A 60,948-nucleotide genomic window follows, 5' to 3' on the forward strand; every position below is an offset into this window, starting at 1 on the left:
TTGAGCTGGGAGATGGCTAGCATTTCCAAGAGTTTGCCCAGGAAAGGAATGATGGAGATTGGGAGATAGTTAGCTGGGCAAGACGGGTCGGCAGATGGTTTCTTAAGGAGAGGGTGCCCTAGGGAATGCTTCAGGGTTGAAGGGAAGACTCCAGTGGCAAAGGAGTGGTTGCAGAATTCAGTCAGGGAGTCAATATGGTCCTTGATGGTTTTTGAGAAACAGGGATGACCCTGTTTTGATTATCCTTTCATAGATCGGACTTGTCTAGAAACCTTGTCTGGGGAGAACAGGGGAAAGGCAGAGAAGGAAGGGGGAGAGGTGGCTGAAGAAGGGCAAGAGGAAGAGCAGGGAGTAGAGGGAGAAAGGGGAGAGGAGGAGAGAGGGGACAGGATGTCCTGAGTTTTCGTGATGAAATGAGAAGCCAGTGCTGTTCAGAGGGTCTGGGAATGGACAGGAGAGGTAGAGACTGGGGCAGGATTGGCCAGTTCCTTGTAGATTTTGAAGAGTTCAGTCGAGTTGTTAGATGCCGCAGAGAGGCGGGCTTGGATGTGAGCTCTCTTCTTGGTGCAGACAGAGATTTGGTATTGCCTTTAGAGCAGGCGGCAGGCCAGTTTGTCAGAGGATGTACATGAAGCATGCCATTTCCTGTCAGCCACCCTGCACTTGCGTTTAAGGGTGACAACGTCTGAGTCGTACCAGGAGTTGCACTTGGCTTTGGCTTCAGCCAGATCCTCATGACAGGGGCAAGAACATCGAGAGTATCAGATATAGCACAGTGGAGCATGGAAAGGGCTATGTCAGGGTGTGTGTCAGCCAAAGGTGGACTGGGTGTGAGAAAGTGGCGGCGAAGGCCTCAACTGACACGTGCTTCATGGGTCCGATGACCGAGAAGGTGGGTGGCAGTGATGGAGTTGGCTTGGCCTAAGGGGTAGAGTAGGTGAGCTGGGAGGAAAGGAGAAAGTGATCACACCAGGAGAGAGGTGTGGTGAGAGGGATAGAAAGGGGAAGGTCTGAGGAGATCAGAACATCCAGAGGGTGCCCTGCAGATTGAGTCGGGTTAGAGGGGAGAATAGAGAGGGAGAGAGAGTCGCAAAGGTCGCAAAAGAGTCCAAAGGAAGGATTGGAAGCATCCAGGTGGATGTTGAAGTCTTCAAGAAGGAGGAGTTGAGTGGTTGAGACTAGGAGGGAAGAGGAGAGGTCCACCCACTCAGAGAGGAAGGAGGAGATCTGACCAGGTGGCCGGTAGATGGTAGCCACAGAAAGGGAATGGCTAGGAGAGAGAGAGAGAGAGAGAGAGAGAGAGAGCCTGCAGACGAGGCAATCGAAAGAGGAGTAGCCCTGCCTAGGAATGACAGAGGCATGAATCCCCTCTGGAAGATCAGGGCTACACCTCCTCTGGAAAGGTTGGACCTGGGAGCGGAGAGGATCTTGTAGCCATCAGGGAGGAGAGTATCAAAGCTTGTGACAGAGCTGGCCGTGAACCGTGTCTCGGTGAAACCGAGGACATCGAGGTCAAGTTCCTCCAGAAGGTGGCAGATGTCGGAGGAGTGTTTGACAGCTCAGCAAGAGTTAAGAGTGGAAATATGGAGAAGGTTGCCATCCTTGAAAGACTTCCCGGGGAGGGGGACAGATAAGAGGTACGCCCTGCAGAGGTGTAGAAGAAGCCTGAGGGGGGGGGGCAGAAAGGGAAGGAGCAGAGGTAAGGTAGCCAAGGAGGAGGCAGCAGGGGGAGGCAAAGAAGCCATGGAGGGGGAGAGGGGGCAGCAGGAGAAGAAAGGAAATTGATGAGGCGCGGGAAGCGTCTATCAAAGAGGAGAAGGTTGGCTTGAGGGCCTGGGACCAAGATGGTACCATTCACATAAACATTAATGATGACCTTAGAGGAGTGGAGACTGAATGCTACAAGACCTAGTAGGACCATAAATGTATTTTACTGTTTTGCCTTTAGTTTCCCTTGTTTTCCTCTCATTTAGCCTTGTAGTGATTTGAAACACTATTCAGTTGTATAAGCACCTAACCAATGCTTAATTATATAAAATAAAAAAATAAACTTGCTCTGCAGGAGCATTTGTTCACTTGCTGACCCAAAACAGTAGTCACCATTGTCTTGAATTGACTCGAATTTCGAATCCGACCCTTGCGAGCCAACGCAACTGCATTACTCAAACACCGCCTTTGAACCGCACCAAGCACCTGCTTCAAAACCGACTTGACACCAGCTCGCAGTTTGAACCACGCTGCACGTGAACCTGGTTCGACCGGCATGTACAGCACCTTGAAGCTGGGTTCAACACTGTTGAACTGCTTTAAAGTGGAATTAGATACTTTTAAGTGACCATGTCCTCCTGGTCCACATTTTGGGGCCTAGAGGCTGATTAAGTCCTTTTTGCAACTTTTTCCATAAACACACATCATTTTGAACAACATTTTTTAATTTCTTGCCTGTTTTCCTCCCTGAAAAACTATCCAGAGTCCTTATACATTTTTCGTTCTGCATCTTCGGCCACCTCTTGCGCGGGTGGGTTTTTGAAAGTGCTTTTAATAGTTGTATGATTGATATGTTTAATTAAAATAAATATTTTTATAGAACCTTGGTTGGACATTCCTTTATTTTGGAATTGTTGAGGTATTGTTGTTTGGGTTGGTACTGTTTCACATTCACACCCCTTCTGGGAGTATAACCTTCCCTGTGCCCAACTTATAACAAAAGGAAAAGGAGGCATATGTCTTGGCTGGGCCTGTTTTACCTTTATGATTGTGATCACTGTTGAGTTGCAAACATGTGGATCTTGTTGTGTGTTTCCCCGCGACCTTGCGGGTGACTGTGAGCCCCACACCTGTCACAGACTGCACACAGACATGTCCTTCTAGTGCGGGCTCCACTGTCACTCTGCGCGGCTGGGAACACCCCCTTTATTTGTACTGCACGCGGCGGAGTGCAACATCACTCCACCGCGTGCATGCAGCCCTTAAAGGGGCAGCATCACTCTCCTCCTTTTTCATAACAACAGAACACATGAACAAAGGATGATTATCTACCACACATATAACTTCACTGCAAACATAACCTCAGAGACCCCTTTAATAACAACCACCCTGGTTCCCCGGATGTTCTTGACCCAAAATTACAGTCACTAATTAAACAACATAGTCGGTGAGACAGGCAGGTTTCCCTCGCCCAGTCCTCTTGGGGTACCTCCTGCCAGCCGCCCAGATCGGAGTCCCTTCACCCACCAACTCACGGGCCTAAGATCCAGGCGAGCTCACGGAACCACCGTCCTCGTCCGGTACCTCCAACATTTCTCCACTGGGTGCAGGTTCAGTCCTTGATTCGCCTAGCCGCTTGAAGAAGCTGGCATTTCGGGTCAAGGACACAGTTCTGTCAGACGCGGTCACCATTGACCCCTTCACCGCCACCACATCGAGGGGCTCTGGCTCGTAGGTCAGGGACAGCTTTCCTTGAGGGTGCCAGTTTGTAACTAGCACCTCATCCCTGGCAGCCAGCCTCTGAAGTCTCAATCCTCTTCTGAGATTCTCCTGCTCCGTCCTCTCTCTTCGCTCCCGCTCGACTTGATCATTGTCAATCACAGCGGGCTCCCGCTCCCCTTACTCTGGCAGCAGATCTTTTGGACACCTCTGAAACATGGCTTCTGCTGGGACAACCCCCATAGAGGTGTGCGGGGTGGTCCTGTACCCACGGAGGAACTTATACAGGGCCCTCTGTAGGCATTGGCCCTGCCCATGGGCAATGCGGAATACCTTGTTTAAAGTTTGCGTCATCCTTTCTGCCTCACCATTCGCCCTTGGCCACAATGGAGTCACTTTGCGGTGGTGCACGCCATACTCCTCCATCAATCCAGCAAAGCTTTCACCCTGAAAGGGTGGGCCGTTGTCAGAGCACAGCACCCTGGGCAGTCCATGAGTAGCAAAAATGTTTTCAATCACCACCACCACCTTGTCGAATGCCACCGACTCAATGAATTCCACCTCTGGGTAGTGGGACAACTTGTCCACCACCATCAGGAAATGCGTGCCTCTTGAAGTGGAGACAAAGTCTGCATAGACCACCTCCCACGGCTTCGTTCCTCGCAGCATGGTCTCGATCTCAGGCTCTTTTAGCACCGGTGACGCAGCCTGGAACCAGACACATGATGCCACAAACTCCACTCTCCGCTCGAGGTCCGGGAACCAGACTTTCTGGCACAGACGTGCTTTGGTCTTGGCCGCACCTTGATGTCCCTGATGGGCCAGCTTAATCATCTGTTGCGTTCTACTCTGCGGGATCACGATACAGCCTCCCCTCAACAGTAGGCCAGTCTCTGAAAAAGTCAACTCACCACGTACCCTCCACAGTTGTTCCAGGGCCGACTTGGCCTCCTGCATTCTCACCGCCAGAGAGTCTATCACCATCTTCCATGAGTCCTGCTGGATGGCCACTTTGAGGATCAGGATACCCTCATCTACCGCCGACGCCTGTTCCAGTTCCTTCACAGGTACGGAATTGGGCGTGGCTGGCTCCACCACCAGCCAGACGTGCTCATCAGCTTCATCAGCACACCTGGACTGTGCCCCGCCAGTGTCCTCCCGGGGGGGGTCTGGAGAGATAGTCTGCGGTATTGTTGCTGCCTGGCCTGTAGACAAGTGACACCCCGTATTCCAACAGAGCCAGCAACCAGCGTTCAATCCTTGCCGGTGGTTTGGAGGACGAACCCGCCAATATAGGCAACAGTGGTTTGTGATCTGTTACCACTGTCACAGGCCTTCCCAGCACATTTAGGCCCTCATTAGGACCCAGGCGTTAAGGGGTTTACGGCGCCGTAAACGGCGCCGACCCTTAACGCCTGATTCCAAGGTCCCTTTGCGGGATGGTGATTTTAACGCCTGCTTTTTGCAGGCGTTAAATCCCATGCCGCAAAAGGACCTTGATGCTAATTACAGCACCGTAATTTACAGTGCCGTAATTAGCGCCTTTCCCCATTTCCATTATGCCCTATGGGGCAAAAATGGGAATGGGGAATTACCGCCCCACTAACCTTGGAATGGGGCGGTAATTCCGCCATCCACCATGGTGGAATCCTGACCTTAGCGGCATGGACCATGGTGCTATTAGCACCATGGTCCTCCGCCAAGGTCGTAATGAGGGCCATAGTCTGAAGTGGCGGCAGCCCCACAACACAGCCAGTGCCTCCTGCTCAATTTGGGAGTAGCACTGCTCCGTCTCCGACAGCGTCTTACCAGCGTTTGCGACGGGCAGGCCTCCTGATTTGCATCTACTTGGGTCAGCACTGCTCCAAGACCAAGCGGGCTGGCGTCCACCACTATCTCCGACTGGAGGGAAGGATCGATAAAGGCCATAATGTCCTGGGCCGTGAGAGCTCCCTTGATGTCATCAAACGCCGCCTGTTCAAGCAGTCCCCACTACCAGGTCACATCTTTCTTGGTGAGGGCCCGCAGAGGCTCAGATCGAGAGGCCAGGTTCTTAATGAAGCTGCCATAATACGTGACCATCCCCAGGAAACTCCTAACCTCTGAGACATTCTAAGGGGGGGCAGGCCTCGATGATATCTTTCACTTTGCCCAGGTCTGGCGACACACCTCCCTCTCTGAAGACAAAACCAAAGAATTCAATGGTGGTCTTCAGGGACTCACACTTGTCGCAGTGTAGTGTAAAACCCAGTGACTGGAGGCGCTAAAATGTCTTTGCCAATTTGTATGTTTGAGGGCAATGGGCTGAACAGAGTCATCAATATGCAACTTCACCGGCTCACCAGTCATGATCCCCTCAAATAGAGCTGCATACTTTTCTAACTGTACCTGGATGTCTTCCACATAGACTGAATAGGCGAAGCTCACAATACCCAATGCCTCTGCCGCTGCACAGCTCAGCAAGGTGTTGCTGCTGACCGGCATGATGTAGAACCGGGCTCTTATCGCTGACCCACCATGTTTCACCTCTGCGACAAATACCCTGTCCAGCGGAATTGGCTCTGGCCCCAAAAGGTAAATATGCACGCCTTTGGTGTTGTTAGGCTGGGCGGACATACCATGGCGTCGTAGTGTTCTCGGGCCATGACATTCACTGATGCACCAGTGTCCACCAGGACAGGAACAGATGACTCATTTACTTGCACCTGACACCTGGGTTGTCGCCTTGTTTTTACTCTCAGGACGCCCACACTGGAGACAAAGAAAACATTCTCTTCTTGTTCTTCCTCTTCGTCATCCAGAGCTGAATTTTCCTCGGCTTGATTGTTCTGGGCGACATTCGATGGGCGTTGCTGACTGAAGAAACCCGCCCTCACTGGACCTCTTGGGACCACCACTGGAAGTGGGGCCCTACACATCCTGGCGTAATGGTCTGCACCACCACACCTGCCGCCGGACTTTCCCACAGCTGGGCACTCCGCAGGGTGAGGCGGGTCACACCCACCCACACTTCGGGCATGAGTTTACTGGGGCCGACCCTCTCTCACGTGGACCGCTCACCGGGCGTCTGGCCCCTTTGCCACGGCCTACCGCACAGATGTCCTCCGTTTTACCGGGGCATACCCCTGCCTCCATGCGGGATGCACGTAGTTCAGATACCTCTTGGCATCTCCCCAGCTCCCAGATGCGAGGAAGGGTGATGCCCGGTTCCCTTAGGACTTGCCTGCGCAGTTTTACAGATGCACACCCCTGGATCAGTTGGTTCCTAATCATTGTCTGTGGATTGTCCCACGCACAGGGCACGGCCAACCTGCGCAGCCTCCCAAAAAAAGTTTCAAGCGTTTCATCGTCCTTCTGGTGAGATGCGCCCATGATGGACCTCTCATAGTCCGCATCTGCCAGAGGAAGGAAGTAGTCATGGAGGGCCTCCTTCGCATCAGCATAGGAGTTGTCACGAGGTTGAAGAGACAGAAACACCTCATGCACCGCCAGCCCAGTGCAGTACAACAGAGTAGCCAGTTTACTGTCATCATTTGTCTCCATCGTGGCCCTGAAGTACATTTCAAGTCTGTCCATCCACATCTTCACATGGCGGTAAACGGCAATGCTGCGGTCGCAGCCGTTTTTTGTTCTTTTTCTTTTTTGGCACTACAAAATGAGCCAGGCCTCATCAAGGGGACGTGGCCTAAGTGCAGGGGTCCTTCTGGCCCGTTAGGCCACGCTCCCCCGAGGAGCCCCGGCTCAATGGGCCACTGGCACCCCTGCCAGGCATCCTTTTCTAGTGATCAAAACCCTCTCCCCATAGGGGATGGAGTGTTGATCTCTGCATTTATTTTCTATAGGCTTGCCTGCCAGTGGACAGGGCCTCGCCTATTCAGCCTTAATGGTGGCGCTGCCCCTTGCCAGCTGGGGAGGGGCAGCGTCACCATTAAGGCTGAAAGGGTGAGGCCGTCTGGAAGATGAGGCCTTTTTCCTGAAGACTGAAACTCCCACAAGTTTCAGTCTTCAAGAAAACGGCCTCAGCTTCCAGCGGCCTCACGTTTTCTCCATAATGGTGGCGCCGGCCCACGGGTATCTCCTGCTTAAAGGGATGCTTCGCAGGTGCGGCGCCACCATTATGGCTGAAAGGCATTTTTTTCTGGAGCCTGAAGCTTTTGCACACGAGCGAGAGCTTCAGGCTTCAGAAAAAAATCATTTTCGTGTGGTGGCCGGGGTTGGCAGGGGAGATTAGTGGACCCCTCCTCAAAACGAAATTTTGGAGCCTGCCGGGGTTGAGCCCCAGCAGGCCCCGGCCCACTTAAAGTCCTGGTCGGTGGTAACAGGCAATGTTGCCGTGGTGGACGTTTTTTTTTCTTTCTTTTTTAAAGTTTTTGGGCCTCATTACGAATCAGGCGTTAAGGGGTTAACGGCGCCGTAAACGGCGCCGACCCTTAACACCTGATTCCGAGGTCCCTTTGCGCCATGGTGAGTTTAACGCCTGCTTTTTGCAGGCATTAAAATCCATGGCTCTAAGGGACCATGGTGCTAATTACGCCACCGTAATTTACAGTAGTGTAATTAGCGCCTTCCCCACTCCCATAATGCCCTATGGGGCAAAAATGGGAATGGGGAAGGGTAAAATGGGAAATGGGGATTTACCGCCCCACTCACCTTGGAATGGGGCGGTAAATCCGCCATCCACCATGGTGTAAACATAGTTTACACCATGGTGGTAAGGGTACGACCCAGGCGGTAACTTACCGCCTGGGTCGTAATGAGGCCCTTTGTCTGATCGGATGGCCACTACCAACCCTGCCCCCTCTAGACCACGCCCCCTCTTCCCCAACCCCCAACCCCCCGCCCAACCCCTCCCCCACCCGGCACTTGTGGGATCCCCCACCACATTTTTTCCATTTTCACCACTGTTCCTAACCTAAGTCTAATGAGTGTTCTGTTCTCTCCATTCGCAAAAAAAAAAGCAAGGACTTTAAAGATCTGTTTGATGCATCAGCTTTGGCTTGACTTGCTGACATCTATATACCTCAGGACTGATATCAGTGCTCACGTGCGCTAACTTCTCCCTCATTCTAGCCAGAATCCGGGTACAATCATCCCTGTCAAGAAAACTAAGGTACCTTCCAAGACCCCATATGTCTCTGGGGGCGGGAAAGCACAACATTGACAAAACATGATATTGGAGTAACCCGTTAACAGAAAGGTAACGTGTATGACATATACACAAATTTTAGTTTACAATAATTCATAAAAATTAGACACATATCGTAGAATATTTTCCGCATGTGCTTTTTGACGGAATTCGGTGTGTTTTATTAACAGCACTCACGCTGTCACTTTTTTGATTTATAATTAATCATTTCTAGGATTCGTGGGTGAGCCGTCCCCGAATAAAAGATCTCCTTCCTAACACCATGCAAAAGACCTAAGTGGCTAAATTAACGCAAACGTGACGACGCCGCATAGCGCTGATCACGGCACTCCGGCCTCAGCTGGGTCGAGTGGGCGGACCTGCGGCTCTGCCCTTAGATCCGCCAATGGATGGCGCGGGGGTGGGGCCCAGAGCAATTACGCCAGTGGATTTAGCTGTCGCGTCTAATGCGGAAAGTCTTTTTCCGAGCTGCGGCAGCACTGGTGCATCATCGTTTACTGCCGAGGATTCGATAGACCCGGAGCTGCATCCTCGCTGCCATGGCAGACCAGGCAATCTCCTTCGCCAAGGACTTTATGGCCGGCGGCGTCGCCGCTGCCATATCCAAGACGGCAGTAGCCCCCATCGAGAGGGTGAAGCTGCTGCTGCAGGTAATTACGCCGGGATGGGAAGGACACATTGGTTGGGGCCCGCCGTGGGATCTTCCTTCGGCTCGTTTCGTTTCTTGGCATCTCTGCACCATCCACCTGCAATAACTGCTCGCCTATTTTAAGTGCACATTATAATCATTTGGAGTTGCGCCCCCTCTTCTCCCCCCCGCCCCCCGAAAAACCCTAAACTGTTGGCTGGGCCAGTCCGTTATTCTTGGGGGAGGGCAGGTGCGGGGGGAGGTAGGAAAGGTAGTTCCCTCGGTTCTCATCGCGCGGTGTCCTTGATGCCGGTTCCAGCAGGATGCCGCAGTGCAGACACGGGCAAGGGCCTCTGTCGCCACCTGCCCGTGTATGCCTTGCGCGGGTGTGCAGCTAGGTAACACGAAGCAGGCTCGCCTCTGTTCCTTGAGCGGTAGTTTCTCGGATATACATGCTCAATGTGTGACGCACTTATCATTTAACACAAGTGCATCCTTCCTTGGTCTGTGTATCCCCCCTCTGAAGCTGAGCCCTGAAATGCTTTGTTTCTAATCCCATGTAGGTCAACGGAAGGTTTAAAACGCCCCTTCCGTGGTGCTGGCAAGCGTTTTTTTTTTTTTTTTCACCTTCAGGACTGCGTGGACGGATCGGCATTCGTACAAGCCTAATGGTTTTGGCCGTCTCGTGCATTCTGATTTGTATCGGTAAAAGGGAAGGACGGCATTGGCAACCATGCACATCCCGCGCAGGTTGCTTTTTGCACTTTTTTTACAGAGCTCGTAATGCTAGGCTGTAAAATGTCTGCTTGCGCTGAATGCCCCCCTCCACATCCCCCCTGACGTGTCGTTGGAATGTGTCGGTGACCCAGCAAAAGTCATGCTGTCCTCTTCTGATTATTTTGGCAGGTTTTCTTTTAACCCTTTCTGGTTGCCAGGAGATGTAGCTTTTCAAACCACGTGTTTATTTTTGTAGTCCCGAGGTTTTTACTCTTCCTATCTCTGAGCGTCTGAACTATAGCTGATTTCCAACAAAACAGGATCTCCTTTGCAAAACGTTTGGCACCGACCCGCTGGACTCCCAACCCCCCACCCCAGTTTTCAAACTCCTGTGCAACACTATCAATTAGTGCATCGGTCTTTGCCTCTCTGTACTGCATGTTCTACACAAGCAAATTAAACCAACATTGGCGATGTCAGTAGTTTTGGCCTTGTATTGCATTTTATTTTTTAAAGGGGGGGGCTGCAAAGGTGGAGGGGTCACACAAGGGGGAGGAAGTAGGAAGTTATAATAAATGGACCATGGAGAGAGAGATTCAATGTATGAAGTAAAATATTCTGTTCCTGGGGATATATACATTTTTTTAAATATACTTATAATGGAAACACAGAGGGAACAAGGTATAGTATACAAAAAGCATGGACATCTGTTATCAACGTAAAAAAATTAGCCTAATTTATCATAAGCTAGACAAATGGTGTAAGTGCCTTTGAACAAGTGAATGGAGGATGTAACGGGGGCAACGCGCTGGTCTAGGAAGCAAGACCACGCAGAGCAACAGAGGTTCGACTCCCGAATATGCACTCTCGGGTACGGCATTGGGTGCATTATAAAGAAAAAGTAAAAAAGTATTCTGATTGGTACTTCTGCTCAGTTTGGAGGGGGAGGTAATGAAAGTGCCTTGTTGAAAGAATGATTGGGTTCAAGTAGCAGAAGACGATGGTTATGTAATTTTCCAAACCTGGGACCACATCATCCCACAGAGAATGAGTGTTTCGAATTCCCAATACCTTTCTGAAGCCCACTTATCCCTAATTCGATCTACATTTATAATTTTAATATAACTTGGCTTTTATAAGTGCTAACTTCATACCAGAACAGTCTTAAAGCATCATTGTTATTAACATTGTTAAGGATTCCAATCGGGCGTCGCACACTGGACCCGGACACTTGGTCTTAGCCTAGGATGTTGTGCTAAATGGGAATGCTTTTTCTTTAATTTTAACTAATTCAAATGAGCCGGTACCCGACCTGTCTCACACCCCCTTTTTACAAATACCCCGGGTCACAATGGACCACGAACCAGGCCGGTTGGTGAAAATGCAATATTTTTAGAATTCACAAAAATCACACTTTAATATTGGGCAGCAATCCCCAATGGGGTGATAATTGCAGTAAAAACTACTGAACTACACTTGGTTAACCTTCTATAATATATCCAAAGCAAAATTGAATAGGATCACTTTTTAAATTGGGATAGATGGCACCCAAGTTAAGGTTTCCCCACTGCAATGTTCTCTCAACCCACAAATAATCAAACTTGGATGGAAGGATGGAGCAGGTAATCGGGGATAAGAGGTAGCAAACAGAATCAAAATCTGACCTTCCCATACAAAATAAGGGGCAATTTTAAACCCTTTGCAAAGGCCTAAAATGACACCCTGGTTTTGACAAATGTGTTTAAATAAGGATATCCATGTTTTATCACAGTATTGGGGATGTTATATCACTATCAACCATAAGGTAAAGTCTCACAACAGCAAACAGAATGAAATTGAAAACCCAGTGCAGCCAAAGTCTTCTAGTGTGCAGTTTTTTAAATGCCTGCCAAAACCATTTATTCAAAAAATGGGTGAAAACACTGAATCAGAATTCGGTTTTTGGGCAGGGTGATGGGATGCACTGCACAGGGACAATGCAGAAGTGAAAGGAGGGCTATAGCTGGTGAATTGAGGGCGTAGAATGAGGTTTGTTTTTAGGAAAATGGAGCCGTTAAGAGAATCGGTTTTAAAATTGAAAGGCAAATTTTGCTCTAACTACATAGATTATATTAAAGCCGCGGTACATTCAAAGATTGATTTGCGACGTCAATCTTTTTCCCACCGTGTTCAGATCTATGTGGGAATTATTTGGAATAAAGTGTTACTAAGGATTTACATTGAGGTGAAGGAAAGAATTGCAGTAACACTAGACAACAGGAACATGGTGCACAGAGAATTGGAACAGTCCAAGTTATCAGGGTATGGATAGGCACAAAGGCAAGTCAAGATTGGGTAAACTACGGGTTATGGGATGGGGGGGATACTCAGTTCGCTCAGAAATTTGGAATTGGAAACGGTCTACCTGCTTCTGGGCTCGGATCACCAGGTAGTGGCGGACTCTCGTAGAACGGCTGGGCCTGTCTGGTCACTGGATAATCTGGACCGCTGGATAGCAGGGTTAAAGCAGGCATGCAGTTAGTGGGCAAAAAGCCAGGCTGGTCTCCGGATGCTTCCCAAAAGAATACTACAACTTTTCCCTTTGGTTATTGGGGATTTTCAGTAGGATTTCAGAATTGAGGCCTTGCTGGGGTGGTCAGCAATGCTTTGGCTTTTGCAGTGGGATATGGAATCTGGCAAGATGAATGTAGATCGGGAGCACAGGAAATTCAGAAGAGTTCTGTCAGCCACCCTTTTTATAAAGCATTGTGACATCCTAGAATTATACAGTATGGCAGGCTTGGGTAAGCACTCCTTTAAACTGGATGGTCAGGGGTGATAGTTACCACCTTCCCCTCAGCTGGTTGGGTTTCAATGGCATAATTGTCCAGAACTTACCACAGCTACTTTAGCTAAAAAACAGTTTTGCCATAAATGACAGATTTGTACAGTTGGGGCCTTTTTAACCAATTACATAAACGGGTTACATATTTTATGCATAACATGTCAGTCCAACTCTCCAGTTTGTGAGACATTGTTTTGCCCTTTTTAGTGACATATTCGGCCTAAAATTTTAACTTTATACGTGTCTGGATTATCATTAGGCATATCAGTATTGATTCACATTGGCATCAGGTACACTTTCAGTGGAATACCCAATTCTCTACCATTTCTGTTCCCAAGGTGGCAGTGAAGGCTACAACTTCTTAAATTAAAACTGAACTTTTACATTCCTGCAAATGTCTGTTGGAAAAAATAACCGCCTTCAAAGTATCTTTATAAAATAGTCTTTTGAAACAAATGGTCATCCTTTGTGTGCCCCCTTTCCATCCTGCACAAATATGTGCTTGGCAAGATGGTGCAGGGATCTTTTTTAGTTGAAAAACGCAGTTTTGCCATGAGGCAGTGGTGCTCACAGGAGCCAGCGCAGCCATTTTGCTACTTCTGCTGAAGTGCAGCTTAGTTAGGAAGGAAGTACAGCTGAGTAGGTAAATGTATCCCACAACATATTGGGATAAAGATTGATGGAGCAAATTTAATTCTAAACACAATTAATAAAGGTACTTCTACAAAAACTGTCTGCATATTTGTCACCAATGTTTTTGAAAACGCTATTCTCCATTCACCTTAATTTATTATCCAAAGTACATTCAGAAGTGTGTCCCTTAAGGCATAAGGCTGAGGTTCTAATAGAGATTTTAGTAGCTTTACCATGAAACATTATCACTGAGGTTAGACCGTGATTTTTCCAATCTTAACCAAAGGCAGTGGGGGAAGGTCATGATAATCACCTGAAAGATGACATATTTAAGTATGAATGCATGATAGCACTTTTTGCATTAATATTGGAGGTATTTGTATCATGCACCGTCTCCACTGCTGTGGTTCTTGGGCGCTCTAGCAGATCTGAAAAGCAGGGTGTCAAGGATGAGGTATGGGGGTAGTGGGAATAGGATGACCTGTTGGCCGCATCAGTTCGGTTTGCACCGTTCGCTGAGCTTAAGTGCTGTTTCGATCAGTGACATAATTGCCATGTGCTGTTGTGGCAGGTTATGTGTTGGCTTGTTGTTGTACTGTGACAAGGTGCGTGTGGATTTCTGTGCAGAGTTGTTTGTGAGTTTCTGTATGTTAGTATGCAGAAAGTTGACATTTTAAGGTACTGTTGTAATGGTTTACAAGTACTTGTCGAATTCTTACCAGTTTGTCTCTGCTTTTCTGAGCCCAACCTCTATGGTTATCCTGTTTGGTGCTCTACTTTGACTGCCCAGTTGGCAGGCATGCTGCATAGTTGGGGCTATTTTGTGTTGTCCCAGTGGCTTATGTATCTAGCTCATTTCCGCTAGTCCCCCTGCAACAGGTGTAGTTTTGTTTGTGGTCCCCACCTATCCAAGTACACTTTAGGATTGGTGGCGTGTGGGCCTGGGTGGGCGGTGCGCACCCAGCGCTGATTTTATAATTGAGGGGCTTGGGGATTATGGTTTCCTACATGGGAATTCATGGTTTAGTTGTGGTCCTTTCTTCCTAGTTGATTCCTCATTAATCGGGTGCCATGCTGTAGTTTTCTGAACTCTAAATGACCCCTTGTGTTGCGTAAGGGAATTTCTCACCACCATCTGCTTATAACTTTTGACTCCAACGGTTTTGGCTTAAATTTTGCAGATTAAATTGTACTTGCAGGCCGTCACCTCGCCACTACTTTGGCTTAGTCCCCTTAATTTTCCCATAGACCAAAAAAGGCCAATTTTTGACTGCACAACTAAAACCACTGGATGGAATTGTACCAGGTACAAAATCACTTGTCATGAAGCGTTGACTCTAGTTTTTGGGGAGGGGGGTCCTGGGGTTATTGCATCCAGTACCTTTGTCAAATATTTGACAGAAAAGAGGGTGCCCCTTCTCCCAAAAGTGGACCTTTCCCATGGTGCTTTGTGGCAGAGGGGTGTTTCAGAAATGGAAGAAGCTGACTTTTGAAAAATGGTTTATTTTTTGTATTTTTTTTTTTTACTAAGTGAATATCTCAGTTATAACTGCAGAAATTCTGAAAATGACATTTGGAGGTGAAAACAAAGAACCAGGTTAGAGGTGTGGGGGACATGTGAAACTGGGAGTTGGAAGGGGGGGGCTAGGGACCAAGTTTAGGACACAAAACTTTGTATTTGCGGTTACTCTGTAGAATAACCACGGTTACAGAAGAAAATGTGATTGGGATAGATACGATGGGAAACTTTAAGATTATGGGCGTGGGGACAACCTGGCATGATAAAAGGGGTGACTGGGAGGGCAGGGATCTTCCCCCCCCCCCCCCCCACCACCATCTTTCCTGCTAACTGCAGTCATCCGATGAATACAGGTAACCGTGGCTTTGTATTATAGTGCTATTATAGCCGTAATTATTTAAAAACAAAAGGAATAACTAAATCTTTTAGTGGCCATGGCCAGTGGCATGGAAAAACTGAGTACTATAACTCTTGAAAGTAAGACTGAACTTAAGGTACCCCAACAAAACCCCTAAAAGTCATGCCGGGCTTTTCTTAAGAGCACACATATATTGGAGGGATTCACAATAACCTACACAATGACATTATGGGGGATAGAGCATTATGGCTGATATCAATAGGGATGCAGAGAGTCAAGCTGGTCACGGCTTCCCAAATGTGCATAATTTCAGTTTTTTTTTTGCAATATATTCTGGGTACCTTAAACTCTTACCCGAGAAGTCTTAAATGTTGTGTTCTCCTACACAACACAAATTTGCTCAGAAGATTCAGACTTGAATGTAAGGTGCTCTCGAGATATGGCGGGTAGGCTTGTGGCCAGATGATATTCTAAGGCTTCCATTAATGAGGCCTACAATGGAGTATGTAATTTGGAACGTTATCTCCTTGCTGGAATATCGTCTTGTAAGAATGAAAATAAGGATGTGAAGGAGAATCCTTGTAGATTTATCACCACTTTTAACGACAAAGCCAATGGATTAAGACGCCTTCTTGATAAACATTGGCGTCTGTTATCAGTATTCCAAGCATCTGACTTTTAGAACATTTCTTAAGTCTCTTTACGTCTGCTACAGGGTGGCTCAGAAAAACAGAAGGGCTTTGTCAAACGTTTAAAATGTAAAGCTTGCTTGTAGCCTAGAACATGGAAGAGGGTTAACATGAATACCGATACATTTGCCATATATATATACTGCACTGTACCTTTATAAATGGTACATTGGCAGCATGATGCATGAAGCAAAGATTTGTCCTTCAACACATTGGTTATCAAGAATAAGGATTTTGAAGACCCTATGGCAAGCATTTTGATCAAGTGCATGATGGAGACCTGTCCTTTCTCGTATTATCCTCTATTTTATGGAGTCTGAGACAGCTGGTCAGCTGGAGTCGAGATATACTGTGGAATATGACAGTCCCCTAGCTCCTTTATACAGGAACAACTGCGTACATTAGTGGGAGAATGAGCCGTTATGACTAATGTAGAGAATTCCTCTTCCTGTTAGCTGCTCCCGAATCTCTGTATCTGTGTTTTCCTTTGTTAATGGTATTGCTGTATACTTTTAGGGTCTTTCTCGTTTGTGAATATCCTAAATTTACTTGTCACTTAAACTCATTGGTGGGTTGTGATCTTAGTAGAGATTTTAATTCATATACCTGGTCATTGAGCAGTTGTGTGGTCCCTAATCACTTATTCAATTTGATTTTGGCTATTTGTGCTTATTTACAATGTATCCCCTTAATAAATATATATATATATTAGATATGCTTTAAAGACTGGTTGTTGTCTAGAAGCATTGGTACTTTTAAGATTTTTGTAGCATTGATGCTGTGGTGTTTGTCTTTAGGCTATATTGGCACTTTAGGACCCCTGCCTCGATATTTTGCTGTTAGTCATGATTCTAGACTTTGCATAGTGCTGTGACATTGGATGCTAGCACTGTAATGAGCGCTGCATCTTTGCACATTTCCTGTAGTTCTGTGCTATTATATGCATTTGCACTTTAGGAGACAATTTTGAATGTTCTGCTTGATTTCAGGCCTGTATTTGCACTTTATGAACTTTAGTTCTTATAGGTATGCGCTGCTTGTTACGATCTTGCACTTTGCACTGGTATCTGCACTGGTATCTTATTTAGATCACTGTTAGCATGCATATGTTGCAGTGCTGTGCATTTGCACTTGAATGTGTTTTTGCGCATCTTCTGGTGAGTGCAATTTTTTTAATCATTTTGAACTGAACTGCATTTGCACCTGGGAGCATCCATCTTGGATGGCATTTAGCAGAGGTTGGGAGTAGTCTTCTGAAATGTGACGCTCTGTGCATTCTAAATGTAACCTGCTAGCAGCATAGCTCTCTGGAAATGTGTATTGAAATGTTAATGGCTTTACATTTCAGGCTGGTCCGTTGACATTTGCTGCAATTAATCCACATTTATGCCGGACGACAATCTGGTACCTAGGCGTAGGTTACTTTTGAGAGATGCATTATGGAAGAGATGCAACTGATTCGGGAAAGCGTTAAGAGAATGAGACCTAATCTAACGGAGAATAGCGTTGAGTTAATCATCAAGCCCGCCGATAAGTTGAAGGCATAGTTATTCGGGACCAATATCCGAAAACAGTAATGGATTTGCTCAATACATATACTAGCAACCTCTACATTTGGGCCTTGGAGGATGCATTTCTGAGAAGAAATGGGCGTTCCTTAACTAACCAGAAGGGAGTTTATCTTAGGATGCCAATACACCCCCTAGACTACCAATTGTATTCCTCCTATCAGCAATATTGTGGTTCAGTTCCTGAAACCTGTATGTGTATTTATACGGGACAGTATGGCAGCTAATGTATTCTTTGCAGGGGGAAGCCTTCAATTGCAGCAAAGATTCTGGTGACGATATTCATGAAGGCACTCTATATACCAACATTCAGTAGCATACAATTGAATGTGCCATAGAGGATTTGATAATCAAGAATCTCCAGCAAAGGGTCCCAATAGAATTCCTCTGGGAGTTGATGACCATTGCATTTAACCAGCATTATTTCAAATTCAACAAGATGTTTTACCAACAGCCATGGGCTCTGCCTTTGCGATGAGCCTAGCTATTAACTGCGAATTAAAATTCGCAATTTAAACATACGGAAACGGCGCAGGTGTATAGATGTGGTTAGTCTGGAAACGCTAACTTCCTTCCATGGATTTATGGAAGGAGCAGCAACATACAATTCACTTTAACGTAGAGTATAAGAAATCCACTTTCTGGATCTGATCAGACCTGAATCGGGAATTCTGTGCTGCATATTTTCAAGAAAGATCGAAATACATTATTGCATTCCGCGAGTTACCACTCTTTATCGCTTAAACAAAACCTCCCATATAGCCAATATCTCGGAATACGATGGAATTGCACGGCAGTCGCGTTTGATGAACTCACTGGGGAAGTTGTTCTCCATTTGAGAGCAAGAGGTTACCTAGGAAACAAACTGGTAATCCTCCCCCCCCCCTTGGATACACTACTTCACCCAAGCAGCGAAAATGACGAATGAATCACCTGAATACTTTGGTGAACAGTATAATTAAGAAATTCCTGCCTTTGGTAAGCCTTGCTCTACCTCAGTTACGATGTATGGCTCGTAAGAGATCCAAGAACCCAGGGGAATACTTTGTACATCCCCAATTGAACAAAACATACCAAATGGAAATCTGAGGTCTGTGCAAGGGCATCACCCCCATGGTACCTGCCCAGTATGCAGATTTAACAAAATATGGTGAACATGGGAGTTGAGGCTACTGAATTGCAAGGCACTCAATGCAATTTATTACATTGAATGTCCCTGTGGAAAAAGGATACATCGGCCAAACTAAAAGGCCTGTCCACCACAGGATTGTGGAACAAGGTCGAATGCGTTGCAGAAAACGGTATGTACCCATGGTGGCACATACTATTTCAACACTCATCAGACTATGTGCTCTGGTGGGTTCTGGATACAGCAGGAACAGCTATCAGTAGGCTAAATCATAAGGAGCGATGGTGGATCCATAAACTAGTCCTATAGGGTGGTATCAATGATATGTGGATTTTTGAATAAGCTCACAGACCTGATAAGATATTATGAGCAGTAGGTGTCTACGGTCCAGGGTGAGTTAGTCCAGGACCTGAACCACTATGGAACATCGTGTCGCCACCCAGTAGGCCTTAGTTAAGGGGGTTACCGGTCCATCTAACCTTGTAATTGCCTTCAGTCACATCAGGCTGCAGAAGGTGAGCTATATAGCTCTGGCCACAAATTGGAGCAACATGTGAAACGCCGTACTTGGTATTAAGGACCTGGTGATTAAATATGCATTATCCTGGTGCACCTGGGCATGTGCAAAAATGGAGGATTAAATGCGCCACGGTGTTTGAATGCTGGTGAGTGGTCTAGTTGCTACAGTCTAATGCAGTAGTTGACGGAAAACTACAGTAGCTTCAGATGTGCATAAAACACTGCGAAGACCCGCCCGCAAAGATTTTTTGCTTCAGGGAAATACGAGCACAATGTTAAACCATGCTGTGTTGAGTTCGGCATTGGCTGGTTGAGTAAGAGCTTTTTGATCCTGCAGGGTGGTTGTACCTCATAGCATGGTATTTGTAGCTCTCTGTGAATATAGCAATTGTGTTCATTACATTGGAACTTGTGTTCCAGTTTCAGCCCTCAGCAAAATTGTGCCTCGAGCTCAGAGTGCCCAATATACCTATCCATGATTCACATCTCAAGATCGAAATGGTGAGTATAACTTGTTCACAGGATTGGGCACAAGCCTAGATGACTACGACTTGATTCACTGATATTGGGATTTTTATGATGGTTCTCCCTAGGGCAAGTGTTTCCCATGCACAATGTCGTGGATGCACTTGGTGATCTTCCTGGAGAGATATATTAATATGCCTGCACTGATCTCTGCATTCATAATTTACCGTGAGCCACTGGGGCACATGTGCAAATGCACAACGTGACTAATGGTGACTAGACTTTATTTTTATTTTTTTGTGGACATTTTGGTGCTGTGGTGGTTGTCCGAGATCAGGAAGGTGCCTAGCTGGGGCATGACTCAAGCCTGAGTGAAGGCCATACACGTGTGCACAGGAGTCCCTTTTTGAGGGAGGACCTGGCTTTGTAGCAGGTCAGTTATGTGTGGGACTGACCATGTTTTAGAACACTAGCAAAGTATGTTGATTGAGAATTTTTGAGCCTTGGAGATAATTGGGGTGGGGGGGGACTCCGTTAGATTACAGGGTGTAAGCTGTGCCCTGTCCAGAAGAAGCCAGTTATGAATAAGAACCCACTGGTATGCACCCCACCTTGCTGGTTTACCTTTTACCACCGGTATAAGGGCTACAAAATAATAGCCTATTTGTAATTCACAGCTGTGGTTATAGAAAAAGTGAAAATGAACATCTATTTTTAGTCACATTGTGGATGAGAAATCACTGGCCAGGGCAAAATGGGCATCCGGACTCCCATCCATGCAGTAACCAGGACCAACCATGCTTGGATTCAGGGCCGGCCCCCTCAGGCCATGTTGCTTAATAAATGAGCAGAAGTTACAAGGCCACTTAAAGCAACATGGCCAGAAAGGGCTTCCTCAGTTTGAAGCTAAGTGGGGTCTGTCCTGGTTACTGCACGAATGGGAGACGGTCCCCAGTCCTGGGTGCCATGTGATATAAATCTCAACCCATCTGCATTATTTTTGAAAACTGTCCTAATGTCAGTACTAACTGCCATGAAGCACACTTGAATTCTGACTAAGGAGCTGCGAATACATGGAGAATTGCAAATCCAGCTTGCACGTGCGAGGCAAACTAGAATGACCTTCATATATGGTTTAAAGTTCTTCTCTACGTTCCTGTTCCCAGTGCTTGGAGACATTTGTTTGCCTAGTATTTGGCAACCAGGTTTTTACTTGGGTTCTGTTCCCGCTGCAGATACCTATCCACAAGCACTTATTTCTTATTGGGCTTTTGCCCTGGGTGGTGGGGGTACGCATCACTGCATTGGGTCTCCACTAATGCAAATGAGTTTCACAAGTAGTATGAACCACTAAAATGCCAAAATGCCAGAATCACGAAACGTAAGGGGGGTCTAAATATGTGCAGATAGCTAGTGATCTTATTGGTGCCATCAGATAAAAAATCATTGTTATATAATCTGTCATCACCGACGTCATTGTGTTCCTAGTCCACCAAAACTATGCACCCCTATTGCACAGCATGTGACATCACAAATTAAATCCTGCATGACTGACATTACTAATTATAATTGCATCAAATGAGTTTTGTTGGTATCTTGATTATGACGTGGTACATTACTGATACTGAAGTGTGCACCACATGTAATCAACTTATTTGAATTTCATGTATTGGTAAACAATTTAATTGCAGGGACAGTACTGGTTTCTGGTCATAGTATTTGGTCATAGTATTTCAAACCTAATTTAAGTATATGTAGTACAAAAAATAAGACTAGGTGGCAGAAACATGTTTAATAGTAAATTAAAATAGTGAATGTTTACGTTTTTACAATTCTTCAAAATTCATGGGCGACACGAGGGGTTGGCTGGGGACCAAGGTCACGGCTCAAATGTTTTGCATAACTGGGGATATCTGGCGGGATAATTGCAGGAATGAAAGTGCATTGTAAGAAAGGATTGGTGGGGCGTGAGCATTGCATGAGGGGAGCACTTGGTGAGTACCTGGGAGGGCAGGAAATTGGATTTTGCAAGCTTTTGACAGTTAACCACTGGTGGTCGCTACGGATAACCATGGCTATCTGTGGCACATTATCAAACGAAAATAAACTATTTTACAGCTACAATGAGGTTGGTGGTAATGGATGTGGCTGAAGTACTTTAAGGAACCAAATGGTGCAAAATGGATGCTACGGCTGAAAGCCATGGCTAGTGGAACCGAAAGAAAGCTATTGGGATAACATGTAGATCCTGGCCGAAGGCTGGGGCCAATGGTCATGGCTAGTGAGTGGGAAATATGGGTAGTGTTTTAATATACAGTGGGCATGGCCAAAGGTCCTGGCTCGTGGTCCCAAGAGACATGTATATTGGTCCAAAAGAAATATATTGGGGCAACAGGTGCAGTGGTTACAGCCAAAGGTCATGGCTAACTGCCCATTAAAAGGTGGTAGAACAAAGCCCTTGAAATTCACTGCAGGGACGTTAAAATGAACAGAACCTCTGAGCAGACCATTCAGGCCGAGCCACCTTAAATGTGTGCCCCCTTTTGCACAGCATATGACCACAATGGTGACCTCAGATTACACCACTGATAGCATCAGACATAACCTTGTATGAGTTGGCTAATAAGTTTTGAAATTATACTTTCAGGGTACATTCTCTGCTGTAATAGTACATTTATATTCAGTTGTCAATGTAGTGTACAGTCTACAGTTGGACCTACAAAACTGATTATACTAAACATGTGCAATTACATAGGGTAAGGTACCCTTTTTGGTATGATTTGAAGGGTATGGGTGGAGCACCTGTAGCCAGATTGAACTTCGAGAGACTCGTAGATGGGTCTGATGCACATTTGGAATACTGAGACATTTCACCCTTCATCTAATTTAGTGAAAACATGTGATGTCATATGTGCTATCCTATGCATTACTTTGCAGATGAGCCATTTTGAGGCTCTCCATGATTAGTCAATTTATAGTGCTATCCACTATCGGCAGCAAGGAGTTACGCTCTAATGCCCTCTATGGTTCAACCCAGGTCCTCTCCCTTTTTGATGTGGTCTCTTCGTGAGAGTTAGAGTAGTCTGGCCGTTCCGTTCTCATACTTTGCAGTTTCTTCAGCAGATCTGGCATTCCAAGGTGTAGGCTGTGGTGGCTATTGAGCTATCTGGACACGATGAGGGAGATGACCAGTGTTTTGTGCATAAAGGAGAGGAATGGTAGAATCTTTGTGCAGGTGGAAGAAGAATTTCTTGATTGAATTTACTGGTTCTCGTGTAAGCTCATTGCCCATTAGGATTCCAAGGTTTTTGACTATTTTGGATGGCATGGGCACTGTTCCTTCTGTGGCCAATGGGATGTATTGGCTGCTTCCCTAATTATCTTGCCCGGTTTGACTTGTATCCCACAACTTTACGAATGGATGAACAGTCTTACTAGCATTGCGATCTCTAGATTGTGTAGGTTTGGGTGTCGTCTGGCTAGTTGTAGCAGGTGAGGCCATGCTTTTTGCTGAGGTGAGGTTGATTAGTGGAGTGCAGTAGATGTTGAATGGGGATCCTTGTGGTGCTCAACAGTTGTCCCATGTCAGATCTGAATGGTTAGCTATACTGTTTGTTTCTGATTTTAATCCAGAGCAGCCATTTCTTTGTGTATCGATGAGGATGCTGTGGCTGTGTCGAATGCTGTGGAGAACTGGTATCAGTGCAGAGTTTGTTGGCATCTGCGTTTGTCTTTAGTCTCAGTTGGAGAGTGCTGTCTCTGTCCCTCTCATGGATCTGAAGCCGACTTGTGGTGGTCCAATAGTTAGTGTTTTTCTACATGTCCCTGTGTTTGTTCTAGGGGTAGGTCTCTTGGAGAGCTAGGGAATGTCTGATGGCAGTCTGTAGTAGAGGTCTTCCACCTCACCTGTACTGTCTTTGAGCTGGTGTATGCAGATTTGAAAGCCCACAGTCCTCTCCATGTTGAGAGCGATTGTGGTATTCCAATGGCATGCCCTGTGTAAGGATGAAGCCCTGTGTAAGGATGAAGTTGTCTGGTGTGCAGGGGTCATTGGGAGCCTGCTTTGTTTCACCAGCTTGATTAATCTCTCCTCATATTTGGGTGAAGCTTTGTAGCATGTTTGTTTCCTGGTTAGGTGGGACATGGTGCATGGTCTGCTATTGGTCTGTTTTGGATGATCCGAAATGTTATTTTTAGTGCTCTGCAAGTTGTCTCGTAGTGTTTGTAGTGGCTTTCTCGTCTCATTTACGACGTTGAATAGTGGTTTCTGGATGTTTGACTTTTTGTGTTTCCGCTTTTCTTTTTTTTTCTTTTGGGGTTTGCGAATTTCCTGTATGCTTTGATCTTGATTGCCTGTTTGCAGTATTTCCTGTTATTGTTTTGTATTGAGGTGGGTGTAAACCATCTTAACACTAGTTTTGTGATGGGATGAACGGTTTTTCCAGGCAGAGGCTGTCTAGTGTGATGGTTATGCATTTCTGGATTAGGTCTGCTTCGTCTGTTCTGTCCAGGTTTGTGGTGGATGGTTTCTAGGATTCCAGATCTTTACTACTTCTGATGGTATTCAAGTTCCTACCAGATTGCAGGAGCTTTTGGGGCTGTTTGGGAGCTTTAGCTGGTAATTGGATTGTGTTGGTGGCGCAGTTGAGCTCGCGTTAAAAGAACCTGCCAATTGCATAGTGTCCTGCTTTGTCACTCTTTTAATCTTTTGCAATAGTTTCATTGTCTTGAGCTGCTTGATTATTGATGGTCCCTGCGGATAATCGGGTGATGGTTTGATGGCCAGGTTTGTGATTGCTTCTTTGTCTACAAGATATCTACAAAGGTTGCGTTGTAGGTCGGTCGTCTGTATGAATGTAAGGTTCGTTTTTGATTTTGCAGTCAGGTGAAGGAGGTTTCTAATGTTCAGCAGGTCTGTTATTTTCATTTTCAGGTCTTTGTAGGCAATTGCAAGTCTTCCTTTTTGGCTTACTTGTGTGCATTTTAAATTGTTGTGTAGTGTGACTGTTAGTAGTCATCTAACTGGGTTTCTGTGACGCAGCTGTCTATTCCACCATTGTCTCTAGCATGTTTGCAGGTTGAATTATTGATTAGATTGCAGTTTTTTTTGTTTGGTGTGTTTTATGGTGGTCTTGTTTGCAGGTTTCACTGTTGGTCTCAGGATGTGAGGTGTGTTCAGTAGGGTCTGTATCATTGAATAGATTTCCTATTGGGTCGTGACTACGTTTGGTTCCTCTTCTGTATCTCGTTGCAGTCATTTTTGGTGATATAAGCGTTGTTTATCCTTTTTGTTCCTTGGATCTGTACCTGTGCAATCCTGGTATATTGCTGGATTGCCTAGCATGGTTGGTGGTTGTGAATTGCAGGTTGTTTTTGGTGGCCTGTTGAAGAGAGATGGGGAGTTTTGCCCACCTCCTATAAGATGCATGACACGGAAGGAGGCCAGGTGATGGAGAATGCACATACTATTTCGGAACCGCTCCATCGAGGTAACCACTCAGCTAGGCCTGCAGACCATGTGCAGTATACATTTAGAGTGGACGAGGAGCCCCAGGCTGCAACTAAGACGCCTCAATTGACTGTCGATCAGAGCGCTGAAAAGCCATATTGCTGGCATTGATGGACACCACGCCTTAGCAGATTTGGACATGAAGCACAAATTCCATCTGGACACGCATGAAAACAAGCATACAGTTCTATAGCGGAGGACAGATGCATATACATGCTGTTATTATTTTGCCACTAGCTAAACGCAGAAACAGCAAGAAGCAAGAGATCCAGTGTAAAGCTTCCAGATGCTTACACACAACCTCATGGAACTGCAGGAGCACCTATGGGACCCGACGGAGCCATTGTGACTAACATACAGGGAATAAAGAATAGCGTGGACAGTGTAGGAATTGCATAATGGCTTAGGAAAAATATAGCGGGCCACAAGCCTCTCAGCAACACCTGTTGAGTTCAGGCTGGACGGGAGAAAACATGTGGGACTGCACCCGCTGACAAGGCCACCAGATACTGGTGGCATTCATTCCCTGAACAGTAACACCAGCTGCAGTAAATGCAAATAATCTTAAAATATGGAGCTATACAGCTCCAAATCAGGGTTGCTGAACAAGTGACCCGACTCGGACAATGGACAGCAACCAGTGCTGGGAAAGGGGGCCGATCTCACACCGCCAGACAGAAGCTTGCAACAAAGATGTTAGTAAGACATGTTGCATGAGATGAACGAGCACTCTCCTAGTCGGTGGTACACATGTTACAATGCAAGGTCATTTTTTTATAAAGCTGAGAATGTTTGTGGCTCTCAGGCCTGGGGAGGTCGGCTCTAGCCAATCAGTTCAGGCTCCTAGGGCTGGGTAGCAACGGGTAGAACCAATGGTAAAACCCTCACATTGCAACTTTGGGGATGGACCAGACCAGCCACCTGACATGTGAGGGCCTGTAGATCAACATGTATAGTGTCCACTATAAGTTGACTATTACTCAGTACCCAATCCAGTAGTCCAATAGGTTTTCTGGAGAGGGGCCCAGGTTGCGACATCACTAAAATGCAATTTTAGGTCCAAGCTGGCCTGCGAGCCAGGGGATGTTGATGTCTTCTGTCCTTGTACTGATCCCTGTGGGTTTTGCTGTGATAAACCGCAGTTTGACCTTGCTGTTTGAGTCCTCCATCCCTTTTGGCGGAAGGTGTTGGGTCTTCCAAGAGTCTGCAAACTCCTAGTGGTCCTCTGGCATATCTGGGAGTTTATCCCAACACTGTTAGACTGAATCCTCGGGCAGGCAGAGCCAAGCTAGGAGTCCGGATGTCGAACTCATGGAAGGCCTAACTCCTTCCCTTAGTCAGAATAACTTGGGCGTCCACACAAGTAGCAAGGTACACCAGAGGTTTATTACAGGAGGGAAGTCCATGCACGTCTTGGCGAATTCTGGCTCGCAGGCCAGTTTTGATGACATCACAATTTGCATTACTCTAGGCCCTGCTCCAAACCTACTTCCGCTCCGGATAGGCTGTGGAGTGGTATTGCCCCTTAACTATTGTACTAGGCGATCAGGTGTCGGGCTTGGCATGTCACTAACTGTTACAGTGAGCAAACCCTGTGATTGGTCAGTGACACCACACCTAGGGCTGTACACTTCGATATTGGCTGAGGCCTGGGACAAATTGTTCCCAGCCTGCATGGCACCTGTGAACGGTGCATGTGCAATGTGTCGGTGCCATAACTGTGTGGACCATTACTGCCGTCAGCGCACTGTTCCCAGCGCAGGACTGTGACTTGGCTGTATTGTAGCGACCGTCGTCTGGTCCGTAAGGCAGGTGGCTTTTCCCAGCTGCCAAATCTTGGCACTTCATCAGCTTTTCAGTATTATCATGTGCTTGGAGACCGTTTGTGAGCATGCAAGCTCTGAATTTTGTATTTTTCTAGGAATGGCTTCTCCTGCACCCAGTTGCGCTAAAGAATGTCATTTGCAACATTGTGACCTTGGCAGGGGCTTCGTTCCCGCTGTAGTGATTCTGCTTGCACAGAATCTGTGTGGCTTGAGGTTTCTCTAAGATTGCATACTAGATTTCCTAAGCCATGGCCTGGCTTCTACTGTATTGTGTTGACCATAGGCTAGTGTAAGGGCTGTCTTGTCCCTCACGTGCTCCTGTCATACCATGGGGTTCTTTGCATGTAAGCGGCTGCAAGCATTTACACAAGTCCTTCTTGCTTCTGGCGTTCACTGTCCTCTAACTCGGAGCTGTACACAGGTGTCCTTCATGTATCGGCTGTAGGAGTGTCCCAGATGCGCAGATGGCATGTGTGCTTACTGTCGAACGCAGCTATGTCATGTCTTTAATGACTAGTGGCATGGCTTCTTGGCTCGTTGGTCAATCCTGTCAATGTAGCTGTCTCCAGCTCCTTGTGTTTCTTGTCAACTCTGGGTAGAGTTCGTATTGCTACAGCGTTGTAGGGCCTCCTGAGGGGGTAGCAGTGGGAATTGATGTGAGATCGGCAGCCATTTTGCCTTTGGTGCTTCCTCTGGGACGGAAGGCACATTCTGACCTTCCCTCTTCACTGTGGTTATGGACCAGTGGGTGGGGGAGGGGGCGAGGAGGGTCTTGCTGTATATTCACTAGCAGATTGGCTAGCGGGGGTGGGGGGGGTGCTTCCTGGGTGCACGCTTTGGGTGTTCTTATCCTTTGGGTTTATTAGGCCTATCCCTAGATTCTGAGTATTGTGAGGATGGTGGAACAGTTGCGCTAGTTGCTGTCCCTTATTATGTGGAGACTTGGGGCTGCCGTTTCACTTGGTGCGTATCTGTAATGCTAGAGTGCATTTCGGGGTGGACCGAGTAGAGGTGGTGGAGCACCTAGAGTTTGGGGGGGGGGGTGTCTAGATTTCTGAATGTGGGAACTTCAAACGCAAATGCAAAATACGAGTTGCCTGGCTAGATCTCTAAAATGCCAGATGTGGCTTACACAGTTGGCCCAAATGCCAGATATGACTGACTAGCCCTCAAATTGGGAAGTTACCCCTAGCCCTATCGTTTGGGCCTTGAGTCCCAGCATTTTGTTTGTCCTGCATATCAATGTATCAGATCATTGCAAAGGGCGATATATGTATGCTTATCGGAATAATGACGGTTATGCTGTCTCCACCTGTGTTCAAAGCTTTGTTCAAGAAAAGTTATATATTTTGAACTTATTACACTTTTTTTTCTTCATAGGTACAGCATGCCAGCCAGCAAATTTCTGTGGATAAGCAGTACAAAGGAATTGTCGACTGTGTTGTCCGTATCCCAAAAGAACAAGGCTTTATTTCTTTCTGGCGTGGGAATCTGGCAAATGTTATCCGGTATTTTCCCACGCAAGCTCTCAACTTTGCCTTTAAGGATAAGTACAAGCAGATTTTCTTGGGAGGAATAGACAAACATACACAGTTCTGGAAGTATTTCGCTGGAAACCTGGCTTCTGGTGGTGCAGCAGGGGCTACTTCTCTTTGTTTTGTTTACCCTTTGGATTTCGCCAGAACACGTTTGGGTGCAGATGTTGGTAAAGGTGGAACCGACCGACAGTTTAAAGGACTCACTGACTGTCTTGTGAAAATCACCAAGTCTGATGGGATTCGTGGCTTGTACCAAGGGTTCAATGTTTCTGTGCAGGGCATAATCATCTACCGAGCTGCATACTTTGGCGTCTATGATACAGCAAAAGGTAAATGTTCTACTTCTGGCTGTATGGGGCCAAACTCATTAAGGCTTTCTGTTGGTTTAGAAGCCCTATTAATTGGATTCCGTTTTCAGGGCGATAACATTGTGTGGCTTGCAATTTGATGAAGTACTGTCTAGTTTTACACTTGCAGTAATTTCTAAAATATTGCAATAGTTCCTAATGGTAATGACTGTTTTTATTCTTAAGGCTACTCTATTTAGTGCAGCAGCATAAATTGAGTATAGAATACTTTCCTTACTACCTGGATACAGACCTGCACCATATACTTTGTACATGCTGAGCTAAGTGATTGTGGTGTGCAACTGCATGATTGAGCCCTTGCATAGTGCCCAGTCACAGAACACTGCAACAATGTCCCAATTTTGTTTTTTGGTCATTGTTGCACTAACGTACAACGGGTACAAAACTGAGCTGCCCATTTTAAACTAGGCCTAAAAAAATACAACCCAGATTTTCTCCAGTACAGAAAAAATGGGTGTGAAATCTTGGTTTTACCCCTAAAGCAGTATGGCCCAGCAGCCCCAGGGTAAGAGGGGAGGGTGAGGACACCAAGTTCAAAAACACAACTAAACCCCCCACCCTCTCTGTGCGCAAGATTATTTTTTTAAAGAAATTAAGGAGCATTAAACCATTAGTGAGAAATACCTCAGCAAGTTGAGTGATTGGTAGCAGATTGCGTATAGACCTGGGGACTAAAATACTACCCTATTTGGCGAGCAAATATGTCTACATCTCAGAGCCAATCCATGTGACCCTGAACATGCATCTTATTTTGACTAACTGTAACCCTGAGCTAACTAAACTCCAGGCACAACAGCTATGCTGCTGCCACCTCTGTCTGAATAGGAAACACTTGGTACAGGAAGTGCGTGCCTTGTCGTTTGCGTGAAGCACATTTCTTGCCTTGGGTTTGTTCTGATGAGTTCAAACACCTGGAGTGTGCATGCGCACATGGCGCCCACCGAGTTTTCGGAAAATGTTAATGGTTAAACGAAGTGGTTTGGCTTCACTCTTGCCAGAGAAGTGTTGTGGTTAGTGTAGGTCGAATTCTGCTACCACTGCGACCTTGAAAATGCTGAATCGGAATGTCTGGCGTTGTTGCTTGCGGTTTTCGCCACAATTTGGGTTTGCGGGGAGGGTCATAATGTTGCAGCAGTGCCCCCTACACTGCTGGGTTCTTCAACCTCAACCCCCGAACTCCCGTCCCCTCTACCGCAGACATAATTGGCCAAAAATGAAAACCAATTGTACATTTTCAGATTCGTTATTTAAAAGTCGAAGTGATCACGTAGATCAGTTACAGTGGTATTTGTGAACAATAGACCCTCTCGACGCGTACAATATTACCATCTATATGGCAAACTGAAAAGATCATTGAGGCTGGGTAAATGCAACCGTTTTACTTTCGAAAGCCCGCCCAGAGCCCAAACATCTTACTTTGAAACGGTCACGGTCTCTGCCTCGCGATCCCTGACTCATATAGAAACAGGGCTCAGGGAACAGACATGACCCAACATTCCAAGAAAGCATTCTTAACAAATATCTACACAAACCTTTAACTGAATAACATTGCAGCGATGGCTCCTAAAATGCCAATACCCAAAGGAACATTGGTTATGTGAGATTTGTTTCGAAGTCGGTAGTTCAGAAAGGTTTGTTTGAAGGATTCAATGGACAAACTGCAGTTCGATTGTAGTTATGATTATGAAACGGCAAATGTTTGACAAGGTGGCAACCACAAATGCAGACACTTTGGGAACAGCACAATGAGGGATGGTTGCACAGTGAACTAACAGCCCACACCGTTTGGGGATTGGGGGTCTGAGTAGACGCCAGGGCTCTGCGCATCCCATGACGAGGAGGGTACTGCAGCCTCATGGGGGAAGTGATCCTTTACAGCTAGTGTCTGAGATGGGGTACATGCCTATGACGGCAGTGGTCCCACGTAGAAGGGCAGCTTCAAGAGTGTAAAAATCTGTCGCATGAGCGAGAAGAGGGGCTCCAGCACTGGAGGCTGGATGGTAGCAGGCGGGGAGGTTGAGGCAAGACTCCTCTGGCATGGAGAGGTAGGGATTTGGTGTCTGGAGGATCAGGGGTTGCGCAACTGTGGTACCGGCGTCATTATTTTTGAACTTGCTTGGAAGTCTGCTTGTATCTCAAATGGCCTGGCATATCCTAGTAAACATACGGGTGTTGCCCTGCTCACCAATGCACCATGCACATTTTTAACCCAATCCCTTCAGGAGTTGCCAGCCATCTCCATTCTGTCAGCCAAAATGTGATTATGAGGGGGTCTAGGAGGCCCTCCTTCAGTTTTAACCAGATATACCCACACAAAGGGTGCCAAGGCTTTTTGAAGGCCATATAAAAGCAGAATTGGCTTGAATGTTAATCCGTATATATCTTAATGTGCATATTCTAGCTGTAACCGAGGCCTCTCCATATTCTTTGGACTAAAACTCAAAATTCCTTTCCACTGGCCCATTCAGTATAGGGCTGATTTGCTCTCCAGATGTTCTTGGCTAAAACTGCCAAAGGTTCCTCTTTTGGCATAGCACTTCACAGTAGCGTTAAAAATAAAATCACTTTTTGGGGGAGGGCAGAACAGGGGATCCAAATCACAATTGCCAGTGGTGCCACAGACACTGAATTATTCCATTGCCAATCCTGCCTTGGAATTTAGTGCCAGTAAGGGCTAGAGCGAATATTGGTCCTCATGCTAATTAGAAAAGCTCTTCTGCTGTGTTTTCTAAAGCTGAGATGGGTAACAAGGGTTGGGGAGACTACGCAAGTCTCCAACTGAGCAGCATATTTCTTTTTCTTTGCCATCCTGAGGGAGAATATATTTAGCAGACCTGAATGGCCTAGTAGTTGGCAAACTCTTGGATAGAACTAGGGCAGACTCCCCCGTAAGCGCACTGTGCGGATGGGAATTTAAAAGAACTACCCACACGCCCCCTGTGTAATCCCCTTCCCCTCAAGGAATAGTCTTGCACCTCCATCTTTGCGAGTTTCTGATCTAAGTGAATGGGGAATAGATTATACCCAGGATTAGCAAATCTTCCTAAACAATTGTTTTCGAGAGGAGTGGCATGGCGGCTACCACTGCCTTGCTGGTAGACGCTCTGCACGGGGAATAGTTGTGTAGTCCATCTAAGCGGGTGCTTTCGTGGATGAATACATCATCCAGGAGTTGGAAGCACTGCAAATGTGAGTGGTAAATTGACTCCTTTTTGTTTCCTACTGTGCTTTCACACTATTATGGCAGGAACTTGGAAAAACACTCGGCCATTCTATCTTATTTCACTTAATCCTAAAAACCATAGAGCAAGGGTGAGGGCAGTACTTGGTCTTGAGATGAGTACTGTTGAAAATGTATGTTGCCCTCCACCCCCTTACACTATAAAATATATTTATTTTGAGCCCTCTGCATGCAATGAGGGTGAAAACAGTCTGCCGGCACTCCTTTGTCATTGACCAGGCCCACAGTTTTGATTCGATTTATCTGCTGCACAACTCGTAGCTGGCAGAACTCATGATTTCGGAAGCATTAACATTGACAGTTTGGCTTCTTAGAATAATTCCTAAATTGGGGCATTTCCTAACCAAATTATGCTGATGACGCACAAATCCTCATCCCACCAAGGGAAACTATGCCACAGTCTCTAGGACGCTGCATGCCATATATCAACTATCCAAGCTTGGATGGCTTCCCATCTCCTCTCTCATTGATGACTTTCTTCTGGTTGGATCCCAATCCCTACTTGGAACCTAGGTTTACAATACCTTCACCATCGATGGCATTACTATCCCAGTCTCTAGTGCTGTCAAGGCAGTGGGTGTTAACCAACCTGGATGCCACCCTATCGTTTGCACGGCAAGTCAGCACAATCTCATACACCACTAAGCTATCAACTCCAGCAGACCTTTCCTGTTCTGATAGCTGCTGTACCACCGCCTGAGCTTTTACTGGCTCCATGGATTATGTTCTTTGCTGGCACATCCCTTTGTAAAGTCAACAAACTGCAGGTCATTCAGAACAATGCACTCGGGGCAGAACTCGCTACCACCGGCTCTAAGATCCAAACAATCTTTCTTGGTCTCCTGAAAACCCCTCAAGACACTGTTATCTCCAACACTGTACTGATTTATTCACCCATGCTTTTGTGTCTTTACTTGTGCCTGCTGTTCGAATCCGCTAATTGGCACCATGATGCCACTTTATAAATCCTGAAATGGAAATAAATTAAAGCTTTGGGCCTAGCACATTACTGAATTTGAATATTGCTCTTGCAGCTAACTGAGTACATTTTAATTCATTGAGTTTTCCAGAGTAGGCCACTGGGTTGAACTTTGGTCAAACTGGTTACATAACCTGCCATAGAGCAGGCACTAGCCACTGGCTAATGAGAATGAACTCTTGGTGAGTAGAAGTGGTGTGCTGTTAGGGAGAATTCTCAAATGTGCTAATTCCCTTCACCTTAGAGACCCCAGCAACTTTGCTGGATTTTGAGGACTTGGTTTTTTGAGTGAACCTTTTTTTCCCCCCAATCGCTCTTGTGTGTTTGAATGTGTTTTACGCTTTTTGGAGTTTTGGGCCACTCCATAGGTATCATCTTTTGATGTCGCACTGCACCCTCAGTGCAGTGGCACAGGGAAGCCTTCCAGGCTTTCCCAAGGTTTAAATACATTCTCTGGGATAAACAACTGTGTCAAATTCCTAGACCCAGCACACCCTATTTTACTGTAGAGTGCTGGAGGGGTTACCTAGTATCCCCTGTGTCTAGATACTCGTGTAGCAGTCACATGCGACCCTTTCTTATCGCAATGGCTCATGGCAGTTGTGTTACAACGAACTACCATGATTTTTCCCGACCGTGAACACCGGTAGCATTAAATCGCGGGAGCCATGTTTTTCAAGATGGCCTCTGAGCCCCTGGTGTTTTTTCACCATTTCTTTGTGGAAAGGTCCTAGAGTTTTGCTCTGCACACCAAACCAGGTTTGGTTCCTTCATTAGTTTGCCTTTGCCGGGCTTCAGGACTGGAAACCGCCTCTGGCGCCTGAGTGTCTGGGGTGGGCAGGAAGTGAGGGAGGTGCTTGAAACTCCTGTGCTCAGTCTCCTAGGAGACCCAAATGCACTCTGGTATGATTGGCTGGCTGAATGTCCAGCAAAGACAGCCACCCTGCTGTGAGTTCCAGCTAGGCTGGAATGAATGGGAGAGAACTGAATAAAAGGCCCGTCTCTTGGTTTGGAAGGCAGTCGACTACTGGAATGAAAGAGCCGAAGACTAGCTTGAAGAGGACTGCTGCAAGTCCTGGACCATTGGTTTGCCTGGTGAAGCCCTGCGGCAGGTCCAAATTGCTAAGTTCATCTTGACAGAAGCCCAGCAAGGACGACTTCTCCCTTTAGTTGGTGGGACAATCAACTCGACACTAAGCCACCTGGATACCCTTCTCGGAGCTAGTTGTATTTTCCTCAGAGTGCTGCAGGAAACAGAATAACCAGGGAAAGGGACAACCGTTTGTTTAATTTACTACAGCTACCGGAATTGAAGATTTGCCATTGCCAGCTTTTTGACCAGTCCAGTGCTGGAGTCCCCCGATGTCCTCCCTCTTGTCCCCACGACTGAGGCTCAGTAACAGCGAGATTTACAGCAACTGCCAGTAACGGAGTCTTCAGCTGCATCTTTCTTCGTTTGTAAGGTACTGTGAAACGAGACTGAGTACTTGCCTCTCGCAAGTGCTTGAAACTTTAATTACTTTAATTAGCAGGCCTAATCAGCTTGTGACCCAACATATTCTCGTTTCAAACTACTTCTGAGAACTTCTACAGAGACTTTACCGTTTACTGGAACCATAATCCTATACAAGACTTTAGCCCATTGACTTTGGCCTAGCCTATTGAAATTACTCTTCTGGTTAACTCCAGAATCTGCACTGTCTAAAACTTGTAATTCTTCTGAACCTATTCCTTTTTGCTCCTCATTCAAAGTAGTTTGAATGCCACAAACTTCAGTATTGAAGTATATTTGTGTATATCTAACTCCTAGTGAATTTTATAACTGACCGTTAAAATAAGTGTTTACTCAAGAAACCTTGAGTTAGTTTATTTGAACACTTGTGATTGTAGACCTCTTACATTCCCTCTTGAGATGCCTCGCTGCTCGGCTCCACCACCAAAAACTGTATAGTAGACTTGAGGCAGGCTTTGCTTAAACCTGCAGTGGTCCCAAGGGTACTGCATACAAACTCTGCCTAACAGCTGTGTACGTCGATTTGAGGTCTAGGGACTTTTTATGGATGGCTAGTTACTTGTAACTTTAACCCCAGCAATGGCTTATTTCAAATTGGATCACCCGGGTCTCTGGACAGCCTTACACACTGTTGGTCTCTCCCTGTAGCCAGTGGTTTAAGGAGGATTCAGTGGCCCATGTTGAGGGGTGGAAGTACTTTAGCTTTGCCAAAATAGGTCAACAGTTATACAACAGTTATACATCAGTAAGTATTGCATCTTTTAATGGGCAGCTTGGGGGCGTAGGGGTGGGTGAGGATGGCTTGGTCTTTTACTTGACAACAGTATTATTTGGAACTCCTCCCACACCCTGAGCCCATGGGACATGTTGGAAGGAAAACCTGGAGCACCTCAGTTGGGAATGGCGTGAAGTAACCTAGTACACTCCACCTTGCCATCTTGGAAAGTTAGTCTGAACTTTGTTCAAATTTCTGTATTCGATCCTAACTTGAATACTTGGTCAGGAGACCATGTTAATTGCAGATTCTTCTCTTACTAAAGTCGATTTTACACTTGTGAACTGCTGGTGCTGCTTGTTTCCTCTATACAATGTATCGATCTGATGCAGTGTGGAAAGGTAAAACGAAAATGGAAACCTAAAATCTTAAGGGCAGGGAGTTGGTCCAAGATTTACTCCTCAGTGGCTGTGTCCTTTGAAACCCGTCGGAGTAAAAAGCAATTTTAATCGAATTACCATGGTCCAAATGGCTCTAGAGGAGTAGTGTTCAAAGTTTGTCAAATGCAATGTCTCAACGATTCACTTACTTGTTTTCCTACAACAGAAGGCGATACAAGCAACATTTCTGACGCTAGGAAACCATTGTTTATTAAAAGAAACCAAAAGTAATCTCATTGATGCCAAGCATGCTACTTTCCCCCATTTGACATGATTCACCTACCAGTTGAATTTTTTGATCCTGGGATTGCTACGGCTTTCTGTCCTGCGTGCTTGCAGAGTAATCACTTGGGTAAAAACTGTGGAAGCTGCTAGCCAGTCACTCGACCCCTCAATCCAAATGCACACCATTTCTTACTCGTCACGTGTCCATGCTCCCTAGCTGATGGTGGGTGAATATTTTGGGGCTTGGTAATCATTTGTGCTTTCACTCGCATGCCTATGTGGTCCCCTGGTGACTTGACATCTGGGGAATGAGTCTTACTCAATATAAACAGATGTTTCCTTTTACTGTAAAGCGGATGGAGTGAATTAAGCAAGCAGGCATACAGCACTAGGTTTGCCATAATGGAGCCAAGGCAAACCGAAATCATGTACATCAGTATTGATTGTAGCACCGCATTATTTTTGTATTCATTCTGCCATTTTACTCCCTTCAACACTGCCAGTCTGTTATCTTGTGCAGTCGTATCTCCATTCCCCATGGTGCAGCTGTCGCTTCGGTCATGTATATATTCCTTGCATTTTTAAAATGGAGTCTGCTTCGACAACTTTTTCAAAGGTTTGATCCTACATGGCCATGGCCTGCTTTTGCTAATGCACTTCATGTGAACTTTGAGTGAGGTTGGCTTTAAACTGTTTTGGTGGGTGATTCGCTTAAAAGCAGAAGAGTATTCTGATGCTTGGAAGTGGCGGCGAAAAATGGGGTTTGCCAACACCCTTGGAGCCTTCTTCCCATAAGTGCCAAAGATACTTATTTTAACTAGATCATCTGCATGGCTGAAATTGCCTAAAGATAAACACAAATGCAGTTTGGTGCGTTGTGGAAGCTTGGCGCTGTATTTTGAGTTGCAATATGCAAGCTGATGCAATTTTGCAATTGGCTGCCCTGAAACCGCAGCTTTTACTTGCAAGCACAGTTTAAGCCCTTGGGATCCCACAAGTTAATTTCTAAAAGTTGGGACTTCCCCTGAAGTAACCCCACTGTGCCTTCGAGGCTCGGCTTCATCTCGCTGAGGAGGCCGAGGCTGCAGAAGGTAATCTGGTTCAGAGATTTGCCTAGCATTTCGATGGATTCCCCTTGTGGGTGGGACCAAATTGTTATTTCTTTGAAGGTGCAGTGAGCTAACACTTGGTTGTAGACCCTACCGAGTGGAAGCAATTCCATTGACTGGTTGTTTCAACCATGTTTGCCCTCAGTAGGGCTCTCATAAAATACATGGTGTTGCTTTTACAGAATGTTACTTCATTGAAATTGCTGTTTTAAAGACATACAGGTTCTTGTAGGGCGCTGAGAATCAAGGCTATGTGCTGAAGTGTCCTCGTTGCGCAATAGCCATGGGGGGGTTTGTTCATTATCTTCCTTGTTGGCTATAAGAAATCTTTCCATTGGTTAACCACTAACCTAGTTTTGTAAACTAAACCCACAACCTGTTTGAGAGGTGATCCAAGTGGCACCCGGAGTGCACGTCTTTGCAAGAAAAACACATTTTATTCTATGTAAATGCGTCTGGGAGAATTGGTGCCTGGCTTTCAATGAACGGGGCAATTTAAATGGCTCTTTACATAAGTGTCAATTGGCAAACCTACAGAATTGCATAGCAAATTGGTATACAACACTGCTTATCATATGCCTTGCTAATAGTTTGCACAGTATAAACCTTTCCCACAGTTGTCCCCCACTGTTAACTATCCTATTTGCTTGGTTCTGTCAAAACACTAGTTTACCTTCTCTTTCGTTATCCATAACTGGGACACATCCCGAAGGCCACACTCATCCACTGAACTATCTACCCAATACTTATTTTTATGTATTGGGTGGGGATACAAAAGCGTGCCTTGGGGACCAGTAGCATTGGATATTCCAGTTCTTTTAATATAGACCAGATTTCCAAGTACAGTTTGTATTCCGGATCAGTGTGGGCTCGCCTGTTCTTAGGGTTACGGACATACTGAGTTCAGCAGTGTAGGACCAGCGACGGCACAGTGGGAACTAGCGATGATGGAACCTAAGGTGGTCAGTCCTGGCTGGACCCCCTGCTTCTCTTTACATTTTTGGATTCTTTAGGGCCCCAATGGCATTGTAGAGGAGCAAAGACACGAGCAAACATATGTACAAGTAAGAAGAAACAATACTTACAAAAGGTAAGTAACCAGGTGAGAAGTGACTATATATTTGCAGAATCGCAAGGTCGATTAGCAGTATAGAAGCTTGCTGCAGTAAACTACAGGTGAAGTGGCCATGTTGGAAAATGGATGCCGGATCTAAATGATAAGGCAAAATCGTTTGAAGGAGAGATACCAGAGCTGACGGAGGCTAGAAATACATTCGTGAACAAAGGAATAGCTGCTTGCAGAGATGGATGACGCAGCATGAAACTACTGAAGGGTACAAGGGGAGGTAACGAGGATATGGAATGTAAAACAGACATTTCTCTTGGCACTTTTAGCTGATTTACAAGTATTGACAATGAAGGAGGCAGAGAAGCCTGAGACCAGCCAAGGCTCCAGAGGAGTAATGGCGCCCAGAGTAATAGTGAAATGGACGTAGTTTCCTCGCTTGTGATTCAAAACTCACAGGCATATTCATTAAGCTCCAGGCGAAGATGATGATGCACCTACAAGTCCTGCGAAGACAATAGTCTGCAAGGTCAACTACAAAGAGGCCTTGGCAAATGAGAGAAGGTGGACTGATTGTGGGAAGTGGTTAGAAGGTTCTCTGCAACAGTTTTGCTTCAAGTGCTGCTAGTGATCCAAGTGTGGTTTGGAGAGCCGATCGCGAGAGCCTATGCAACGATGAGCATATCTTGTTGCATGAGCCACAATCCACTAATGCCTTCTATGTATTTAGAAGGCAGTTCGAGGCTTGCCCAGAGGAACAGCCAATAAAGTAACACCTATATGCTCTAAGTAGCTATGTTCCCTTTAACCAATACCTAAACCTGAGGTTATTTGCATTGTAGGATGACCCCTTAGCTGACGCACTTGAGGCACAAAGCCTTGCAGTGTTAAGTGTGGACTGCAATTTGTTCGTCAGATTGCCGATTGCCCTACTTTATTAAACTGATGTTTTGCCATATTCTTTGAGACTGTCAGGTCACTTGGGCCCAAGATTATGGTAATTCCATTCTGCGAATAACACTCGGCATCATTGGGGGGGGGGGGGTGTACAACAGGAAGTACCTATCTTGGTGCACTCCTTTCATAGTGAGGTCGAGTATGTGCAGATTCTGGAGGATCATATTGCTCGCTGCTCCTCTTTTATGGCGCTATTGGCTGTGCTGTATCATTGCCTATCTGTATGAGCTGTCACCCAGCCATTTAGAATTCGCTAAAGCCTGGATACCTGAGAGGCGGGAGCTGAAGAATGTTTCTGCTTTGCTGATTAGTCTGTATTGAGCTGAAATGCCTAGTTACTCAGAATACTCCACATTTAGGTCATGTCAAAGTGACCTGTGATTTATTTTTCAGTCTGGTGTCAATTATGAGATTTGTTTGGGAACAGGAGTAACTGGGGGCTCACAGCAGTTAAGGTGGTCTTTAGGCCCAATATGCACAGGGAGTGAGGGTGGTTAAGACCCATACACCCTTCTGTGATGGTGGCAACTGCAAATGGGGCATTCAGGGCACAGCTCCAGAACCGATCCATGAGGGCAGAGGTGGCCCCTTTTAAGATCTGGTATCACCAGTCTCATGTATCTCTGCTGAAGCAGAAGGGAAACATCTCTGAATTCTGTACTTTAGTTGCTTTCTTTTGATTCAACCAGGTAAATTGTGAACAAAGTCCCCAAATGTCATAGCACAGTTTGTTAATGCGTTCCACTACTTGTGTCTAAGCCCATTCTGCTCTGCAAACCATGGAGCCCTGTTCCCATTTATTGTGACTGTATGCAGTGCCCTACTGCAACGGTCTGGTTACATATCGATCTTTGTTTTTTCCCTGCAGTCATCTTTATCTGGTTCTCTACAAAGTGCGCCCTTGTGTGAACTAGGAGGAGCTGGTCCTGGAACCGTTGCCACCGAATGTCCGCTGGTGAACATAGGATGTGCCATAATATCCTAGCTCCATTTGAAGCGGGTGGAAGGGTTTGGGGAACACCAGCGAAAGGCACATGAATTTATCAGTTGGCTCATAAAGCAACCTTTTTCTTAAAGGTTTTCATTCGCTTGGCATATTTTCTCCTCCTGAAAAAACACTCCCTGTCACGAGGGTCGGCTTTTTTTTTTTTTTTTTAAAAAAGCACTTCAATTTGTCACATTTCCAGCAGTGAATCTTCTGTGGAGTAGATATGTGCTGCTTAACTATCTCAAAAGGAAAGGGCATTCGTGGAGAACCACTAGGCACTTTTTGTACCCCTACTCTGGACTCTTGATTGTTGGTTCTTAGTATAAAGGCCCATTCCATAAGAAGTTCTCTGCTGGAACAGTTGATTATCGGTAGTGGAAGATTGGCAGAGTCCTAATCTGCAGGAAGATGTTTCATGAACACTCTCTTCAGACATTCTGAAGGTAGAGATTACCTGGAGTGGTGCATACCCACTGCCCAGGGGCCCCACATTTAGACATCTGGTTGGAAGTTAATTTACAGGGTCTGTTTCAGATTGGAGATGTGGTAATTGCAGAGTCCATGGCAGTCTTCTGTGGCATGAAGGGGTTACCCTCCCAGGCTCCCTTCCCGCAGTGATTGAACTTGGAGATTTCTGCCTTGATTATTTTCATTCAATCCCAGACAATCCTCCTTGGTGGAGATCAGCTTAGTCCTGTCCCAAGCACCCTGAGGTTGCCCTCCAGGGTCAAGGGGAAAATATCTGCGTTGTCACCAGGTTGTGGCTTTTTTCCCCTTTTCCTTCCAGCTTGTTGTACATGCTCATCTGTGTGCATGGCTGGCCACAAGTGAGACTAAAAATTAGGATCTGCTCCAGGACTTCAGTGAGACTCGTGAACACTGTTCTACGCTTGAATACCGAGCAGTGATTGAATACCAGGCAGTGAGACCAATGCCAATGGGTGCTCTCTGTAGGTAGCTTTGGCATCTAGTGCCGAACCTGGCATCTAGTGCCGAACCTATTTCACAACTGATAATTGGAATCCTCACTGCCCTTTCATACTGTGCCAAGGAGCCACATGAAGGCCAAAATATTTTTCAATTGTATTGGAGAACCACACCAGTCAACTGATCTTCACGTTTTCATCTGACACAGGACAGGCTGACCTGCTTAAGATTCAGTCCTTGTGGTGACTGCCCCTGGGGGGGTAATGCTGAGCTGTTTTTGTGCTCAACATCACTTGGTGGTGGTGGGGGGACAAGGGGGGGGGGGGTGTCATGTCCGGCTAACCACTCTCTGGTGCGGCCATTGTACTCTTTGCTGCTCGTGGCAGGTCCTCCACGTCTAATCAGCATCTTGGGGTTCCAGCGAAGTAGGAACTCTCCCCCCTGTAATGCACACGCTGGACTGCAGTTTCATGCCTCTAGTCCGATTTTTAAATGGGAGATTATCTGACTCGGAAGTGGGAAGCCACCATGCATCGCTGCTTCCCTACTGACGGTCTTCATGTAGCATTGGTTAGATTATGGGATCCTAGAACACCAGAGCTCACTGCATCGCTCAAATTGTCTAGATGGGAGACTGGACAGAGCAGTGCTTTGATCTGTACTGGGAGTAGCATCCAGAGAAGCGTCTTCCTAGTTGGTGAAGTGAGGGGGCGAAAACGTGAGTTAATTTGAGGGATTGAATAGACGTGCAGCAGTGGTAATCCTGCAGCTGAATAATAAAAGCCAGTGTGGACACTGATACTGGCGCCCCTCAAATCCACCACTCCTGGTTCCAAAGCATATGTATTTAGGTGTTTGCTTTGTCCTCGACTCTGACCTTCAAGCATGGCCATGAGATGCGGCTCCACATGAACCGGCTCAGAGGTTTGATTTCCAGGATTCTTGGAGTGAAGAGGGCACCAAGTAAGTCATCTAGGGATACTTTTTGCTTAGCATCCATTCTTGCCTAATGTTTCACATGAATGGAACAGTATTTTACTTCCCTAACCTTTATTTCTTCAGAGTTCTTGATCCTTTTGTGGCAGGATGGCTGCATCTATTGTAGCCGAATGCGCTTGGTGTTTCCATCTTGCTCGTACTAACACTTTTCTCTGGGAAGTGCTGTGCTTATTTTATGAAATTGGAACAGAACAGTGCTATACAATTAGCCTCTGCCCCTTCAGCTCCTTCCACTGCGTGCTGCATTACTTGGGAGATCTATGAAACGAGCCATCCAAATTGCACAGATGTGGGGTGCACAGTGGTCAAACCAGTTTAAGACCTACCAGGGGACCTCCAAGTATATCCCTGCACCAAGTTTATTTTCCAAAACCTTTTTTCAATTTTTCCAGGTTTTAATTTGGTTGGCAGGAGTCTGGACCCCTGTGACACTGGTCCTGAACGTCTGCCCCTGAACTTGCTTGCCTAAACTTTCACTTCATTGATTTATTTGGGATACTGGGTGGTAGACAATCGAAGTGATGCCTAGCATTTTTGTGTATATTCCTGTACTTGTCGTGAACCTTTGCACGTGTTTGATTGCAGGTATGCTGCCGGATCCCAGAAACACCCACATCCTGATTAGCTGGATGATTGCACAGACTGTGACTGCAGTGGCTGGCGTCATGTCTTACCCCTTCGATACAGTGAGGCGACGAATGATGATGCAATCTGGCCGCAAAGGAGGTAAGATAAATGGTGTTGTGTGGAACTGTTTCAGATTCTCTCTCCATAAAGCACACTTCAAAAATAGTTTTGGATGGTATGTGATTGTAGGTAGGCTTTTGCCAGTTTTTCCTATTTGTTAGGAGACAAACTGCCCCATTGGTTGGACTTCTGTATAGCTAGGTTGTGAAAGTTGGCTGTACAAGAGACCATCTAGAGAGTAGACTTCAACGACATGTTAAGTTTCTGGAATGCCTCGGGAGGACCTGCCGGTTATATTTTGTAGGAGGCAGAGTAATGACCCAAAAAAAGGCCTCTGCCACAGTGATGCTACACAGAACCAGTAGTAAAATGTTGAAATGTATTGCTTGTGGGGGTAGCCTAATGGTTTAACATTGCTAGATCAGCTTTCTCCCAAGTAACTCCATTTCTTATCCTTTGTCATGACCTGAGTTTTTAACCTACCTAAATGTGTAGCTTCCCTCCCTACGTGGTCATGTAGGCATACGCTTCTCAGTCATTCCCAGGCCCTTATCAAGCTCTTGTTATCACTTCCTTGCTACTTGTTGATGGGCAGAAGCTTTCCTCCAGTCGGCCACTACAAACCACCTCCATAATGTTGCAGTGACATCTCTGCATAACAAATGGAGACTTTCGGGTTGTTTAACGACCCGAAAGGAATAAACCCCTAATTAATTTTAAAAAAAATATACACAACCAAAATATTCCTTTAGGTCCTGTTTATGTGACCCTGTGCAGTTTGGTGGTGTTCCAAATGTCAATCATTATAACATCTGATCGTGTCCAGCTGCTTTCCGTTAAGCATGCTAACACCCGTACTTAATACATTTAAATCTCAGACAGCAAACCATTACCCATTTTGTATCAATAAGTTTACTCCGTCATTTCATTTGAACAGATCACAATTTCATAAGTCATTCATGATGATAAACAGCTGGTAGATGTAGTAGTAGTGTATGGAAAAACTTAATTTGCTTTCCATTTGGTCTTCTAATCAGAATTATTCACTTTCTCATTCAACCTCTTTCCTATGTAGGCCGACATGTTTCGCTCCTTATTCTAATTCAGAATGGTTATTGGAGTTTCATCAGGAAACACTACATATAATATCGCTGTTACAGAACTGCAACAATTGCACCGACAATGAGTTCCAAATTACTCTTGCGTGGTCATTTCTGTCTGTATTCACTGACTGCCACAGGGTCTACAATACACAAAGGGGTTTTAAATACCCAGTTTATGGGCCTTCCATCAGGCTACTGACTGCGTTACTTCGCATTGCAAACCTTATTTTTCCATCATGACTGAGCTCACTCACCCATCAGGAACACCCTGTGTATGGTGGTCTGCTGCCTATGGGTTCAATTGGAAGTGCTCTCTGCGTGGCCTTCCATTCGTACATCTGGCTGCTACCGCTTTAATTCAGCCACGGTCAACTGGCTCTGTTTGCCGTTCCCTGATAGTGACCCTCCTCACAAATGCAGATAAAAATATATATGCTCAATTAGTGCGCACTGGACAACGTTTACAGATGCTATGTTTGCTAACCCCTGTGCTTCTGAATGGTGGTGTGGTCCATCTTACCTGCTTCTGCAGGCGTCTTCATGTGGCACCCTACGTACGTCAATCCTTTGGTGTTGAGTTACGAGGTTGCCCAGGCGACCATAAAACAACCGCCCACTCACAGGTTCGTTACTCGAACAATTATAGCTCCACCCATCTCGTCGGAGCAGGGAGTTTAGTTTACATCCTCAGAGCAGTACAGGGAGTGGCTCAGCTGCAAATGGGCCACATAAGGCCGTTAATGAGATCGCTCTATCCAGCATAGGGCTCATTGCTCCAAAGCCCCTTTCTGCAACCCTCTACACCTGCCGCCGCTCTTGCAATGGTCAGTGAGCCCTAGTTGTATCAAACTAATGCTATGCGTCTCACGGCATAGCTGCCGTACAAGTCCGCATAACAAATGGAGACTAGAGGGCTGTTTAACGACCCAAAAGGAATACTCTCCCTAATTTTTTTAAAATATACACAACCAAAATATTCCTTTAGGTCCTGTGTTGTGACCCTGTGCAGTTTGGTGTTCCAAATGTCAATCTGATCGTGTCCAGCCGCTTTCTGTTAAGCACGCTAACACCCGTACTTAATAAATTTAAATCTCAGACAGCAAACAATTACTCATTTTGTATCAAAAGTTTAGTCAAAATGTGCCCATGACACTTTTGCTGTACACTGATCCCAAACCTCAAAGGGTGTCCTGCCAAAAAATTGTCTTGACACAAAATGAGGGACTGCTTCAGTACCCCCAAATGAAGTTATGCAGAGTAAGCTGGTTAGCATTTAAACTGCTGCCACCATTTCCATAACTTTCCACACCTAACGGTTGTGCCTGTATGACCATTGAGGGTAGTCTTTAGCTTTGAAGCCGAAATGCAGAGTATGCAGCATCTATCCACCAAAAAGGGGGGGTGGCTTGAGTCCACTGGTGGTGGGGGGGTTGGACGGACAACTATCAAAAGTGAAAGGTAACTGTGGTAGATGGCATCATGGAACTGAAGGGCATAATTCCAGCAGTCTGAACCAAGATCTCGGGTTCTTTACTAAGCTCGGAATCCCAGGATTGAGCCTTGGTCTGAATTCTCATCCATCGGCTAACTGCATGTAGCTGGTCAAAGAGCAGCCCAGCAGCCTCTGATACTACAACCACTCCCCCGGCCACCCACAGAAAAATGAAGCGCATGATCTTCCCCGTTGATAAACACTTCAGCAGAGTTTTATTCATCTCTTTTCTGCTGGCTATTTTAAGGCTGCCATTGTGAAGTATGCAATACACTCTAGACTGCTTTAAGGATTGTTAATTTAAGCAATGGTTGAGAGGTATACTTTGACCTGTTTCTGTGGCTCAGGGTTCGTATTAGTGATGTGGAGCACTGCAAAGGTAAGGGTACAGCCGCTAAAGTTCTTGCCTTGATATTTAAGGGCTCTAAAAACCTACCAGTGTCTGTCAAAGCACTAGTCCAGGCAAACAATAGCCTGAAGGTCTGATGCCAGGCTGGGTCATGGCTCATTACCTCATTTATGGAGACTTGAGCTTTTTGTAAGCCGGTCTTCACACTCACTTGCTTAATTGTTTCTTAGTTTAATATTGTTTCCCAAGCTTGCTTTTTTCAATTGCTTCATCCCTGTCTCTTGAAGGTAATCCTACAAATCAATAGTTTGTGAAAGGGCTAATTTTCTGTGAATTTGACAGTGACTGAGAGGATTGTTTTAGCCATATTCCATTGGTAAATGGCAAACCACAGAATAAAACTTCCCCATTTTTTTTTTTGTTCCAGGTTTGGGAAGTCTCCTGTAGCGCCTGAGCCTTGTGGACTTTGACCTTACAATCCACTGTAGCTTGGTTCAGTATTCTGAACCTACTGAGAGCGGCAAGAGTTGTTAACCTCCTTTTTAATCCATAACGACATTTAAGTGACCAAATGGCTGTAGAATCCAATGTTGGGAGCCTAGCTTTATCATAAATGTTTAACCATCGCATATCCCCTTTCACCGCTTAAAAGATGACTGCAATTGTATCCAGTGATATTAAGGAAACTTAACACCAACATCACATCTGATATTTCTTTTTTAGCCACGTACCCTTCTATAGATTTCCAAGTAATCTTTCAGTTTGGATCTGCCCATACTTCAGCAAAAGGTAGCATTTGGTGTTGGTCAGTGATGCTTGCCCAGAAAGTAGCACATCTATTTGAGCCTGTGTACAGTTAGTGGCAAAGGTTTGCATGTGAGAACTGCTACAGTTCACTATGGATTGATGTAGCTTTTTCATATTTGAAGAGCAGGATTGATGGACTGAAAATCTGACTTCTGCATCAGCGCTCCAAGCATGAATGCTTGGGCTGCTATCCTGTTGCTGTTAACCTCTAACAATGGAATGGTGCATTATTCCAATGTTTTTGTCCTAAACACTTCATCACTAAAGGGTTCACTGCTGTGCGCTTTACACAATTAACCTGACATGGCATTGTATGCATATAGTGGGCTCCTGAACTTGATAAACTGCAAGAATTGAAATTGTTGCTCAGTGTCAAGTATCAGCTGATGGGTCATCCCACAAATCTTAGCTTCACTGGAGCAGGAAATGCCACTTTTTGTGCCTACTTCAAATTTCTGGATGCTAGTGTATGGCTTGGCTCGTATGTATGCCTCTATGGTATCAATTGGCTTGGTGGAGAATAAAGTAGCTGCTGGTAGTTGTCTAATTGGCCCCTCCTAGTGTATAGGAAGTTGCTAAATGGGTCCCACCAAATTATATTCTTGAAAGTAAATTGGACAAAGCGGAGCAAAGTGATCTTCAACTTCCCTGGCAAGTGTAGAAGGGGCACTATAGGCAGGCTCGACTCCCGTACCGCACAGAGGGGCCCACGGTGACTTAGTAGGCAAGGGTCGAGTTGCACAGGCAGATCTTTTGGGTACGAGTTCATGGATGGCCATGTACTTGCACCAATAAGGGGTGACTTTCTGTTTAATTGGATGGAATACTTTGGCTAAGTCGTTCCCTCCCCAGCAACCTTCTGCTATACCTTGCTCCCCTGCGTAGAACTCCGTATTGATCAGTGGATGTACTTTACTATTTGTGCTAGTGAATAATATGCTTTGATTACTGTTACACCAGCATCTAGCACTACTGGCAGTAGACGGACTGGGCAAGAGCAGTGCATGTGAACCAGGATTGTTGCTCTGGAATATGCATAGCTCTGGGGTAATCTAGTGAGGGGGCTGGTGCTTCCAGAAGCTAGCTGTGTTCAGGGGAGGATCCTCGGATCACACCCACATAGCCATTGTCTTGTTGCTGGGGTGGTGGTTGCATGAGTCGGAAGGATCTGAATTGTGGAATGTAATGAGGGCTGCATGGTTCCCCTCTACTCCGAATTAAACCATTTACTCTGGAAGATCTTTTTACGTTCTAAAGAGAAATTAAATCTTTCTCTGTGACTTGCTTAAACTTGCATAGACAAATCTTTCCATGTAGAATTAATGCACCAAGCAAAGCTGTTCCAGACCCTCTGAACTCCTCCCAATGGCAAAATTGCATATATTGTTACTCGTGGTGGTCCTGCTTATACTGGGCATGCTGAGCTCTCTGGCACCTCAGAGAATTGGCTCACAGGAAAAGTGTTGCTCACAAATGTGCTTTGTTCCATAAAACAATGAGCGAGTGCCGCCACATCCACATACAAATATTCATAGGTGCGTGGAAGTCCTTGGGCACACAGTTTGACCATACCAAAATGATGGCTTATCCTTAAGGCTTGGTTCAAACTTCAAATCCAAAATTGTGCACAACACTGTTGGTGTGGACCAGAGGTCATTGGGTATGCTCCTGAGGGCCCAACAACCCTCTCTCCAAAATAATGGAGGACCCAGCAACGGTCAAGTTAGAACTAGTTTATTGCAAAAAACAAACAGGATCCTACAAGACAATCGCAATTCTCTGGTACTTCTCAAATTTTCTGAGGTGCATTTCCCAGTTTTGGTGCCACATGGGCCCTGCTGTTTGTAGTACAGTGCTGAGTAGTAACACCTATAGCTAGCCCATATGGAGGTTATTCTACTGGAAAGATAATGTATGGTAGCTGGACAATAAACACTTGGTTTCTGATTTTTAAGTTGAGTGTTGTCTGACTGAGTGGGACAGCTGCGCACCAGTGAAAAGCAGAGATTAACCCTAAATGCCTGAACATAAAGCTATAAGATACACTTTCAGGTGATTGTGCTGAACCAAATGTAATAACTGTAATAATTTATTACTATCATTTTGTCGACGCATGTTTCAACAATCAGTTTTCAAGGCATTTCTCTTCAGTCGAAGACGTAGTGGTCTTTTGTTGTGTTGCAAAATATCTCCAATTCCCTTCGATAATCATTCTTATCCTTGAACCGCTTCAATTAGAAGTGATTATAGCACCTCTTAAGCCAACAGGTTTGAATCCTTCTTGAATGATCTGAACATTAGCGGGTGGTAATTCTCAGCATCAATTTCTCCTGTGCCAGTGTAATCCTGGTTGGGTATCCACGTTTGTGTGGCATCTGTAGGCCCCCAGGTGGCCAACCTGCACCGTCTACAATCTATTACATTGTTGCAGGGCCATGGCCCTTGCCCTTTACCATCCACCCCTGAATTTCTGTCGCGTGATTGCCTGGATCTGATCTCCCCAGTTCAGTTCTCAGCCCTCGGTGCACCTCTTCAATGTGATCTGAAATGATTGTATGAATTGTATCTGGTAGTAGACCACCTTTGCCTAGGAGTGCGCTCCCCATTTCAACCCCTGTTTGACTTCTCGTCTGGGTTGCTGAGAACTGCTCATATTTTCACCATGGGTGAATGCCCATTGTCTAGTTTGGCTGCTTAACGTGGTTGTGGACAACAAAATCGAGCTCTTTGGATTTGCACTCGTGAGGATTTATTGCATTTCCCTGGCGCTGGCTCCTGTCGTCTGGAGCTTGGAATGTGACTGAGCTCACAGCCAACGTCCGTGATAAACAATCTGTGCTTCGTGCAGCCTGAGCCTGCTCATGTCTGGTGTGGCTTGAGGCCTTCTGTAATTTTCCTTATACTTATAATAGGATCTACATGCTTGTGCTGTGCAATGCTGCCTATAGATGTTAGTCGTACCTGGTCCTACCAGGCTCCATTATATAAACTCCTCTAGTCCGATGGGGTTAATTGCCATAAGCATCTGCAAGGTTGCTCAGGATTACAGCGAGACCCTGATTCCAACGACACAATTTCGCAGAGGGCAGTGTAATGAACTCATGGTGTGGTGGGGAAGAGCTGCCGGACCACAACAGGAATAGTGAAGGAGGACAAAGTTTAGACCATGAGTGAGGTGACTGGCTCTTGGAACCACATCGGAAAGCAGAACTGGTGCAGTGACTAGTCCCACCTGGGAAACTAGATGAACGCAAATCCTTTTGAGAATTAACATTGAGGGAAGTACTAGTATTTCTTTGACTGAAGAGATGAGTTCACAGGCCATAGTAAACTTTAGGATTTTTTTGTTAAAGCCTTTTGCAACCTAGAATTTGTTTAGCCTTTTTGAGAACTCTCATGCCCCTATGACTGCCCAGATGCACGAGCGACACATACGGCACGGCACAGTACTAGTGTGAACATGCAATGACACTTGATAAGCAGTGTCCTGATGCGTGGGGCACACTATTGCTACGAAAATGCAAACCCTGCCTGTGATTGTGAAGCATGAGTGGAAAAGTCAAATGTAGTCCACACTAGTCTCTTATGGCCTTCTGTGCAATTCTTGCTCCCTATGAATGCTTTCACTGACTATGCCAGTGACCCCACCAACTTCTTCAAAGGTACTCTCTCCCTGGTTAACTTCTCCTGAACTACTTACTCCACCTGGATCTGCCCTTTAGTCTTCCATGACAGCCAACACTGCACAGTGATGCCACCACCATGGATATGCACTATATGCATTCTCTTGGACACCACCAATTGCTAATTCCCCCCTCACAACCCGCCCCATCCATGGGGCGGCGATTAGCAGAGTAAGTGATGGGCAAAGACTACAATGTTGCGTAAACTAGTACACTCCACTGAAAAGCCATGGCAACAGTTCAAGCATCTTGGCCTAACCCTTCTCACCTATAGTTTGGTCTTGTGCTTCTACTGTTGCTGAGTTTGCCTGTGTCATGACTCCTCACATGCAACATTATTCGAGCGTGTATAATCAGTGGGACTTACATGGCCATTAATTACTTGAGAATCCAGCATCAAAAAGTCTCCTCTGGCTACTAGTTGCTCTGCCCGGTCTTTACTGGTTGAATAACAGCTGGGTTAGCTTGACAAATAACAGGTGCTGATTGCGACTCCCTGAGCAAACTGGTGCTCAACAAACATACCTCTGACATTAACTGTGCAGGGTTGGTAATCTGCATGAGGAACATTGTGGTATATATCAAGACGTTTAAAGCGGAATGAGCCACCGGTCATTGACCAGGGTTTATAGTCCGCCACAAATGTATCTTGCACTTGAGATGTAAGGTTAGCCAGCAGCAGCACCTGCTTTTTGGGGTGACACCCGCTTCCCAGCTCTAGTACTTTTTTCGGATTTGTGCAACACCACGTCTAAACCATGTCTCCTTTGCCTTTTTGCATGGAGGTGGTGATAGTTTTGAGCAAATGCACTTGGAGCCCTGCCCACTTTAGGCTCCAACATCATCCTTGGTCTCAAGTAAATCTCTCCACAACTAGGTTAAAATTGGTAATTCGTGAAAAATCACAATCCTACTGCTTTGGAGGATCGATACATACTTGGGCTAGTTGGTAATCTTAAACTTTGGCAATCTAAATGTTTGTGGCAAACCATTTCAAATTTTCTTTTTCAGCTGATATCATGTACAGTGGGACGATTGACTGCTGGAAGAAGATTCTCAAAGATGAGGGCGGAAAGGCTTTCTTCAAGGGTGCTTGGTCCAATGTTCTCCGAGGCATGGGTGGAGCATTTGTACTTGTGTTGTATGATGAGTTCAAAAAAGTTATTTAATAATAAAACTGTATAGCTTTCAGAACAGTTGAGCCAATGCTGTAGAGTAACTGTACTTTAATGGACCATTCAAACTTTGAGATGTGTGTTTAGTCATATTTATGAACGCCTGACCAATGGTTGTGGACCACATACGTTGTATAGAAAAAATGTGAAATGATGTAAACTCCATTCTACTCATGCTCTAGCACTATGTATGGTTTTGCGCAGCTCTATTTAATCTACTGTAAGTTGGGACATTTGCTGAACAATAAAGGATAAACCTATTCTGTCTTGAATTGCTGTAATTGGCCTGAAGATCAAATGCATGCAAATTCTTTACAACCACTTTTGTTAGAATGTGTATGCTGTTTGGTTTATTGGGTCACACTGTAAGCGGTCTATAAGCCCAAACTTTTGATGTGCCAAGGAAGATGGATGGAATTCGAGTGGGGACAATGGCCTGTGGCTGTTTGGCCTCTTACCCGCCCGTTGTGTTCCCATGGCCATGCCAATAAATATTTGCACCCGCTACCAGAACAAGGGGGACAAACGTACAACGATCTTACTTGATTGATATTTTATTTCTATCGCGCTCGTACACAAGTGTTTCAGGCCAGGTATCCTTCAGAACGCGCAAGTGCATGGGAAGGGGGTAAGGGAAAAGTGCGAGAGGTAAAGGAGAGGGGAAAAGTGCAGTACATGGGATCGTAGAATAAATAATAAACGGCCAGCAGGTGGCAAGTGCAAGGTAAGTGCAGAGATGGGTGCAGGTAGGAGGGCTGCAGGGATACAGAAAACAGTCCCCAAGTGCAGGGGTTGCCAGGGAGGTAGTGCAGATGGGTATCTGGCGGGGCCAGGGATCGAAAGGGTGACCAGTGCAGTTACTGTCAAGAACTCGGCAAGGGAGCGGGGGAGAGAAAGCAGAAGCAGAGGAAGGTCTTGAGGTGCTTCCAGAACTGGAGATGGTTCTCCAGTTTCAGGGAGGCAGGAAGGCTGTTCCAGAGGGAGGCCACAGTCAAGCGTCCAGAGTGTGCACAAATTGTAGGCCACCAGGACTTTTAAGTGGACCTGGGCTGCGCTCTGGCAGTCTCTGAAAGGGCCGTGGGACCTGCTCCCCTGGCCTCCCAAACCAACCCCTCAGGCAGCCCTTTTAACTGAGTAGCGCCGCATGGCCAAGGGTCTGCCTGCATTCAGCACTTCAGATTATGAAAAAAAGGTATTGCCTCTTATCTAATACGAATTGACACCTGCAGCCAGTCCTTCAACCGCGCAGCACCGCTCAGTTAAAGGGCTTCCTCCTGTGTGTTGGGTTTTTACTCTGGGAAACAAAAGGAGGCAGCTCCCATTTCTGAATTAAGAGCAGACACAGCACTTTCACTCAAGGAGCCGCTTGGTTAAAGGGTTGCAGACCCCTGGTCGACTTCCTCTGTGATGGAACGATACACCCCATTGGGAAATTGAGTTAGTGTGGGATCAGAGCAGTGGTGTCCTGGACTAAATGGACCTGGACCTGTCCCAAGAAAGCAGCCCCTCAAACCTTCGGACGTATTCGACGAGGGTTGTTGCGCTAGGTCTTCAATATCCTCGGCTATGCTAATGTCGAACTCTTGGCTGACTAGCATTTGGTTGTAGCTCATGAGCTTCTATCCAGGTGTATAAAGACCCAAGGGTTAAAGCCAGCCCAGGCCCCCCTTGCAACTAGTCTGGGTGTGAGCCTGGCACATGTATAATGGTGTGGTGCTGCTTGTGGAGGTGGTGGCTTTTGTTTAAATGTTGGACCTGCTATGCACGCATCCAAAGGAATGGTTAAAAAAAGCCTAGTTTAGAAAATCTAACTTGTTCCTATTGTATGCTCCTGCTGAACAGGATGCCCCATTAACACATCAAAACTGCTTTGCTTGAATAGTGGAGGTTTATTGATTCCCGTCGTGGAACACTGTGCCTTTCCTGTATAACATGGGGGCACAACCCAATACACTTGTATTAACCACGCTGCCTATTGTGTCGAAATTGAAGCAGTTCCTGTAGGATGGAGAATTTTGTGACTTCTGATTGAGAACCAGCATTTTCTGTAAAGAATGCTTTTTGATGGGACTCCCCAGCAATATCTTAGATTGGCCTTCATCTAATGTTGGTCAATGCTCAAGGTGAGACCTGATGCTGTGCGCAGTGCCCAGGCTACTTGCTCAGCACCAAAAGAGTAGTTTGCCCCTCGTTTTGGTTTGGTCACTTTTTCAGCCCTGAGCTGCTCTGCAGAGTGCATTTCCCCTGAGGGACTTGGATCCTTGAAGACGATGTTGACTTCTACTGTAGTTAGGATTGGGTCTTGGTATTGCTTCTCAAAGGCCTGCCCTGAGGCCAGTGTACCACTCTGCCCCTCCCTTTTCACTTCTGATAGTCAGAAGGCCTCATTTAAAATCCTAGAACCCATACTTTGATACCGATTTAGTACAAATGAGTGTCTGACCTACTTTTCTGTTCTAGTCATATGGATGTGTGATTTTCTGCTTTCTCCACGTTCCAAAACTACAAGCCTAGATTTTTGACAAATTGACTTTAACTGAAAATATAATATTTTGGAGGTATGCCGTTCGTCAAAGATGCCCTAAGTAAAGCTTTGTGCTGATGTCCTACTACCAATGCTTTGTTTTTACAAATGCCTTTAGCAACCCTCTGCAACTGCCTATTCAGACTCCCCCACCCGACCACCTCCCTCGCCACTACTGTGGATTGTTCCCCAGACCCATCTGTGGGTACTGCCGCCTCCTTTTTTTTTTCTATGGTGGTCCCATGAGGTTGACGCCACATACTTCTGACTGGAGTTCTGATTCTTTTCTCAGTTTAACCTGTTCTTCCAACTCGAACCTCTAGTGGAAATAGTGGTTGGTCTTCAAGTTCAAGACTAAAGTCTCAATTTAAATATAAATCGGACACAATAAAGGCTCATCAGTCTTCATTACCAGCACTTACTAACCAGCCGCTCATCTGACCTAGTAGTGGTCAAGGAATCTAGGGTTGACACTGACCGATACATGATTCTCATTAAGCCTTTGTGTTGGAACTGGATAATCTGGGGTTACAATTGTGTAACGACAGACTGGATGACTGCCAGTTGGCTATGTCTAAACTATTCTAACAGGGTTTTGCCACCCTTCACGACAGGAAAGGGCTGGATCCCTGCTCCCCTCGCCACTTCAGATCCAGGAGATGACGATCCTCTGAATGCCGCCACGCACCCGCTGAAGGGCTAGCTTACCTTTGTTGCTTCTGCTGTGAAACCTGCATGGAGGGCCCTTTCAGACTCTCCAGGAAACCTGGCCACGACGACCAGTTTTCCATGAAGTACTCCTTGATCTACCTGCCTTCAAGATTCCGACTGTGCGAACGAAAAGCTCATAAAATGGCTGGCGCCGCATTTTGTGTTGCTAAGCAAACATCTGAGCGCTGCAATAGGCCACGTCACCTATTTCTCTGGGCTTGAGCGAGTTGGATGCCCACTCCAGAAGGCCCAATGCCAACGGCCTGTCTGCCTGTCCAGGCCCTTATGGCCACAGCGCCCACTCTGCCCATCGCTGCTCTCCTACCATTCCCATTGTGATGGGCCCCTGCCCGGCAACCGCTGCTGGCAAAAACTAAGGTCCATGAACTCTGTTACCACTGCGCTGCTCACAAAACATCGGTAAGCGTGCCATTGTTCACATGTTCTGTTTAATGTGTTACTCCTAAGCACCAATCAGCCACCCAAGACCGCAAACTAATGCGGACTGACTGCACATCGATCACTCTGGCACCTTCACAGTGAGACTGACCCGATTCCACCCCTTTAGCTGCTCCCACAGCGTTCCTGCGCACCCATCCATAGCATGCGTTTTGCGCACACGAAGTCGTACACCTGAGCCCCGTGCCCCACTCCTCCTGGCCCCACCTTAGCTTCAGGTAAGGCCTACCCGTTGCCTCAACCTGCCCTAGTGATTCCCACCTTATCTTTTGCATACCTGTGATTTCACTCCACAACCCACCAATCTCCACAATATATTGCGTATTTCTATTACTGAACCTACTGTGTTCTATCTGTCTTCATTTAGTGAAATAATTGAAAGTCATGGACCTGTTGCAACAGCCCCTTACTAGAAATACAGTGCAAATCTGCAATTGGCCTCATCGCTCGCCAGTATATCGCGACCAGTTTTTTTTTATAACTACCTACATTAGCCCTTGTTGCAGATGGTCTTCAACCAAATATGCAATCTGCTACCATGTAGTACAAACCACCCGCTTTCAGATCATAGCCACCTTGTATTCCAAATTGGCCTCAACGGTGCTCACTGCAAACTATCCAAGCTGATCACATGTTGGTCCTAGCTGTACCTGCCTAATCAGTTGCGTCACCGAAGCATATCATCCTTTACATACCTTGTCACTCATTGTGACAAAATGCACCACGCCTAGCTCTGAGTCAGACTCTAAACAGATCTTTAATGCATAAATGGTCTGACACCAACTGATTTCTGACCCTAGCATGCCAAAGTAACAGACGGCTAGGCCCTCTGCTAATGCACTAAGCACCCAATCGTGTATACGATCCTACATTACTTGGTCCCATGCCATATTATATACCTCCTACCAACACTAGTACTGTATAGGTGTGCCATGCCAGGGTGTATCTAAAACAAGCATTCAATGCACTAATCTGCACCTTCCAGCACTTTCAATTTCCCAAGCCACCCAGCTAACTACCCTTACTACAAACTGAGCATACGACTAGCTTTAATTTGTACTCGTAGGACCAGTCTCCACTGTCCGCTCTTGCGCCCAGAGGAACAGACTTGGAGACGGGACAACGCGCAGCACCGTCTCTACAAACTAGCAACCGATCCTGCAAACAACTCGAACCCAACTAGCACCACTATTATCAACCTGACTGATGAAATTCGAAATTACAAGAGATAATCTGCCTAGACATAGGCCCAAACGTGCTATAATTCTAAACCCCCTAATGGCAAAGTTGGCAACCTACTGTTGGAAATTAAAGGTGTGTTAATTATTGCCAGGTCTAGCACCCTGGACATCCCCGACCTTATCACAACAAATGACCTTGACTTTATTGCCATAACACTTGGCTGCACCCCAGAGCTTCTGGCCCTTCTCTAGCCCTAGCGGATGGTTATGCACTTAAAGGACAGAACTAGCACAAATTGTGGAGGTATTGCCTTCATATCCAAATCTAACCTTAAATTGGAGAAATTCTCAACATCCCTCACATCAGGAACTTGTCTACCAATATCATGACCTCGCTAAATCTACACCATCTATAGGCCCCCAGGACTGATCGCCTCATTTGATGTTGACATCGCCAACTAAGCAGTTACAAAACCTACCTCTTAAGTGATCATACTTGGAGACTTCAATTTAGGACTCTATGATTGCTCTGATTCACAAGCCAACGCCATTGAAACACAAGGTGTCACCATTCGATCCTTGGGACCAAGGCTGCATGCTAGACTGGCTCACTGACCACAATTGCACTACTTGTGATCCCTGCCCAAGGGCAGAACACAAGATACTATTCCAAATCGGCACCAATACACCCTCCAACCTACCAACTTCTATGGCAGCTGCCATTCATGCGTAACGTTATGCCAGACAACAGTCGCCGTCTCTCGGCTCACAAAAAATGTTAGGCGGCAGAGCCTGCCACCTATAATCAAGTCATGGAAACGGCCTTGGATGCAGTGGCCCCCTCTGGGTAACTGCAAAGCCAAACCTAAAGCACACCTCAACCAGTGGTTCACCCATAACGTAAAGATTTACCTAGCAAAAAAAACAATTGGAGGAAAAACCTTCTAGCATTAACAAACTAATTCACTCCCATATCTGCTGACTACAGAAAAGCTACTCATCAGGCCAAAAGTAATGTGTGTAACTGGTGTAGAGAAAATGCTAACTCAAGCTCCAGAGCTCTTTTCAGTCCGAAGAGAATTAGAAGCCCCATCAAACCCCTGATTTAGGCAACAAAGAACAAGCTTCGTGTGAAACCATTAAAAAGGCCCTTATGGATAAAATTGCATCACTCCAGCTCAATCATTACACTCCATACACCTCAACAGCCTACCATTAAACTCACTCCACCTTAACCTTTCAAGTTAGTTTTCCACTATTACGATAGAGCACACTAAAATCATAAGTGCTCAAACCTTCACAATGCCAAGGTGACATGCCTGGCAACCCTAATTAAAGACTGTACAGATAACCTGGCACCCTTCATCACATCACTCATTTGCCACCAACAAAGTACTGGATAACCTTAAGGAAGCCTGGCTGATGCCTCTATTGAGGGAAAAAACAGACCCTAGACCCAATGTACCTACTTATGACCAGCCCATCACGATGGTACCATTCTTGTTAAACTCTGGGCAGAGTAGCATATGTACAGATTCAAAAATACTTCTGCTTGGGCCACAGCACGGAAGCTGCCTTAGTAGATCTTAAAGCGCAAATGGACCAGATCAGGGACAGAGGTGACTTGGCCAACCTCCTCCTTGGACCTTTCAGCTGCATTTGATCTTGTTAATCATAACATGTTATGCCGTCACCTAGCTAGTGATGGCCACTTCTCCAATAATGCAATCGCATTGATCAAATCGTTAGTCATCAGCAGCTAACTCTAGCCTAGTCACCTTTGGCGTGTCACAAGGTTCATGCATATCGCTGACCATGTACAATGCATTCACTAAACCTCTCTTCAATTTGGGTGTCACATACACAAACTATGGGACTACATCACTACGACTGCACTAAACGCAATCGATCCTACAATCCAACCTTGAATGTCCCGGAATGAGCTATGCATCAATGATGAGACAGATTATCCTGGGCAGCCAAGGTAAACCAAATCTGTCCACTATACCATCATTCAACATTGATGGTAACTTCATCACAACTGCAAAAGAGGTTAAGGCCCTTGGAGTCTACCTCAACTTTATCACAGCAAGTTAATGCCATCACCTCTGCATCCTCCTACACAGCCAAACTCCTCACGCCCTGTAGACCATATCCTAGTAGAGAACTGTATCACCCAGGTATAAGCCTTAATCTTTTCTACGATTGGTTACTGAAACGCCATCTTTGCAGGATCTGCAACTAAAATCATGAAACTCCAAACTGTGCAGAACACCATAAGAGCGCCTCTAAATATTCCCAAATCTGACCACATCTCTACCATCAGAAGAAACATCACTGGCTACCAGTGAAGGACCGGGTTAAATTCAAGGTACACTCTCATAAATGCCTATCTAACACTGCCCCACGTTATTGCACCAGTTTGATCAACAAAAAACAGTCTGCCAGACCTACTTGCATTGCTCCTCGGCCAGTTGACTTTGCCTAGATGCAATAGGCAAAGAGCAGGCGGTTCTAGCTTCCGTGTCATGGCAGCTAATTACTGGAAGGCCTTGCCTTCAGCAATAAGATGGATCCTGCCCTACTGTCATTCTGCAAAAAACTAAATGTCCTGAAGTAACCGAACATGACCTGTATCCAACTATATTAGACAATACAAACCTTGTAACTACTCCTTAGTGGGCACAATATGGAACCAAAGCCCTAAGCTGGCGTCCACTGTCTTGCATCTCCTGTAACCATATACTTAAGCATGCGTCATCTATAATCTGCATAACTTGTAACCAAACTCTTAAGCTTGCGAACTTGCAATCATTACCTTAAGCCTGCTAATCATGTAATCCTCTTCTTATGCCTGTAATACTTGTAACCATATTCAGTTTATGCACCTAGATGCCTGAGGGTTGGATGGGCAATACAAATGTAATGACGGATAAACAGTTGGGTCGAAACATGTCCAAGAAGCCTTTTGCAAGTTTTGATGCTAGCGGAGGTAGTTTTGTTGTCGTGGCCAAAAAAAAACCTAGGAAGTTGCATGGAAGCATTGCTGATGCCCATGTAAATTATGTGGTGAATTCGAACTATTGAGTCTTGAGACGTCCTTTGGTCACCCAACAAAAATCGTGAAGATGGTTTGAGCGATAGTTTTACCCAGGCTCGACTACTGTAATTCTTTGTTAGGTGGGGCAATTAAGGAATGCCTGAGTAGGTTGCAAAGGATTCAGGATGACCTGCTCTGAGCTGGTGTCTGGGGCCAGGAAAAAGTTTCACTGGCTCCCTGTTGCTGAGGGTCCAGTTTAAGGTGCTCAGGCTGGGTCTGAAGTCTCTGTTCGAAAATGCGCCCCACCCCCAATTGGATGTATATAAACCAACTCTGAATCTTCTGGCAGCATTCCTAGTATCCCCAGGTTCAAGAGAACTAGAGGGATTTGTCGCTCCTTCCCTGTTTTTGATTGCTCGTGCTGGAACAAGCTTCAAGAAGCCTGCAAACTGAAAAATCACCTTGTGTTTTGGAAAGGCTTGAAATCAGTTATTTGCCCAACAGGTTTTGGGTCTGTTTCTGGCCTCCTCCTTTGCCTTGTCTTTCGGTTGTTTAGCGGCCCAATGCCTACAGGCTTTGGTGCTTAACAAATAGAATGCTACTATGTGGTCCTGGCAATGGCTTTGCAGTCTTTGTATACTGATGCCAGATTCTGGAGGGCCGATTATATATTTTTATTTTATAAAAAGGCGGAAAAAAGGAATTGATGCGTTCCAAGAACATTCTCTGCTTATTTTGTGAAACCCTTGTTCTAACCCATATGAATTATTTTCACTGAGCAACTTGTAAGATACAGTGCAAAAGAATGTGCTTGCAGATATTTTCACCTCTCCACCTGTGTGCTGCCAAACTAAATCGCCCATTTTTGAAAACGGGAATGATTAAAGATACTATGGTGCCCAGTGGAATGACGCTGCTTATTTCAAATACAGAATGTCCTGTTGTCTTTTCCCTGTATGCTCATTGGCGGTTTCCTAAGGTAGGCATCGTAAACCAACCTGCAATAAAAACAAGCCTGGCTCAGACCTCCAGTTCAGAGCTGCTCCATGAATTCCCCATTAGCTGCAAAAGCAAAGTGTTTTGCTTTTACTGTGGGCCTTGCTGGGGGTGTGCATCAATATTTCAGTACATTCCTCCTGATCTACTACTTACCTTGGCCCTGTGACCGTGGGGCGTTTCACAATCGTGCCTTCAGACTGAATCTCCCCTCTTGCAAATGCACCCAAGAAGCCTCGCAGATTCTTCCCTATCCTGTCTTTTTGTGGTGTCATGGAAAACCAACCGGGAACTGCAATGTTGGATGAGTTTGCGTCATCTTTTTATAGTGGCACAGTAAATCAACCCAAGACACTGACCCTACCCCATTATGTACAACGGTTGCATGCGATTTTATCAAAATAAATAAAACCAAGAATTGGAACCCAAAACATTGAAAAAAAATCACTTTGTTGGGAGGGGGGGGGGGGGGGAGTCGCCGCCAAATTTCCCCATCCCTTAAACCACTTTCCCATTCCAACCACATTTAGTTAGCCTAAATATTTGTCTTTATTTTGGATTCGTCAAATTGCGTTTTCCTAAAATCACTGCATACCATCCACAACGTCTGTAGGTTATCATTAAAACGAGTAGAAGGTTCGGTGGCTTAAGATTTCTGTCCTTCCAATTAGCACAAACGGCTTGATTCTCTCCATGAGAGATGTGAACCCATGATACAAA

At 45.8% G+C, this 60,948-nt stretch overlaps 1 protein-coding gene across 1 annotated transcript; it reads left to right on the plus strand.

The window, feature by feature from the left end:
- Positions 1-8,838: 8,838 nt before the first annotated feature.
- On the plus strand, positions 8,839-51,589 carry LOC138526342 (ADP/ATP translocase 3). Its single transcript, XM_069636978.1, has 4 exons — positions 8,839-9,222; positions 28,337-28,823; positions 42,607-42,747; positions 51,154-51,589. Exons 1-4 carry the CDS (start codon positions 9,112-9,114, stop codon positions 51,309-51,311), a joined length of 897 nt encoding a protein of 298 aa, XP_069493079.1. The 5' UTR covers positions 8,839-9,111; the 3' UTR covers positions 51,312-51,589.
- Positions 51,590-60,948: the final 9,359 nt, after the last annotated feature.

The sequence above is a fragment of the Ambystoma mexicanum genome, chromosome 7p (genome assembly GCF_040938575.1).
Source record: "Ambystoma mexicanum isolate Mex_15411 chromosome 7p, UKY_AmexF1_1, whole genome shotgun sequence".
NCBI lineage: Eukaryota > Metazoa > Chordata > Amphibia > Caudata > Ambystomatidae > Ambystoma > Ambystoma mexicanum.

Excerpts from the sequence above, each read along its gene's own strand:
- LOC138526342 (XM_069636978.1), top strand. The coding sequence starts at position 9,112 with ATGGCAGACCAGGCAATCTCCTTCGCCAAGGACTTTATGGCCGGCGGC. Across the intron at positions 9,223-28,336 it reads GGGTGAAGCTGCTGCTGCAG|GTACAGCATGCCAGCCAGCA; the intron begins GTAATTACGCCG and ends TTTTCTTCATAG. Across the intron at positions 42,748-51,153 it reads GCAATCTGGCCGCAAAGGAG|CTGATATCATGTACAGTGGG; the intron begins GTAAGATAAATG and ends TTTCTTTTTCAG.